Source organism: Myxocyprinus asiaticus, chromosome 14, assembly GCF_019703515.2.
Source record: "Myxocyprinus asiaticus isolate MX2 ecotype Aquarium Trade chromosome 14, UBuf_Myxa_2, whole genome shotgun sequence".
Taxonomy (NCBI): domain Eukaryota; kingdom Metazoa; phylum Chordata; class Actinopteri; order Cypriniformes; family Catostomidae; genus Myxocyprinus; species Myxocyprinus asiaticus.
In genome coordinates, this window is record NC_059357.1 from 31,766,484 (window position 1) to 31,838,572 (window position 72,089).

Sequence of the window (72,089 nt, forward strand, 5' to 3'; positions counted from 1 at the left end):
CCGCATATAGATGTCTTGTTAGTTTTCCCCATTGTACACCTCTTAAAAAGTAATGTCTTCTTACATTACTGAGGTGTGAATTTTGAAATAAAGGTACCTATTTTTTTTATTTATTTTTTTATTTTTATCAAATAAAAATGTCCAATTCTAAATAGTAAATGGCATTATGTGTTACTTATGTTGCTCTATTAATTGCCTTCAAATGGATCTACTTACTTAATTCAATGAAACGTCCAAATTAGTTGTCTCTTGGTAATTCAGACAATAATGTTATGTCTGTTTAAAATCTAGCTAGCATTTTTTTCTTGTTAAAAAAAATCGATAATCCATCATATTATAAGGGGTAGCTGAATCAAAGTTCAATCTTATTTCAATAAGGAGTGGTGAAGTGATGGAGGGACAGCGGGCTCAACCATTGGTAGCCAAAGAAAAGCAGTACCACTTAGATCTTTCTCACAATCACTTGAAACGGTACTTGACATTTGCCTCCTTTACTGCAGCTACTCTGCCACGTATTTTAGGATTACTTTAGAGTCTATGCCCATTAATTCACCCACGGACTTCAACACTCTTATCTCTGCGATGCAAACGCGGGTTAGGGGAATAACTGACATCCCTAAATTGATTAAACCAAGTAAGGTAGAGGCGCGTGTTATTTGTCGTGTTAAAAAAATCTGATGTTTTATATGTTTGGGCTTCAATTCGTGGCTGTAATGAATAAAGGAAGGCCTGCTTTATAAGTATCATTCATTTAGATATCAATCTGTCTATGTGGACGGTCAAATTCGCTCGTCTTTCTATAGATTCTGCCATAATAGATATTGCGCTCTATGACAAAGGTTCCGATTCCCAATCGATTTAACACCTTACGATGGAGTTTTTCTAATTCACACTATTTTCGAGCTATTATACCGATTGCCGACCCCTGTAGAAATTACTTCCGTGGTCAAAAAAAAAATTTTTTTTTTAGGTCTTTTCAGTGAGGTAAAACTAAATCTATATCGTTATGCATAAATGCGAATATAACATTACATTGTTAAAACCAATTAATTACCGATTAATTAAGTCACTAAATCCGTTTTTCCCAATCAGAATGTCTCTTTGCCTTTCTCGTTGGGCCAAGATGTGATAAATTGTTTATGAAAACCATAATTAACAGTACAAAGAGTGGACTTTTACCATTTGTGAGGAGATTTAATTCTATGAAGGAGAGTCTAATTATAATGGAGAGTACGGCTCCCTGATTTATCTAGCCATGTTAAATCTGTGTGCAGCTTAATAGGGAAGCAGAATATAATCACAATTCGGTTGGCCCGTTGGCCTTGCACCTGTCCTCGAGGTATATGGGCTCGCTCTCTGAGTTTGGCAAAAATTTAAAACGACAAAAGAAAATAATCTAGAAAGCACTCAGGGAGGGGTTAAGACTGGGTGTTGCAAATGAGGCTCTTGAAATCACCTTCATAATTAATTGCGCGAATTTGATTCTATTAAATAAAAATAGCACGTACTGAGGAACTCAATTAGCATTCATTAAGCTTGATATCCTAATTTGGAAAATGTGTTGAAAACAAGCGTTTTCCGAGTCGCTTTAGCCCTGATGTTGTTGAATACCAGCTTTCTGCCTTTGGGCTGCTTTTTTCTCCTTGGAGAGTTGAAAATGAGAAATGGAGATGGAATATCAGGAGGTGCTAAATTAGCTGCCTGATCTGCACTTATTGCTGCACACAAACCCCCATTGCTTTGCTGTTCTCTCTCTTTACATTCCAGGCATGGAGCGGCGTCGAGATAGCAGATTTATCAAATGGGAAAATGAATGCATGATGATCAGTTAAATTGAAAATCAGCGCCTGCATGACAGCCCGACCTGACACCTCCGTAATTAGAAAGAAAAATGATGGCGTCCGATGCATAATAGAGCAAAAACAATTTACACTCTCCCATAATGATCCAGCGTTCAAATTGAAAATTTCTCCGGGTAGAAATTGAATTCATAAAGTATGATTCATGGAGGACACATCTCCTGGAGGCTGCCTGGGCTATATCGATTGATAGTTTGTCTTGAATCATGCAGCGTGCTGCTTTCAGGCAAAAGCTTAACTACTTAAGCAAATCGCTAATTTCACCTTAAGGCCACCAGTGTGCAGCCAGCGATACTCCTATTCAGACTGCAAATGAATTAAACATGAAAGCGTCCCACTAAATTGAAGGACACCTCCAGACAACTATGATTTTCCAAACATTTGCTTTTTATATGTATACAAAAGCAATCCATTGACTGAAATAAAGATATAGTGGGACAATGGCTTGAAAGACCCAATCTTTCAATCTGTATTAGAATTAAATACTCCGGCCACCTTCACTGTGTGTACATTGACAATATGATATGATTGGTTGTCTATTTATGAGTGTACACCTTTATGTTCTCCCCCTGTGGTTTTATCTTGCCCATGTTTGAGTAGTCTGGTTGCCCTGAACGCCATATGCGAAGTCTTCAGTCTGTCTCTGGTGAAAATTATGTAAATATTATGAAAGAGACACTGGCTCAGAAATTCATTTGCGCCCGGCCTCGCTGATTATTTCCCATTTATTTGCAAATCAAGACCCGGTAGAAGTGAGAGGACTATAGGATATTTAAAAAGACAATAAACGCACCTGTATGACCAAATTAAACACCATGGGAAAGAAAATGGTAATTCATTGTTGATGTTTACCATTTGTATTTATCATTAAAAATGATCATTGTTAGCCTATTAATAATGATTCTATCGCCTCTTTTTCTCACTTCGGCTTTAGATCTGCTCAACGCTGCTAATGTTGTCAAGGCGCAGATGTCTAGGAGCCCCCACGGGGTCCCATGGGACCGCCAACCCTAGAACAAATGTGTTCTGCTATTGTAAATAGGCACGTTTGCTTCACCCGCCCTATTACAGCCGACGCATGATCAATAGGCTGATAACACAGGAACATCAATATAAGCGACAGAACAATGAGGGATATCATCGAACATCTATCTTAATATAGCCAGCTACAAGGGCCCTGACAAAGTGAAAAGCTCATGAAAATTCCGCCCCACGAATTCCCATCTCCTATCCAATATGCACAAACACACTCCCAGCTGCCTGGGCTATTATTTTCGTATTTCAATTTGACACCCCAGCCTTTCATGCTAATTCTATTATTCTTGGAAGTTTATGTGATTTTATATCACTAGAAATCGGTAATGTATTATAACCCTTTGGGCTAAAATAAACTGAATCTCTGCAGTAGCCACCGGGAAAATAATTACTTTCATATCAAAACTCTGCAGGAGTCGAACGGGTCTTTTCGCCTCCGGCTTGTAACCTCATTTCAGTGTAGCTTATAGATGAATAAATTTGTTAAAGCAATACACAAAATACAACACAGGGTTTTAAGAGAAGGAGCAAGCTCTTTTTAGGGCCATGCACGCTTATGTTTGTTGTATACAATCGATTTATTTATGAAAAACTTACATATATAAATATCTTAATACTTTGTACAACGTTTGAGGTTTTGTCTTGCTTTTTTTTTTTTTTTTTTTAAACAGTTTGTTATACAGGGAGCTGCAGCTATTTGCTCAATAAACATTTGATAGCCCACCACACACATACACAAATTATTCACACAGGTATTTCCCCTAACCGGAATATAAATATGTCAATGAAAACGATACGTTTCGTTTCGAGATGTCACGTTTTTTCCTCTTCTGTTTATCTTTTTTTTTTTTTTTGGAGGGGGGGGGGGGGGGGGGCGGGGTAGTCGTGCAATATAGACACGCTCCTCGGTTTCGACTTAATTTATTCCATATTGACATCAACTGAGTCTTTGTCGGTGTCCTTGTTGGTTGTCGGTGATTCTGAATTTTGTGGTGGATAGTCAGGTAACGATTGCTCCTTCTTCTCCCACTGTGGAGACTTTGGATCTGCAAGGTTTAACTCTATGTCTTGTGGGCATTTTTCATTACAGCTGCCCGCGGAGTGGCCATTAAAGGTAGTCTGTAGTGGACTGCTCTGTGGTGAACACGTTATGTTGCCCGACTGACTGACCTGGCCTTTGACTGCTGGCGCGCTGGTGCTGTTGTTTACATTGTTGTTCTCCTTGGTGTCCCTGTGCCCTGGGTTTCCAGCAAATATATTGTCAGTAGCTGGGCCTTTCTGGCCATTTTCGGTATCAGGACCTGGTGTTGTTTTCAAAGCAGTCTGAGGAACAATAAAACCTAGCGGTTGTGTAATAGGGTAAAGTAAAAAATGTCCTTTGCCTATCAAAGGCCGTGGAGCGGGTACTGGGAAGTCCATGGGCGGTTTGCGCCTGGGCCTGGAGTCCGACAGAAGACTTTCCACACTGAAAGGATTGAGTTTTTGAAGGGTGGAAGACCTACTGTTGGAGCACAGGTTTGACTGCTGACCGCTGTCGGACGAGTCCAGCTCGGATCCACTCGCGTCTTGGTCTGTGTTTCTTTGGTTCTGGAGTTTCTGTGGTGTTTGGTCACAGCTTGGATGCGTTTGGTTTTGGCCAATGTCGAAATGGACACTTTGTTCATTGTCCGTAACTTGTGACAAGCCACTGTCACTGTCAGATCCTGGGGTGTGAAATAAGTCCCCCGCAATCAGTTTATTCTGGGACTTTAAAAGCCGTCTTTCTTGTTTCCTTTTCTTTTTCTCCATCCTCTCCAGTTCTCTGCGGGCAATTTCCTCTGGGTCCATGGGCTCGCCACTGCAGGTCGTCGGATGAGAGTTGTGTGCAGGTCGCCCGGGCCCCTTTTTCGTGTTCTCCTTTTTTCTCCATTTTGCTCTGCGGTTTTGAAACCATACCTAAACAGTGGGGGGAAAAAATACATAATTTACTTTTATAGCTTTTCATTATTATATTTCATTTTGTAATAATGGCATATCTACTTAAAAAATTTATATTTTGGATTTATAATTTAAATTATATATTAAATATGGATTATATTTAGTATTTTAAATGTAAACTTTATAAGCTAGCTATATGTATAGGCCTGTTTTATTTTTAATTTATGAACAGCATATTGTTAATATAGAACACACACACACACACAGAGAGAGAGAGAGAGAGAGAGAGAGAGAGAGAGTGAGAGAGAGAGAGAGATGTAGGCTGTAATATATTTGCCAAACTGGCCAAAAGGTCTTTGAAATGTAAATAATAACAACAAAAACAACAACAACAATAATAATAAAATCTCACATACTCACATAATATCACATATATTTTGTATTGCTAATAAAACCAGAGTTATGGTCGTAAAATAAAAATAGAATGTAATTATCTAAACAGTAGAATTTTAGACAATTTTAGAATATTATTATGGTTAAAATGCATCATCATGAGTGTCTATCCAAAAGTAGGCCGCATCCTAAAACATAGCCTAGATGAATTACATGACGCGCCATTCATTTTTAGGCAAGTTTGGATCTGTAGGCCAAATATTTGACTGGAATTGCAGACCACAATAATGACTGAACACACGCCCAACAAAGACGGAGGTTATTTTTCACAACGAAAGCTGCACTTTCAGAGAACAAAATTCATAAAATCACATATAGGTTATCAATTAAGTGAAATTATTAACCAATATTGTACAAAGGATATGTACAATCATTACTGTATCTTTTCTCCTCCATGTTAAAATACATTTTACAAAACCAGAGCTGTAAAAGAGAAAATGAACATTTTGATTCGAGTATTTGTTTTGTGCATGCTAATCTCCAGATATTTTCCATCGTTATGCGAACAGAAGGAGCCACAGACAGCAGATAAAACTAAAACACGGCGATTTCACTTGTCACTCTGTTTCACTTGTTGAATATATATATATATATCATTTACACCTTAAATAAAGGTTTCTAAACCTTGCCTTATTAGCATGTCCTGTTTTGTATAAAAAGGCCTACTAGGCTATATTTAATTGGGAAGAAGAAGAAAAAAAGAAAAACTAGAACTAACCGGATTATACATAAAATCGTATTGTGTTGACACCATATTTATATTTGATGCATTGTTTTAATAAATAACACCCCAACACTAGAAATACAAATTCAGTGTATTTACCTGCACCCTCGATTCTATCAAATCCAATCTCAGAGCAAGTGCTTCCCTCATGAACACATCTGGATAGTGACTTTCATTAAAAGCCTTCTCTAATTCTTCCAGCTGCCAGCCAGTGAAATTGGTACGAGTTCGTCTTCTTTTACAACCCGGGCTATCCTTTTCTGGATCCCCCGAATCTAAATGAGAAACAATAAATTAAATTGATGCCCATCAAAACAATGGGCCCACTGATATTCTTCGTGTTTATGTTCCTGAGTGATCCTTTATTAAAACAGCCAGCTGTATTATGTGTGAGAGTGGGATGGGGAAATGAAAGCAATCAAGTTGTTTTTTTCTTTTTCTTTAGTGTTGTAAAAATAAAAACAAGAAACAGAAGATGACGAAGAAGAAGAGGAGAAAGTGCATGCTGTCTGCAAGTTTCCAGCGTTAAAGAAACGGGGTAAATGCCTCTCTTTGTTAGAAAAGTCAGTTCTTGCAACGACCGCTTTAATTCGTGAAAATAAGCTTATATGAACACATGAGAGAATCGATTCTTTTGTTTCCCCAGGCTCAAATGTATTCTTCAAAGCTTTATGGGGTAAAAAAATAAATAATAATAATATTAATTTCCATAAAATGATTATCTTCCTTCCATTAAAGATTCCAAAGCCCGTTTTTGGCATGTAGGCTACTCTGTTTTCTTACCTGTCAGTTTGTACTGTTGGTTATCTCCATTCATGCCGCAGCCAGACGACAAGAGGTGGTTGGAATTAACCACAGAAGCGGTGCAGGAGCCGTTTAGTAATCCGTCTATCGAGAAAGGAACCGCGGTCGCAGATTGAAGTTGATGACCGGCTAATTCGTACACATGATGATGGCTTAGATGGTACGGAAAGCTCACCATCCCACCGAGAGATCCTCCGAACTGGGCATGAGGGGGATCCAGTATCCTGTCCATCATCTCCCAGGCAAAAGGAAACGACGTCTGGTGGTTGGTGATGTGAATTTCAAAAACATGCAGCGAGAGTGGCTAGCGAGGAGGGGACATGATGTGGAGAGTAGGATGAGCTGTTCTTTATCAACACGAAGCGCCCGATAATTAGCTTAGGCTCTGGGAATTTGAGACCAATGAGAAGCGTTAATCGGCGCTGACGTCAGAGACGTAGTCTGAAAACGCTTTTCATATCGATTGCTAATTAAACCTGACATCCACCTCAATAAACAATATCAGAGCTGTCACAACAAGACAGGAGGGCTTTGATAAGAACTACATCACGACTACACAGGGGGCCTTGGAGGGAGAGCGATCAGATTTGATACCCAGTTAATCGCTAAATAGACACTGAAATCTCACATCGGACTGCAACCGCACACACACAGAGCGGCGACGGATTCATCACCGTATGAGACAATGTCCCTCTACTCATATCAAATCTTTCTCATTCACAGAACTCACACACACACACAAAAGAAAAACGGAGAAAACAAACACACACATACACCGACTAATGTTGCCACGAGAGCAGGTAAAATTCCATTGATCACTGTTGACAAATTGACTGACCCGAATATTTGTTTATGTTTTGATAGACTACTCACTCCGAGGATATTCGTCAAACAGAGCTGTCAATTATAATTCAAAACTACATGTAGTCTGATGCTGAAAGCGTCATGTGTTTAAGTGTGTAAAAGAGGGGATCTTAACCAACTAATTTGATTCTGCTTGAGGAATAAATGAAATTTTAATTACATGAATAGCTAATTAAAAATCACTCGACATTTAACAGAAAATTAGACATATTTCCCCAGCCATAGCATTCTGGTGTAATGTCATTTACACTGATGTACAAATAGAGCTCGGTTTATGGTCACTGTATAGCCTATATAATATAATATATCCTTTTGCATGGCTTTGCACCTCTGAAACAATATTCGTTTATGAATAAATATCAATTAATTGTTTTATTGAATACATGTATTTTATAAGTATATTATTAATAGTCTACCATTAAGGTATATATATATATATATATATATATATATATATATATATATATATATATATATATATATATATATAATTGTTCCACAATTTAACATTTTAAATTACGTCTACAACAAACCACTTCGAGTCAGTGAGTGTTGTAGTGACTGTAATTGTAGTGGTTGCCCTTTTTTGGCTGCACCTCGTGCAACATTATCAGGCATAAATTCTTACATTAAACAGAGTGTACTTTTCTGAATTACATGTTAAAATTTTGGCAAAACCAACTGTGTTTGTGAATACAGGATCAATCCCACCCCTTTAACAGGACGTCCTGTCTCCTCTCATTACAGAGAATTAATTCGACTTTATTTGGCCAATGTCTGGGGTTGTCATAATGTTAATCCGAGCTGAAATTTCGCTCCCCACTCACTCCCTGACCCTTGGCACCCGGATTGGCGTGTTGTAATAACCCGAATCTTTCAACAGAGGCCCTGATAATTGTTACCTTATTAGCATGCAAATTGTTTTATTAATATTATTATGAGGAAGTATATAATCCGTTCGTCTCTTGACCTCGAGCCCAAACAGCACCCCTCTGCATTTCAATGTTTAAATTTTAATGAACCTTTTAAAAATGTCTCACGATCTAGCTTTTTATCCCTCCATCTTACGGAAAGTGCTTATAGAAGTTGCAGGAATCTTTGAATGTCATTTCTTTTTGTGCCTTAAACTTGCTTTATCGTACTGTACACAAGTATGAATAATTCGGTTTATCCAGATCCCCTTTTTAACATCAATATTCTATAATTGCCGCTTTGACAGTTCAGGGCGCGGTCCCATCCTGGCGCGTTCTTAGCTCAATGAAAAGCAGCCCTTGACACGCGCTCCCGGGAGACATTGCATTTAAATCCGTTTTTCTACAACCAAGTGACATTGTCAGATCCAAGCTTTAATTAACCCGACAATAAGACGAACAAGACTTGCTTTCAGGGCCGACTGTCTTATTTGCCATTTATTGGGGTTTCATTCACATATTCAGCACTACTTCAGTGGGCCACATTTCTAAATAATAGTTTGTCTGTCGATGAATGTAACGTTGTAGCTACTCCATATAATGTCTGGACATAAAATGCCAGTTCTGTTTATTGAACGTGATCACTTTTCCCCAACGAATGTACTATGTGTGTTTCTCTTTATTTAACAGTTTTATGTCATTTTAGGGCCAATGACATCTGTTTTGTGTTCTGGATAATATCTCACCATGTGCTACTTGACTTGCGAAAAGTGGCTATTATGATTTTTTAATTTTATTTATTTATTTATTTATTACACAGGCTTCAACCAGTCCGCCTTATCCAAAGTTCACAACTTTATTAAATCAGCTCCCAGGGGAGAGGATAGAGTCAGGGTTGGACCTCATCCACAGACAAACACACGCAGGCACACATGCACCAGTAGGCTTTCCATGCACCAATTACACCACCTTTCCCGAATTCATGAAAACCTATTCCAGGGAGTTCTCCTATACATGCCTGAAACCATTATATAACTGGAGCATATCTTAAAATCCCAATAACCGTACCCAAGTTGTCTTATAATTAGCAGGTGAAATGTCAGTTTCAGGAAATTATCTGAACTCGAAAAGGATGGAGTTTCGGGGTGTACCTGAGCAGAACCAACCCAAAGCTCCCCTTCAAACCATGCCTCTGGCGGCAAATGAGCATGTGCAATCAAGTAGACGTCACTGACCCCATTAACAGCAGGTGTTCAGATGTAACGCCTAACCAAACAAACTAATCAAAGCGCTCATCCAACACCGACGCCCACATCACTAACATTACATAAAATCAAATACATTTTTAATTAGGCTAGCAAATTAATACGCAACAGCTGAGGAGTTTAATTACTCAATTAACTTCACGCGCGTTAATTTTTAACTATCTAAATTAAGTTGCACATTATTCGATTTGATGATAATTATAGAATTAAATCTAAATTAATTGTTGTGAATGATTTGATACGACGAGATGCAGTTCCAATTAAAGAAAAGCACGTGACGTTACTGTTTAAACCAAATCCTTTGATTCGATTTTTGCAGGCAGGAAACTGTTTCCACATTTTTTTTTCTCTGATCCTGCAAAAAAAAAAAAAAAAAAAAAAAAAAAAAAAAAATCCCCTTCTTCTTAATCCCTACAATTAAAAGTTTCCTCCATCTAATTATCTGTAATTGTGCTGCTGTCAAAGTAGAATGGAGAAGTGAAAGCGATTGATTTGGACTTTTAATTCACTTCATTTCTGATAGAAGGGAAAGTAATTCCCTTCAAATTACCTCATTCAATCCTGACACCCTAATACCCTTCAAAATCTTTTTACTCGCCGCATTTATATATTAAAAAGGAATCTAAAATGAGTGCGGCCTCCTAATAATAATAACCAAACTTCCATTAGAATAATAATTTCATTTCAATTAAAACTGACTTATCACCTTTGCTAAAACGTGCTTAATATGCCGAAAATTATCAATGCTTGAAGGAGCCCAAACTGGGGAGTCTAATTGTAATCAGCGAATCAGAGGTGCTTGTCGCTCCCGTGCCATCGCAGCGAGGCAGTTCGGAAATAGAACTAATTTACTCAACTCCCCCGGGAAATCCGCTCAACAGATTAACATTTTCAAAATTTAGTAATGATATAATTTGAGAAATGGTGACGCCAATTTGTGAGAAGCTTTTGTGCAGAATAATTTGCATTTTTTCACCGCCTGCATTTTTCCCGTTAATTACCGCTCCGCAGATGAAGGGTGTGCAGTTTGACTCATTGCTTATTATTCAACTTCAGTCTGGTAATGTAACACAACGGGCAAAGAAAATAACCAAATCTCCCTTCTAACCCCATTTAATTCCTGGAGTGTCTCAGATCTTCGGAAATGCAAAGAGACAACTGACTCCCTTAAGAACCGAAAGTGGCAAAGTATGTGTGTGGGCATGAGCTGGTGTGTGTTCATTTCCTTTTCTTTTCTTTTTTTTTAACTAACATTCATAGGTGTTCACACAGCTTTGGTATGGACTGTCACGTGACTATATCCTCCAAAGAGGTGGACATGGTTGGCAATGACTTGGGCCTAGAGGATGTCCCAATCTAGATATCACCAAGCCCGCAGGGGTCCCTCTCTTGAAAAAAAAAAAAACACAACCTCGTTAAAGTGTCCCATACCTAATCTAACCTTTCCTTCTCACCTTTCCAGCATGGGCCAGAAATGGTTAAACGTTTCTTTTGTTAAGATTGGGCTGTCCGTTAATCTCCTGCCTGGTCGGTAGCTCACGTTGTAGAGATCTGAGACAGGGAAAGCTTTAACTATTATCCGCAGCCTGGCCATCTGCTGCTGTAGAAAATTCAAAGCCCAGGAGATCTGCATATATCCACATCGTAAACGAGGAAAGATGTTTTAATTAAGAGAAATCAGGTTAGCTTAGCGCTAATTAACAAGCCATCTTCTTAATGAATTGTGTGTGCCGTTCTCTTTCTATGAAGCGAATAGGACATATTTCATTTCCAAAAACCGGTCCCCACTGTACCATCCATGAAAGTTGCATTACGCTCACCCGTTTATTAGGACTCCTAAATTTAGACTAGTTTTATCAACGTCATTTTCTGCAGTTTGTGAATACGTAGTAAGTCACTTATAAGTGTGCGCTGTCGAGCTTAATTGATAAAAGTTCCATTGCTCATTAATGAGGTGTTGTCTTTTTAATTACCACTCTAAAAGCTAATTTAGTCTGAAATCGAATACATGAGCGCCATCACGCGGTGGTCTGTTTACAATTTAGTATTCATACGACTCTTGCAGTAAAAGCCAAACAACTGCTATTCTGCTGCTTTGTGTTTTAATTTAGTTCTCTAAAGGCTATAACATGTATGACATAGACGCTGGTCTATTGCGCCCGTAGGCCTATTAAATTCAAGTTTATTTCGTTTTTTTTTTCACGCCACAATGATCTTCTATGTAGAACCAACTTTCACCTCCTAAATGGTCCTGACATTGCGTTTCCTCCCTACGTCACCCCATCTGTTCGCTATTCTCTTTATTGGAGTTTTATTTTAGCTCATTGTCTTTGACACGTTTATTGACGCCTCTTATACATTCACCCACCCTCCAGCTTTACTCTGGCCCTGAGCCGCCTCCTCTTCTGGCCCATTAACCCATTGAGGAAATCTGCTTGTACAAAAGCCTGAAAGGTGATCCTCGGCGTTAACAAGTCGGCTGTCACTTTGGTCAAAGTAGCTGACTTGAAGCAAGTGTGCAGTCTCCACGACAGCCATGTGAACAGGAATATTTTAAAAAGCATCACTCAGTAAGTTAAACCTCAAATTAAACCATTATTAACCTTATGAGCCCCAGTAATAAAGTTATATATATATATATATATATATAATTGCTGCATGGGTCTCAGAAGGATATGTATCTTGCTATATATTAATAAGTTTGTTGCAATTATATAAAGACTATTATTGATAACTTATTGACATAAAACAATCGTTCTTTTTAGAAAGTGCTGAAATACGGTGCAGTACTATTCAATGGTAATATTTACACACCCAAACCTGCTTTGCAATTCTTAATAAGAATTACAGATATGTCCAATCACAAAAGCTTAACAAGGCTTCAGATGCAATGGTTTATTATGCGCAATTATCATTCAGACAGCCTATCGAAATTCAATCATGCATAAAGGGATTATTAACCAAGAATAATACTGTCTCATAATAGAAATTCGTTGGATTGCTTTCCTTCAATTTGTCACAGCAGTAATTACCATCCAATTTAGAATCTTATATTTCTGGATGCGCTCAACTGAATGTAAGGACAAAACAAAGAAAACTGAGTATTAGTTTATAGTTGGTCACCCCTGGGTCACTGAATGTTCTTCAGAGCAAACAAATGTAAGACAAGGAAGTTTGATCATATATATATGTGTGTGTGTATTAAATAACTTCTGTTTGGTGTTAGAAAGATCAAAACAAAACCAAATGAATTTCTCCTAAATATTTTTTGTTTAAATCCTATATGAAATCATGATAATGTATGGCATAAAGACTCTTAAGTATATGCAGTTGCTCACTACCTCTAATTTACATCTTCCAGATAACAGAGACCACACACAGTACATGAATTTCATATAATGTTTGCGTTATGTCCCTCTGAAACATCTAGAATCTCACACCTGTGAGCCTATGAGGATTTTCAGTGGTGAGTGCTTAGAAAAGTGAAGTCACATTTCAGCAGGAAACCCCCACAGTTTAGGAGGTGTGATTGTTTATATGAGGCATGGTATGTCAAACACACCCATAAAAAGTTAAATGCTTTGCAAGTACTGGACACCTGGGAAATTTGTGACACCACTGACAGGGCGAGTGAGAAATGGTGATGAGCGGCCCCTAAACAAAAGCGTTTATGACACTATTTGACAGACACTGTCACAGCGCAGAGAAATGGAGGGTGAACTGGGGAGACATTTTAGCAGAGAGCCACGGCACATTTGTAGGCATAAACATTCACTTCTGCAAAGAAGGGATAATATGAGGATATGAAATTATTACAATCATTTTACTATTCAAGCAGACAGATTTGCAGCAACGTAAAGGAATCCCGACGATGAAGCAGGTGTTCTCTAAGAGGTGCCATCTGGCAGCAAATTTAGCAGCTTATTAGCCAGGTGCTCTTGTACCAGGGAAGAATCTGAGATGAGCTCAAAAGTGATCTTTTACACGGGCCTCCAGGAGCATGACTGTGAACTGTTGCATAATGAAAGGCAACGATTGAGTGGTCTTTGTTTTGAATAATTAGTATGTTGGTGTGCATACAAGACTGTTTGTGTTTATGTGTGTTATGTAAACCTATGCTGCAAACTTTGGAATTTCAGATCTTTAAATTGGATGATTGGTTGAGTGATCAATATACTAATTATGAACATGTATTCACAGTCTCAGAATTAATGTGGTCTCACAGCCTGAACGTTAGCTGTTAATCTTCCTGGCAATTTTTTTTTTTTTTTCATTTTATGCATAAAGGATGCTCTTGATAAATATAATGTTGTGTGACAGTATAAGACTAGGCTATTTCCACTCTTTCATATGAGACTAAGACAACAGACTACATAAGAGTGCATATAAAAGACATATATATATATGTATACAGTTATGCTCAAAAGTTTGCATACCCTGGCAGAAATTGTGAAATTTTGGCATTGATTTTGAAAATATGTCTGATCATGCAAAAAACAAAAAAAAAAACAAAAAAAAAACTGTCTTTTATTTAAGGATAGTGATCATATGAAGCCATTTATTATCACATAGTTGTTTGGTTCCTTTTTAAATCATAATGGTAACAGAAATCACCCAAATGGCCCTGATCAAAAGTTTACATACCCTTGAATGTTTGGCCTTATTACAGACACACAAAGTGACATACACAGGTTTAAATGTCAATTAAAGGTTAATTTCCCACACCTGTGGCTTTTTAATTGCAATTAGTGTGTGTATAAATAGTCAATGAGTTTGTTAGCTCTCACGTGGATGCACTTAGCAGGCTAGATACTGAGCCATGGGGAGCAGAAAAGAACTGTCAAAAGACCTGCGTAACAAGGTAATGGAACTTTATAAAGATGGAAAAGGATATAAAAAGATATCCAAATTCTTGATAATGCCAGTCAGTACTGTTCAATCACTTAAGTGGAAAATTCAGGGATCTCTTGATACCAAGCCAAGGTCAGGTAGACCAAGAAAGATTTCAGCCACAACTGCCAGAATAATTGTTCGGGATACAAAGAAAAACCCACAGGTAACCTCAGGAGAAATACAGACTGCTCTGGAAAAAGACAGTGTGGTTGTTTCAAGGAGCACAATATGACGATACTTGAACAAAAATGAGCTGCATGGTTGAGTTGCCAGAAAGAAGTCAATGCCACAAAAAAGTCTGGTTACAATATGCCCGACAACACCTTGACACACCTCACAGCTTCTGGCACACTGTAATTTGGAGTGACGAGACCAAAATAGAGCTTTATGGTCACAAACAGAAGTGCTATGTTTGGAGAGGGGTCAGCAAGTATTGTGCTCCTTGAAACAACCACACCGTCTCTTTCCAGAGCAGCCTGTATTTCTCCTGAGGTTACCTGTGGGTTTTTATCCCGAACAATTCTTCTGGCAGTTGTGACTGAAATCTTTCTTGGTCTACCTGACCTTGGCTTGGTATCAAGAGATCCCCGAATTTTCCACTTCTTAATAAGTGATTGAACAGTACTGACTGGCATTTTCAAGGCTTTGGATATCTTTTTATATCCTTTTCCATCTTTATAAAGTTCCATTACCTTGTTACGCAGGTCTTTTGACAGTTCTTTTCTGCTCCCCATGGCTCAGTATCTAGCCTGCTCAGTGCATCCACGTGAGAGCTAACAAAATCATTGACTATTTATACACAGACATTAATTGCAATTTAAAAAGCCACAGGTGTGGGAAATTAACCTTTAATTGCCATTTAAACCTGTGTGTCACCTTGTGTGTCTGTAACAAGGCCAAACATTCAAGGGTATGCAAACGTTTGATCAGGGCCATTTGGGTGATTTCTGTTATCATTATGATTTAAAAGGAGAAATGACTTCATATGATCAATATCCCTAAATAAAAGACAGTTTTTATTTTGCATGATCAGTCATATTTTCAAAATCAATGCCAAAATTTCACAATTTCTGCCAGGGTATGCAAACTTTTGAGCACAACTGTATATATATATAGAGTATAGAGTTAAAAACACATTCTGACATTATCTTGACTTTCTCTTTTTGTACACTGGCACATATGCCTCACATACCAAGCAAATGTGGTGATACTTTGGATTAATTCTCTCCTGGTTACAGAGTTGGGTGTAATGCAGTTACAAAGTAATTAGTTTCTGTATTCCAATTGCTTTTTTAATGAAATTGTAGTGTAACGCATTACATTATTGTAATCCAATTAAAATTACTAATGGCTTTTAAGTACATTACCAGGGTTACACAGGTTTCTAAAATAATATTATTTATGTAGAATACATTTAAAACATAAATTATGTTCATACAGTATGTACAGCCGTTTATGTTTCTGGGACAGCTGAATATCACTAATGAGTTATTATAAGGGAGAAACGTGTTAGCGTACGACTTGCGTGCAACGATGACCAAGGATGAAATTATTTTGAAATCTCTGAGCAGAACAATGTTTTAGAAAGTAACTTAAAGGAAAGTAATTAGTAATGTGATTACTTTTCAATGAAGTTATCAATAAAGTAATCCGATTACAGTTTCCAGTTTTTACCCAACACTGAAAATGTCAAATCTAAAGGATTGCATAACAGATTTTCAAATGTTTTACATCTAATAATTGTGCTGAAATGGACAGGTAGAGTATGTGATTGATTTTTGTAAAACATTTTATAGGCTTAGTTATCAATATACTATTTTATAGATAAAACACCTATATCAAATAAGGGCATTTGTGATCTCTGACCATGGACATGAAGGTAATTAATTTCAAAGAGTACAAATTATGTGATCCCTGCATTTCTATTATTATTTATTTATTTTTGCAATCAATTAAGCCTATTTATAGTTTGGTAAGCATTAAAGTTTACAATGTAATATGCTCTATTTTGAATACTACTCAAACAAAAAAAAAAGCTCACTCAAACAGAAAAACAAACAAACAACAGCAACACTACTGCCACCACGTGGTTACAATATGTAGGCCATGCACAAATAATTAAAGGAATTTGTCTTGTTTTTGGTTGTGTTGTCTGCCAGACTGCCAAAACTACATCATTATTGTTTTCCAATGATTTCTCTTATATACGTGGTTCTCAAGACTAAAGCATGTCATTTACAAGTCATGTCCTTAAGTCCTCTCTCTTCTTGATTTTTGTTGTCTTGTTTATTTTTTCTAATGGTCTTTTCCCTGTACTTTCATTTTATGCTGCAGGTAGTATTAGAACAAACAGACTATGGATCCATCAAAGTCGATTATAGGGGTTATAGTGATACAGTGTACATACTGGGACAATAGTTATAGGGAACAATTTATCAAATTAAGCAAATACCTTTGAGACAGGAAGATGCTTTTTTAAATAACAAATTAAGATAATGCTTATTCAAAATAACCACTTCAGAAAAGGGTGCACAACTTCCCGTTAATTTCAAACATCTCATGTATCTATAAACAAATTAATCTTCATTGTGATTGGATCAGTCAATATTAGCCCACTTTGAACATTTTTTCATAACAAATCTATTCGCTTCACTTAAGAAACACAACGTTTTATAGGGGCCTTTAGCACCTGCAACACGGGGACGTTTTACCCCAAATGCTATCCTCTCACTTATTGGACAGTTATTGAATTTTATATATATATATATATATATATATATATATATATATATATATATATATATATATATATATATATATATATCACCTTGAACAAAATTGAAACTGACAAATAAGTATTTGTCTCAAAACAAATGTGATAATTTCCAGGATATCCATTAGCTACAAAAATAAAATAAAATATATATACATATTAAATTGCCTCAAAATCAACCTTTTAGACATGACACGCAATGATCTCATGGAAGAGGAAACATATGTAGTTCATAGTGACAAACAGGTGTTTAGGAAAGTACTGAGGTAGTTTTTGATCATATTTAGTGTTTTGGGAGAAATAAAATAAAAAGGATGCTTTTGCCCCATTGCACCCTACAACGATGTTACAGAGTCATTTAACAACACTCTCATTTGTGACTTTCACCTTCCCAGCACTGGAGGCTTGACCAATCATCTGCATTACAGGATTATCCACCTACACAGCACTTAACTGTACCAGTCAGAAGTTTGGACACACCTAATCATTCTTTGTTATTGCTACCTCACACATTTAAGATTAATGGTACTGTCATCAACTATGAAATAACACATGTAAGTATGTGAAACCAATCAAAACGATCTAATATGTCAGCTTCTTCAAAGTAGCCACTCTTTGTCTAAATTAGCTCTTCACACTCCGGGCCTTCGCTCAAACTTCATGAGATATCTTTTTAAACAGTATTGAAGGAGTTCCCATGTATGCTGGCTACTTGTTTGCTGCTTTTCCTTCTTCCAGTCCAACTTATTCATTTAATAATAATTCATATGTTAAGTTTTGTAAAGAAATTAATTTGTAGGCACAAGTTCTGTGTCTACTAAAAATTCAAGAATAAGCTTTTAGAGCAAACGGTTTTAAAGTCATGAAAGTCATGAAAAAAGTGTGTTCAAACATTTGACAGTATATATATTTTACTTTTAAAACCTTTCCCTTAAGAAAACTGCGGAAGAAATACTACAGCTAAGCTTACACAATGAAATATATATATATATATATATTCGAGAATAATATCAAATGTGACCTCACGTTCAAAGCTTAAATTTTTGAGATCACCGTGACAGTGATTTTTACTGAGAAAAATGCTGAATCACGGCCTCTTGTGGAATTTTCTAGCAATCTCCAGCAATAACGTGATTACGTCAAACAGTGAGTCAAAGCGTGATAATAGCCATTTGAAGCCAGAAACCATAAGAAACACTTCAAACGACAATTCCGGAAGCACATTTTTGCCAGTTGTTTTTCATCTGTAAAAGTCCCTTGAAAACTTCATGTGAGGCAAGTTATTTTCTGGAGACAATCAAATAATCTTTGTATCTGTTTCTGCTTTTCTTTGTGTTTCAGCTTTTATTAGCTGATTAACTTTTTTTAAAGTCTCGCTATTCTGAAGAAGAAAAAAAAATCACATTATGGGATGAAATGGATAAATACGAATTGACCTACAGTTAAACACAAATAAATACAAAAATATGTACATAGATAGACAGACAATGCAAACAGATAGGTTTTCGTAAACATTTTCTAATGATCAGTCACTAAATGTGTTAAAATGTTAAAACTATTGCAGGGTCACCTATTTTTTGAGAAATATTATTATAGAGCTGTTCAGGTTGTAGTCCAAAAACCTGGAAGTGATATCTCAAATGTGAATTTTGAAGCCATATTGAATTACATACTTTAAATCATAATAAAATGTAAAAAAAATAAATTAAAAAAAAAACCCACAGTGCTTTAAAATTCATGTTTTAGGTATGAAAGTGTGTAATTTATATTGTAGAACAAAGCGTCCACGTGTTGCCAAGTAATGTTTACCACAGACCTAATTTAACTCATAAATTCAAAAATCCCATTATAAAAACCCATAGGAAAATCCAGAGGGATCCCATGGCGAATTAAACTTCCAGTTCGCTTACAAATTGACATCACGGCTGAATAGCTCTATTAAAGACCCCGTGAAATCATTATTAATGTTTTGCTGATTTAATTCCATATCTATTAGCTTTAAAGTCATCTATGTGCTAGTTTACTTCTAAACACTGACAAAATTAGTTTTCAGAAGAAAGAATTTAAGATGCACACCTTCCCCCTTCAACTGTTCAGCATGTCTGGCTGTGTTCTAACTAATGCTGATCATGCCTTCACAGGACACTTTGAAGGGAGCACAATCCATGCTGTAGGGTCATTCCAAACTGATTTTCCAAAAAGAATCACTTAAAAAGTGAGTTCTGGCTGAATGTTATCACCTTTCAGCCATCTGAAGCTCTCGAGCCCCGTTCACACATGCAGCGACTTTATCGCTTGATGTCGCTAGTCTCTGTACTATGAAGTTGCCAGTGGGCATTTCTACTGCTGTCGCTCTAACATTATTGGTGGACTGCATGTCTGGCCATGTCTTTTGAAAATATTATCACAGATGAGGCATATTGCTAGTAAAACCATGGTTTCATTCTTATATGACAAGGAATCAGTTTTCTTGTTCCTAAAAAATGCCCATTCTGCAGGGGAGAGTGTTTTTATATGAACTGCAGCAGTGCTCATTGTATCATATCATTAATAACATGAACAAACTATCAATGTACGAATGAAACTCACTCAGACTCCTGACAGTTTCTTTTCCACACATTTTATTATATTCATGTATGTGGGTACAGACGAATCATATAGAACAGTGAAATCACTCATGGAAACTTCTCTGTCTTGCCTGAAGTGCACTCGAATCCATTATCTCAAAAGAGATGGATGATGTGAGCTCCACTGACACGTCTTCCTATTGGTTGTCGCTCCCGAAAGTCCTTCCTCGTGCATAAAGTTACATTTTTCTCAACTGTGCTGTGTTGCTAGCCACGGCCACATCTATTTGCTAAAGGTAACTGTTGCTCGTGTCACCGGAAGTAACTCTCATTAACAATTAATGAGATGAGGTTGCTGTGTCGCTGGAAGTCACTGCATGTGTGTACAGGGCTTCACAGTGGAGAGTAATTTACTTAGAAGGGAATAGGGCATAGGAATGATCACTTCTGAATGGGATGGACCAATGTGGGAGTGTTGCTGGAGTTTATTTATAATTTTTGTGCTGCCAGATTTTTCTTGGGATGTACAGCTCGAATAAGTGTTCTTTATGCTTAAAGTATTGTGATTCAAAACATGGATATATTATCTTTTACACACTTGTTTCTCATTCATCTGAATTGGACTTGCACAAAGGCTCTAGCCTCGATGTAAGCAAAGACCGCAATGTGCTGTGTGCAGGGTTGGGGAGTAACGGCCCACACGTAACGGGATTACATATTTAAATTACAAAATATAAGTAACTGTATTTCACTACAGTTACAATTTAAAACATTGATAATTAGAATACAGTTACATTCAAAAAGTATTTTGATTACTTTGCATTTTATTGTCATTTGTTTCATTTAATATTTAGTCCTTTCAGATGGAAAACATTTATACATATAAATGATGCGATCCAAAGTGCATTTGAACAGCGGTGAAACAATTTTTTATGATGTGTTACATTCATACGAGCAGACAGAGAAGTAAGTTTGAAGCAGAAGAAATAGTAATAAACCTTGTGTAAATTGTCAGCTTTACGCTAAGCTGAAATGCTATTTCTAGCCATTTTACATGCACATGTTACCAGACACGATCATATTTTTTTTATCAAGAAAATTCATGTTGGATCATAATTTCTTTTTTTCTATTAAGACCTTTGATATTTGGGCAAAAATCATATTCTTGATAATAATTTTTGTATTGTTTTCCTTTAAAAATATCTAAAAATCCTTAAAACAAGATCAATTTGATTTATCTTGTTTTAGAAACAACACTGCATAAGATATTTAGGTTTTTCAGAGAATGTATTTTTAACATGTGTATTTTGTCTTACTGTACTGGCAGAGTTTTTATAGTCAAAACAAGTGAAAAAAAAATCTACCAGTGCTGAAGAAGTAATCCAAAGTATTTAGAATATGTTACTGACCTTGAGAAATCTAACGGAATATGTTACAAATTACATGTTACAGCATGTATTCTGTAATCTGTAGTGGAATACATTTCAAAAGTAACCCTCCCAACCCTGACTGTGTGTGTTCAGGTTATGGATTAATGTTGTCACTCAGTTAGATCACTATGTTCTCAGGTCTTTGAAAAAGCTGTTCGGTATTGCAATCACTTCTCAAGTTTCTCCTGTAGCCAACTCTGACATAAGCAGCATGGTGGAAAGGAGTATGTGAATGTGGCTGTACAAACTAAAGCCCCACTTCCTGTTTCAGTAGGAAATAGGCCTAGGTCAAAAACCACATCGAATTGCGCTCATCAAGACACTTTACGCAGATTTTAAGGATATCATCAAATGTTGACTACAATTCTACAAGCAGGCCTACATAAGTTTAAATAGGGTGACCATACGTCCTCTTTTCCCCGGATATGTCCTCTTTTTCGGACATTAAAAAAGCGTCCGGCCGGGATTTCTAAATTTGCGAAAATGTCCGGGATTCAGCTTTAGTTGCATTATGATGTGCATCTGGTCTAATACTTCATTGTGTGCGCGCGCATATTTGCATTGCTTTAACCCCTCTTTGTAAGTCCTGCCTTCTTGCACACAAAGAGGCTTGCAGCAACTATTGGTCAAATTCCTGCCTGTCAATCTCTCCGCTGTTGTGTTCGGCATCAAACAGTTGCTTGACAGTAGCAGCAAATGACAGCTGAGTGGTGCTGAAAGTGCAAATTTATAGAAGATTTGCACAAAAATTTCCCATGCTTTCGTCCAGGTCGAGATCCGTGGGAAGCAGAATGTATGACATGTAAAGCTGGCACTTATGTGTCAGTTGCTAATAAAGGTGCAAGTGATTTAGAAGCACACATTAGCTCTGTGAAGCATAAAGGGTCAGCAAAAGGTGAAAGTTCATCAGGTAAATTAACGGAATACTTTTTGCAACCAGGTAAAATTGTTATCACATTGCTTCATTTTCCATGGCCATTCAAAATAATAGTAATAGTAAATGAAGGTACTCTCATGGCATCAAATATTTTATTTTAGTACATGGACATTCAAAAGAATGTTGGAAATGTTTATTTATTTATATATATTTATGTTATGCTATTAGAGTGTCTTTTTCACTGTATTAAAGTTTGCATTCATAGTAACACTGTTATTGAACCCTATTATTCCACCCCATGGCAAATTCTGTACGTCACGGTTAGCAGTACATTAGCTTTGCACAAAAAAAAAAACAAAAAAAATTTTTTAGCAAAGTCCCGTCTCTGTTTTAAGTCCTTCTGTCCCCAAAGAACTGTGAAAGCAATGAGAAAGACCCATCTAAGTTGCAAATAATGGAGAGGACTCTCGATAATTTACAAACATCTTTCTGCACTACTTAGCAGAAACGTGTTGTAGAAATTAAGTATAAATGACGTGCAGCTAACTTTCTACTTGGTGCTTCGGGAAACAGCCATGGACTGCGGAATACAATTTAGGAAAAGGACTTTATTAAAAAAAAAAAAATAAAAAAAAAAATAAAAGTGTGTGTCTATATATATATATATATATATATATATATATATTTAAAAAGGACTTTTATTTTGGAAAAATTTAAATAAATAACTAAATCTCCTGATGCTGCTAGATTCACACCTTCTGCGATGACATTTCAGATTCGCAGACGACTACAAGATCTCAGAAGCTTTGCTTGATCGAAGCGACAGGTGAAAGACAACTATCAAAGGAGGGACCGATATAAGTGGATTTTCCCACAATTTCAGTAAGATCCACATTATCATCATGTCAGTAGAAATATATTGGTAAAGGTTTTTCGATTTTTTTTAAGCTGATCTCTGAGCTTTTACAGACATCAGCGACACTGCTAATTCGCTCGTAAAAATTACTCTGTATTTTAAAGCTTCGTTTATTAAATTCGCATAAATTTAATAAACTTCAGCTTATTAACATTAATCATTTAACCTGCCGCACCCTGACGTTACAATCAGTTTGTATCATATTTTAATAACAGCTATTCATATAGAGTTTGTGTCCTTCACGTAACGAGATAGTCGTGATACAGAGATGTGTTTCTGTTTCCTATTTATTCTCGCATGATTCAGCATTAGTTGAATCAAGCAGCTTACAGATACACAACAGTGACGTGATGGCGTTGTTTATGGTAAACATGATAGACTTCCGCTTTTTAAATCATGGTTTGGCCATTAAAGTGGGTTCATTATGTTTATATATATATATATATATATATATATATATATGACCACAGATGTCTGTGTAGGTCAGAGGACCTGATGGTTTTATTTCCTGTTGACAGTAAAAGAAGCGAAACACTTTTCACCACTGTGCCATGGAGTTTCCAGACCTCGGGGAGCACTGCTCAGAAAAGTCCTGCAAACGTCTTGGTGGGTGTTATATTTAGGCTTGAGGCCCTTGTCCGATTGTCCCACAGCCTGTATGGGTGCTTTTAATTCCTGATCTGTTTGATCACGTGGTGAATGGCAAATGCCATGCATTTTTGTTTTTTTGTTTTTGTGCTAGGTGTGGTATTCCTCATCATCACACATTATTTCGTCCCATTTAATGACTAACGTCGGGGTTAATAAAAGTAACACACAATACAATCTAGTGATAGACAGATCTGTCAGTGAGGTAAATTATTCTGCCATTATTGTCTGTTTTTGTTGTGGTTAGTCTGCCAGTTAACAGAAGTGTTAGTTTCCCTTTATATCATTTCCAGAATTTTTTTCTTTTCTTTTTGTTGTTGTTGTGTGGAATAAATAGTGTTTAAGACAAGTGCTCATTTAATTTCCGCAATTTGTGAACATATAATTTGCCATCATTAAATACAGAGGAGACTGGGACTAGGTGACACTTTTTACTGCAGGGAATATTTCTCTAGGGAGGTTGTATTTTCAAAGGTAATTTTGTAAGCAGAATGTGCCCTTCTGGTTGTGCCAAAAAAGGGGGGACATTTTTTATAATAAATATAAAATGATTGAATAAAACAAAATTAAAATCTGTTAAAGTTCACCCAAAAATGAAAAGTCATTTACTCACCCTTTGAAGAATATCTCAGCTCTGTAGGTCTATACAATGCAAGTGAATGTTGACCAGAACTTTGAAGCTCCAAAAATCACAAAGGCAGCATAAAAATAATCCATAAGACTCCAGTGGTTTAATCCATGTCTACAGAAGTTATATGATAGGTATGTAATCGTCCACAGGTTCGCTGCCGGTACTGTAACATGAATTAACTGCCATAAGGTAAAGAAATTCCCTGTGCCATTGCAGTGTTGTGCATTACTAAAATCATCTGACAAACCTCCAAGCGCGCCCGGGCAGAACCAGAACACAGCTCAAGCTGTAATGCACATAATTTGTGTTACTTTAAAATAAAATTATAAATACATATTATAAATAATATGTTTTATACTTGTGTGTGCATGTGTATTTCATTCATTTCATGTTTATAGGTACACCGGGATTATATGATTTTTGCGCACACGTGGTTTCTTAAATGTTTTCGTAAATTTAGAATACATTTTAGTAACTTATTTATGAGTCATGATTTCTGCTTGAAAACGTTTGTATGCACGGTTAGTGAATTTGAGATTTTCTTGTAAATCTCTCAAGCATTTAAGAAAATTAGGTAGAGGTGCCTTTAACAGCATGTATAGTGATCATCCCTATTCCCTACTCGCTATGAAGGGCAGGGGCTTTGAATAGGTACTCTGAAAGGAACACACGGCAACATTACTGTAAGAATGTACCCTTCACTAACAATCTTGTGGAAGGGTCCATCAAGAAAGGATTCATTTTCTCACTTTCATTTGGAACAACTCTTCGAGTGGCATGCACTTTCCACAGTGCCCTTCAAGAGTGCATTAATGCAGTTGGGAATTTGCCTCCGGGATCATCAAAGTGGCGCTGCCTCAGACGAGTAACACGTCAGCTCTATGTAAATTACTGTAATTTCCGACATCACACTTGCAGTATAGACTGCTTGATAATGGGAGCGGTCATGTCGCTTTCAGTGTAGATAGAAATTCAATACATCTTTCTCAGAATACTGAAGAAGCTGTCTGATTCAGCCTGAACCAGTTTGTTTTTTGTTTAAATGAATAAGTCATTAGACTAATCGTTTTGTAAAAAGTACCATGGTATTACCATTTTTTGGACATGGAGGCTTCATGGTAACCATTCATAACCATGGTATTACTATCTTGGTACCATCATTGTGCCATGGTTCTGCCATATTACTGCTGTAAGGTCCTAAATATTCATGACAGAGTATAATAAAATAAAATAAAATAAAAATGTCATTAATATGAAATGAAACTAATTAAAAATACTACAGAAAGTGTCAGTTCTATAAAGAGGATTATGAGGTCAGAGAGAAAACAGCAGAGATGACAGGATGAAGTGAGCAAAGATGAAAGAAAGTGAAGAGAAAAGTATTGAGATAAGAAAAAGATTAGTGTTGTGAAGTACTGTGGTGTTTACAAGGGTACTTGTAAAGCTACTTGAAAAATACCATGGTTTTACTATAGCACAGACCATTGTAATTGTAAAACATTGTAATACCGTGGTACTTTTTGTGAGAAAAATAGCAGAATAGGCTATTACTTGTAATGATAATGAAGGACATAATGGAAAAATTTGAAATGTATTGCTTATGATAAAAGAAAATGCTTAAATACTGTAAAAGCAAAGAAATAAGTAGAAGTACTGCACATTCAAACAAATAACAGTGCGCTTTTTTTTTTTATCATTCTGTCCCTGCTGAGGTCTGTGCATGCCACTGATTTTCTGTATAGGCACATACCTTGAAGTCTTGACTACAAAAAAGCTAAAAACATTTTCACTGCTATTGCTCAGGAAAAAATATAATTGAATAGCCCTACATGTTGAACAACATGCCTTGCATGGGGTAAGTTGTCACAATGGAACCTGCCATTAAATAGCCTATTATAGGCTTCTCAGCTAAATGCAAAAAGTAAAAAATATGATCAAACACAAAACAATTCATGAAACAGCAAAAATATAAAAGCTAACGTACAAACTATGAACATAAAACATTGTTTTGGCCAACAAATGTTGTAATTAATAAATTGTATAAAGTATAACATTAAAAATACATGTGGAAGCTTCCCCCAATAAAAGTATGACAGCTTGCCTGACATATAATGTATGAAAAATATTTGAAATTATAAAAAAAATGTGTGTGTGTGTATGTATGTGTATATATATATATATATATATATATATATATATATACCCTTGTCTGGAGAACACCGTTTGACATTTTGGTTAAATTTTATCTTCATTATATAGTTTTGCCTGAATATAAGTTAGTGTTGTTTCATTGTGTTACCTTAAGCTACAGCAAAAATATGATGTTATAGAATTTTTGAATTATTCTTATTTAAGAGGGTTTTTAACTGTGTGTTTAAAACCAACATACAAAACCACTGGTAGAGAAAATGCAGATTTATTTGGAATTTTGACTTAACTTTATAGTTCCTGAGATATATTCCTTTGTGATAACTTCCTTGTGTGACAACTTGCCCCGGTCTTTTATATCCATTCCAGTCATTTTTTTTTTTAAATCAACCCGATATAATGTCAAACAATGCATTACTAGCATAAAAAATTACAACATCAATCATGTTTAATTGCATGTCTTCATAAATTAACTTTAACACCTACAGTATATTTAATATATCTTGGCATTATATCAGCCAGTGACCAACCCTCTCTACGCATCGGCCATTGAAAAACCCATTGCTTAAACACGAATCTGGTTTTATAGTGATGCTGTACCCATAATGATTGATTATTTCATGTGTAATGTGATCTTTAATCTTTTATGTCATGTGGTGTGGACTACAGATTTTCTTCCTATGAGATGTGATGCCTGTGAAGAAATTTTCTGCAAAGACCACATAACTTATGCAAATCACAAGTGCACTTCATCTTATAAGAAGGTGTGTATAATTGTGTGAATAATATTCTTGCTCCAGTGCATCACTGCAGTGCTTTCAGGTATGCTGATATGTGTTTCTTTTCTATGTACAGGATGTCCAGGTTCCTGTATGTCCATTGTGCAACACCCCCATTCCCATTAAAAGAGGGGAAATGCCAGATATCAAAGTTGGGGAACACATAGACCGAGACTGCAAATCTGACCCTGCTCAGAGGAAACGAAAGGTAGCCTTGATTTGGAGGGCACAAAAAATAAATACAGATGATGATCTCTCTGTTCCTTTCACTTGGTTTCAGAATCAAGGTAAAAATGTAAAATCAGTGCTAGTCAGATTCTTTCTTATTCCACAGATCTTTACAAATAAATGCTCCAAGGGGGGCTGTAAGCAGAAGGAAATGATCCGGGTGACCTGTGACCAGTGCCACTTAAACTACTGTCTTAAACACAGACATCCGCTCGACCATGACTGTAAGACTGATGGCAAGCCAGTTTCCAAATCAGGGTAAGTTCAGTGTTGTAGTGGCAATACTGATTAGTGAAGCTCTCTGGAGGACTGGCACAATAATGATGGTAGGGTTTGTTTTGCAGGCATGCTGCTTTAATGAGGGCTCAAGCCCCCTCTTCCAGTAATGTTGCTGCGTCATCCACTAGAGGGAGTTCTAGGTCTATGTCAAATGGAGTGACCGCTAGACCTCAGAGCATTAGGTAAGCATATTTTGAGAAATTGATGCCCTCAGAAGATTCGTTTGATTGCGTTTAAGACCAGTTATGATTTAATTGTTTTCTGTTGCCCAACAGTGCACAACGGACAAATGCTGCATTTCCTCCCATGGTTTCCCCCACGGCACAGAATGTAATGCCTACATCGGTGTCATTTCAGGCTGGACTGGTGTGTTGCTTATTTTGTGAGAGTTTCAGTGGACTGTTCTTATAAAAAAAAATTCACTTTTGACGGTCTTGAAACCATGAATTGTTCTATTCATTATCACAGACAGAGGAGCAGGCCCTCCAGAGAGCGTTAGAAATGTCACTGGCTGAATCTGCGCGAGCGAGCCAGCCTACTACTCTAAGGTATTTATGTCCTCAGTCAACCATGTTGCTTAAAAATATTTTTAATCTATTAAGAAATGCAAACATCAAATTTGTAGGTTAAAATCTAAATGAATGTACAAGGGCAAGTGTTCATTTTTGGTCACCATTTGGTCATCTTATGTTTGGTTTTTTTTTTTGTTGTTTTTTTTTTTTTTTTTAAGATCGGTTTACAGCAAAAACCCATTTGGAAAAAAACAAACAAATAATGTAGGGTATCCACTCAGCAAATTACTGAAATATATAATACAGACTTAATATAATTAGTTGGTGTCATATACATTTCTCCCAGTATCTTTGAAATAAATCATTAAACGTAAGTTCTTCCAAACAATTAATATCTTGAACAATTTTGTTGATATAAAAGGGTTTCTGGCTTATACTGTACCAATTTCTGGTAATGGTCTTTGTATATGCTATAAAATAATATCCTAACAAGTTACCTATCCTCCTCCAACACATTATTTGAAATGTTCCAAAGGTACAATGTTGAAAATTATCTTGGGATCTCATATCTAAAATTGAATATCTTGGGATCTCATATCTAAAAAGAATAGTGAAAAATTCCAGCTTTTCACCATTTTTAACCACTTTAATAACCATTTTACCATTTAGCAGTTCACTTAAAATAGTCTTGCAATGTGACAAATTTTCAAAAGTACAAATATCCCATGTAGTATCTCAATTGACCCTTCACTAATGTCTGCCCCCTTGGCTACCTTTGCTCACTCTGACAAGGTTTGCAGAACTTCCCAAAGGAATGAATGGGAGTGCCGAAACGGCATGTTTTTTTGGCAGAATATTCTTAAAACTGAATCGACAATAACCTTACGTAGGCTGGAATGAAGAGGGACATTGTAAGGCATTTTTATTTGACGTTTTTTGTAAAAGAAATTGTTAAATTACACAGTCATTTGATTGAAAACTGTGGAGACTGTGAATCAGAATGAAGGCAAACGATTTTTACAGTCTCTTAAAAAGAGAATAGTGTCATTTGATAGCGATTACACGCCTGAGAACATTAGCGTAAGTGAACGGAACTGCTTATAATGTCTCATAACACACTCACTGTAATGCTGTGAACTGTTTATTTACCATCGCCTTTGATAAAACCTGAATCAATATGTGAATTAACTAAGGTTAAGTTATTAGCTTTAATTTACCTTGGAGCAAATGTATGTGTCCTTGCTGATGTTAAACATGTTCATTTGGGAATGATGAATGAAACCGTTTAATCCATGGCATGCTCTTCTCGAGATTTATTTAAAGATTAAACAAAAAGAAAGAAACACTGCGTGCATCCTGTGTGGGTCCCTCACTCATTATTAAAAGTGATCCAGCAATAATGTTTTTGGTTTTTTTTACAATTTTTTTTGGATTGTTTAGATACAATTCTGCTTAAAACTACTCAAACACACACTACTCCCTTAGGCGCTCACTAGAAAATGGCAAACGCGTGTCAGAGAAATGGCAGACGGTAACAGTTGCTAAGACAGGATTGGTCAAAAACGCTTAAAACGGGGCTTAGTGAAGGGACAATTAAAATGAAGTCATATAAACTCCATAAATTAAAATTTTAACAAGAATTAGAAAACTTCTTTTTAAAAAAGGTTTAGATGAAGTATAGCATATAGCACGTTACATGCAAGATCTTACACCGATAATGCTTAATTAGCCGACAACGCGTAAGGTCATGGAAACACCTTAAACGGCTTTCATTTATCGGAGTAAGTTCATAAATGGCTTAAAAATTAAACCGCCGTTTTTACCAGCCTATCCAATGTGCGCAAATGTTGTGCGCAGGTCTGTTTACGTTTTGAAATCAACAGCAGAGAATAACCACATGATTCAAATGTCATGTAAATGCAGTTTTCCTGCGTTGTCCAATTAATTTATTTTTTTAATAAGCTGATTTTTTTTGTCATTATCAGTATATTGGTGTGCATTTAAACAGGCTCAGTATCACACTGCGGGACACGTTTTGTTGCACAGTACAGTGTGATAACATCTGTTCTTTTCAAATCTGTTGCCTTCTTAGTGTAATATGCGTTTAACACATATCCATCTGCTTATAGAATGGTTTCCTGTGTCATGATCTGAAATTGCGACCATTATGTTGATAACTGACTGTAGGTTTTTCAGTCCTCAGGAGCAGGAGGATCTGGCCTTAGCTCAGGCTCTCGCTGCTAGTGAAGAAGAATACAGACGACAGCAGCAGAGACAACAGGTAGCCAGAAACCTTAGCAGGACACCATCTAGGTACATAGCCCTTGTGGTGTCTCTGTTTCTGTCTAATCTAATTGGGTGCCAGGGACTTAACAATGGTTTGTATGTTTCTTGAAGTGTTTTGCTGAATATTGCAAAATCCTTAAAGGGACAGGTCACCCAAAAATGAAAATTATCTCATGCCATCCCAGATGTGTATGATTTTCTTTCTTCTACTGAACACAAAGTTTTTTTAGAATATCTCATGAGTGGTGGCCTGGCGCAGCGAGTAAAGATGCTGACTACCACCCCTGGAGTCGCGAGTTCAAATCCAGGGCATGCTGAGTGACCCAAGCCAGGTCTCCTAAGCAACCAATTTGGCCCGGTTGCTAGGGAGGGTAGTGTCACATGGGGTATCCTCCTCGTGGTCGCTATAATGTGGTTTGCTCTCGGTGGGCCGCGTGGTGAGTTGTGTGTGGATGCCGCGGAGAAAAGCGTGAAGCCTCCACACGCTGTATGTCTCTGCAGTAACATGCTCAACAAGCCACGTGATAAGATGCGCAGATTGACGTCTCAGACGCGGAGGCATCTGAGATTTGTCCTCCACCACCTGGATTGAGGCGAGTCACTACACCACCACGAGGACTTAGAGCGCATTGGGAATTGGGCATTCCGAATTGGGGAGAGAAAAAAAAAAAGAATATCTCATGAGCTCTGTAGGTCTATACAATGCAAGTGAACTTTATTCACTTTAAGGCAAGGCAAGTTTATTTATGTATCACAATGGTACACAATGGTAATTTAAAGTGCTTTATATAAAAATGATCAAGAAAATACAAGATGCATAAAATCAATTTTAAACCAATTCATAATAAGAAATGAGAACAAAAAGTAATAAAAGAAAAATAAAAGAAAAAAGCACAAAGGCAGCATAAAAGTAATCCATAAGGCTCCAGTGGTTAAATCAATGTCTTCAGAAGCGGATCAATATTTAAATTCTTTTTTTACTATAAATTCTCCTCCCTGCCCAGTAGGTGGTGATATGCACAAAGAATGTGAATCACCAAAAACAAAAGAAGATTATGAAAGTGGAGATTTATAGTAAAAAAGGATTTAAATATTGATCTGTTTGTCACCCACACCTATCATATCGCTTCTGAAGATATAGATTTAACCACTGGAGTCTTGTGGATTATTTTTATGCTGCCTTTATGTGATTTTTGGACCTTCAAAGTTCTGGCCACCATTCACTTGTATTGTTTGGACCTACAGTTTGTACATTAGTCAGTTAGTCATCTGTTTGTATGACCAATGATAAATTGGTGGTTGTGTTCGGGAAACCTGTTTTAATACAGTGATTATTTTTGCAATTCCGTTACTGCTGTTAGTGATGCAGAAATTACACTTTACCTTTAAGAAAAATGAATCATGAGAACAGTCATACAATTGCTGAAATCAACTTATGACATGACTGAAATTGGGGAGCAGTAAAATCTGGGCATGCATCTGGGAATGGCAGTAACATTGCACTATTTACAGAGAGACAATTACTGTTAAATAAACAGAGAAGAAACTCAGAGGAGACTATGTCAGTTATAACTTGTCAGTCATAATTACTGTGCATGTTTACTTTTTAATTAGTCTGTCAGACCTTTTATTATGTACCTGTGTTGCATTTGCATGGGTAAACTGGCCATGAACTTGAATAATTAATTAACTTGCATGTAAAGTCATTACTTTATGAAAATAAACATTATCCCAGAAGCAATTGAGCTCTAAAACAAGAAGGCAAAGAGTGTTCTTAAACACTCAATTAAATGAATGCTTTGTATGCTGTTTTTATAATTTGGTTAATCTAATTAAAATAATTCATTTGTGAATGCTGTCTGTGTCAGCTGATAAAAGACAATTCAATAGGAATCACAGACTGACAGACATAATGATAGTGTCCCAATAAACCGCTCCAGATTTTGTCATTTTGCCTATGAGTGCTGCTATTACAATCATTAAATACTTCTCTAATTTGTTTTTCTCATTGTTTTCTCATAGGGAGGAGTTTCTAAACAGTCCAGTTGCTGCCTGTCCTAATGTGAGGTGGCCCTGACCAACTTTAATCTGCCTCGATCTGCACACAAGCACCAACAATGTACCAGCTAGCTGCACATGCCCAGTGTATTCCTCAGTCCAGCATTTGAAGCTTTTAATTCTCAAATCAACACATCAGAGTTACCTTGTTGTTAATCTTTTTTTTTTTGTCTGTTCTGCATCACTCTTTAGTGTGCTTCCGGCAATTCTGCCATTTTGGCAAGTGGTGCTTTATGTAAATATTTTATAGAGTTATCATGCTTATCTATCAATGTAGATGTCTTTTCAAAATAAATTATTTTAAAGTGTTTATTTCACAACCTGTGTAAGTGTTTCACGTAGTTCACGTTAGCCTACACCAGAGCTCTCTACATCATTCCCTTTGGTCTCAGTTATACTAATACCATATTATGCTATACATTGTGGCATTTTCAAAAAGACAATACATTTTCAGATTCAATTGTTAGCCTTGACTTTTAGGTCCTGTGAGTGGCAAAAATTACTCTTGTTACAAGGTTATAATATAATTAGATAAAATAACGTTTTAAAATAAAATATAATTTAAAAACAAATACTTTGTAGAAATTGGGGTATATTTAGCTAACATGACTGAATGCTGTGAGTTAACCATTAGCCTCACACTTTGTAAGGTCATAGATTAGAAGACTGATGCTCATCTGATAAGATAAGTGATATCCAGTTTTTAGTTGTTAGTAGCACTATAGTCATCTTTTTGCTAGCTGCTATTGTGTTCTCTCTACCCCCTCTTAAGTGGCGCATTAACTTTTGTTATTTTTTTTTTCTTAAAAAAAAAAAAAAAGTAATAACAACTAGGTAATCACATCCATTACTAAGCAAAGCAATTATGCAATGATGTAACCGGATGCATTAACATCGAAAAGCTAAGTGCTATATCACGTCAGTGCACTGCACCTCCCCATTCAGGGTCATTTAACAATCACCCCAGACCTCACTTATATAGAGACAACTATGGGTAATTATACTAATTCATATTCTGATCAGTTCTCTTTCTAAAAACCATTATAGCCGCTTTTCCACCATCGGGCCAACGCATTTGAGAATGGCAAAGAATGGGTTCAGTAGCATTTCCACTTGATCACGGTTCGGTACAGCACGATTACAAACTATTCTCGGCCCGGAAGTTTCGGCCGTGCTGGTGGAATGGCTTTAGTACCTGTGACACGATTGTCAATTTGCCAATGTCAAGGTAACTCAGTTGTTTCCAGTACATCAATATATTACTCATAATGTTTTTTCAATAAATGTTCTTTTTAGCTAGTCTGGGAATTTTTACATTTCTGTGTGTTCCTGCCCGGTTGCCAGTAGCGGTTTTAACCATGCACCACGCAAACCACGCTCGGCCCAAGTAGGAAAGCTCTGCAAAAACCGCTTGAGAGGTGACATGTTGTTCTGGGTACACACGCGAATACCTGTGGTTTGCAGTCTCAGAGCGGTTCACGAAGCCGCCGGGTTCGGGTCAGTAGAGCTTTGGCTTCGATTTTTAATTTATTAAAAAAAAATATACAGGCCTTCCGAAATTGTTTCGCCCACGCGCGCGCGCGCGCTCACTCACTCACACAGATACGCGCAAACAGATGAGGGGTCGTTCACAATGAACGTCTTTTAGCGTACTTGTACCCTGTTTTTCTATGTAAACACGCGCTTTACGAACGTCCTTGACTGCTGTACCGAGTCTCGCTGTTTCTTCAATGTCTCACGCAGGACTGGAACATTTTTTAGACACTGTCAAGTTAAAAACAACGTCAGGTCTCAAAAACGCATGTCGAGACACCTGCGTTCTGTTTCAGTCGTTGCATCTAGATTGTTTTAGCGCAGGTGTCACAAAGATTTAACGAGAACAAATTCAGGTTGCAAAGAGGTGACTGTTACAATTTTTTAACATTATTCCAGATTATTCTGCACCAAGCATAGTTTCAGTGCTTGATAAAAGGCAATGTTTTTTTATTTTTTTTTTTATTTATTAATTTATTTTTTTGTTGTTGTTGTTTGTTTTTATGCTCTAATGGGCTGAGGGACTGCCGTGCCTTGTATGTTTACTGTTACAATACTGTAACGAATGTTGCCTACGATGCTTAACCTACATAAAATACAGCCTTCTGCAACATGATGAACAATACACTGCTGCATTAGAATATGAGCTCCAGGTGAAAGTAAATAAGACAGAACTATATTACTATAGTATACAACAAATCCTCAAAGTAATAATAATAATACTGTATCATATTATAATGACAATCTGGACAACAATAAATAATTGTTGGGATATAATATTAATATATACCGTACCAACTGAATTTCCATATGTTACTGGGTGAAGTAGTGTTTTGCACACCCTGTTCACACACACACAAAAAGTGTTTTGTAAACATACACTACCGGTCAAAAGTTTTGAAACACTTACTCATTCTTTATTATATATTTTTTTCTTCACATTTTAGAAAATAGAAAAGTCATCAAAACTATGGAATAACAGAAATGGAACTATGGGAATTATATTGTGACTAAACAAAATCCAAAATAAATCAAAACTGTGTTATATTTTAGCATCTTCAAAGTAGTCACCCTTTGCCTAGAATTTGCAGACATGTACTCTTGATATTTTCTCAACCAACTTCTTGAGGTATCACCCTGGGATGCTTTTAAACAGTATTGAAGGAGTTCCCATCTATGTTGAGCACTTATTGGTGCTTTTCTTTATTATTTGGTCCAAGTCATCAATTTCAAAAACTTTTTTTATTTTTTATTAAATTTTAGTTTTATAATGAAATAAATTAATATGGTGGCACAATTATATTTTTGTCTACAAAACTAATTTCAAACATTTAAGCATATGCCTTCAGATCAAAATATTTTTAAGATCATGAGAAACATTTCAGTCAAGTGTTTCAAAACTTTTGACCGGTAGTGTATATATATGTAGGTAAATATTGCTTTTTTTTATCACTGTATTGTGGAAAAACTGGAAAACATGTATTAATTATCTTTAACTAGATTTGTATTTCATTAAACATTTTGAATGTACTTGGCTACAACAGCTGATAGGAAGAATTTAAAATTATGATTTAAAATAAATTTTGTCATTTTTTAGCAACATTTTTCAAAATGGGGCCCCGGGCTGGTTGGTTGGTTGCTTGGGGCCTCAGAAATTGTAAACCTGCCCCTGCCAGTTGCATGCACAACCCCTCAGCAAATGGTAACTCTCACGTCTTTCCTCTTTTCTTTCCTTTTTGTGACATTATTAAAGCCGTGGAGTGCCGATTAAAAAAGAATGAAGAAATAAATAATCAATCTTGTTAATTTGAAGATAAGCATTTGGATAAATAAACCAATTTATAAATGGTTAAATAAATATAAATCATTTAAATGTGTTTATTTAATTAATGTTTAAAAATGTAATTATATTTAACGACAAAATTGTGCATTAATAAATCATGTATTTAATTCATGTTTAAAATGTAATTAAATGTAACAAAATAGCACATTAATAAGTCATTTTGAAATGCACCTTTTAAATTGCATTTTAAAGGCATTTGGCAATTGCTTTTCTTCATTCATTTGCCAATGGCTTTTTTTTTTTCCGTTTTACTTTGGCCTTTTTTTTTCCATTTACCAATTGCTTTTCTTTATCCATTTGACAATCAAGTTCAGTTATGCCATTGGACAGTTGACTTGTGGGGGCAACCAATGAACCTTCGACTCAGTTTGAAGACACACCTCTATGACACTTGAAGTAGATGTAAGATGGCATATCATTGGATGGTTGTTGATAGAGGTATGAGCAGATTACGTGCTCTATGAAGCCCGCTCAAAAGAAACTGATGTCAGATGCAAAGAGTTAGGGTGAAATCATACAAGATCATTAATTTAACCTTGATATTCGCGGAGAATAGTGTGAAGCCTTCACACGTGCTATGTCTCCGCGGTAACACACTCAGCAAAACACGTGATAAAATGCGTTGATTGATAGTCTCATTATTTATGCCCCCAGACCCCCTTACAACATCATGGTGTACTTGTTGGGCCACAGACTCCCCAGTAATAATGAAAGCCAACAAATGTCCCTGCTGTGAAACATACTGCACAGTGTGCACAGATCTTTAGGCTTTAGATCTTTGCACCTTTGCTTTTTCTTTCTTTTTTTCCTTTATTTTATTTATTTTTGTTTTTTGAACATTTTAGACCACTTGGTGGTCCACTTCTCCCTTTTTTCTCCCCAATTTGGAATGCCCAATTCTCAATGCGCTCTAAGTCCTCGTGGTGGCGTAGTGACTCACCTCAATCCGGGTGGCGGAGGACAAATCTCAGTTGCCTCCGTGTCTGAGACCGTAAATCTGCGCATCTTATCACATGGCTTGTTGAGCGCGTTACGCAGAGACCTAACACGTGTGGAGGCTTCACGCTATTCTCCACGGCATCCACACACAACTCACCATGTGCCCCACTGAGAGCGAGCCACATTATTGTGACCACGAGTAGGTTACCTCATGTGACTCTATCCTCTCTAGCAACCAGGCCAATTTGGTTGCTTAGGAGACCTGGCTGGAGTCACTCAGCACGCCCTGGATTTGAACTCACGACTCCAGGGGTGGTAGTCAGTGTCTTTACTCGCTGAGCTACCCAGGCCCCCCAGCATTGTTTTTATTAATGTTTTGCTAGATTCAGTTTAGACCCATTTGTGATGTATTTAATTATAAATTAATTTGTACTTTTTTGTGTAAAAATTAATACATACATTTTTAACACGTGACTGGGGGGTGACTGGGAGGTGACTGGAGGGTCTCGCCTAGGGTGCCAAATGGGGTAGGAACGGCACTGGCAAAATCAATTTTATTTTCTCTTTACTACATCATTATAACTCTTCTAAAGTTTACCTCAGGGATTCCCTTCTCACTCAGGTTAAGAGCAAGGTGTGCAGTCATAGCAACCTGTTTCCATTTGACACAGCTCGTGCCAACTGGCACGGAACAGCACGATTTTACTAAGAGAACTGTTCAGCCCAATGGTGGAAAAGAGGCTTATGGGAAATGATTTAATCAGATTAAATTGTTAGCCTTGAATTTTAGGTCCTGTTAGTGGCAAAAATTACTCTTATTTTGTTACAAGGTTATAATATAATTAGATAAAATAACGTTTTAAAATAAAATATAATTTAAAAACAAATACTTTGTAGAAATTGGGGTATATTTAGCTAACCTTCCACTGTCCACCCCAGTCGTTCAGGCCACCTTTTCCTCCACTTCCCCTTCACTGCCGGGATGGACAGAGCAATTGTCAGCCTCACGTACCTGTTTACAGAGGGCGCGTCCGTTGATGCTACACGTGATGGCGCAACGGCTTGAGGCTGTCTACACTGGACGCATCAATGCAAACTTTCTAAACTGTTTAGTTGTGTTGTTGGCAGTAGTAGCACCAGAGTGTGCAGCCCAAAATGGACCAGGATACCCGTTTACTATTGGCGCAACGGACGCGTCGCAACGGACGCTTCCAGTGTAGCATCATTGATTATAATGGAGTTATATTGCTTTTAACACAACGTGCCGCCTGCTTCTGGTGTAGTCAGGGTGTCAAGGTTATTATAGTTTTTAATATTTAATTAGGGTCCGAGCACTGAAGGTGCATAGGCACCTATTGTATCCGTAAGTTTTCTTCTTCTGGCTGGAAGTCTATGACAGCCCATAGAACTGTACATAGGAAAGTTATGAAATTTGGCACACTGATAGAGGACACTGAACTGTAACTGACCCAAATATTGGGTCTCTAACTCCAACGCTTTAGCACCACCAACTCTTCAAAATTTAAATTGTGGATATAACTTTTGAACCGTAAGGCAGAGAAACAAAATTATTTTTTCTCTCTGATTCCTTGGGTCATGGTGAATCTTTTGGAATACCATCAAAAATGTTATCCACCCTTTTGTTTTCCTGCTATTTTGAATTTTCAGAAAAAACTACTTTTTCGAACTCTTCTTAGATCGTATGTCTGATTTGCACGAAATTTGTCATGTATCATCTAGAAACACTGGGAACAAAAATTTGTATAAAGCTTTTTGATAGACCAAACCATTTTTGAATACAGCTTCAATGAATTCGACGACGAGCACACCAAAATGGACGTGGGGCTGTATCTTCGCAATGCTTTGGCATATTGATACGAAACTTGGTATATGTCATAGCCATCATGACTTGAGGGTACCTGCAGCATTTTGGCCAGGAGATACAAAAAATGGCAATTTTTGCTTATAACCTTTGAATAGTTTAGCCTAAAATTATGAGGCTGGTCTCTTTGGATTCCTTGGGGCATAACGAGTCAAATGATACCAAATTTTCCTATGTCATATTGACCGTTGGCCATTTTTTATTTTGTCATAAATTGCTGTATATTACAAACGTATTGGCGTATATCATTATGAAATTAAGCATGTGTCATCGGGGCCATGCCTTGAAGGTACTCAAAGTTTGGGAACAGTGCCGCCTAGTGGTCAAAAGATTTTATAAAACGTTTATAACTTTGGATTACTTTGGCATATTTTTATGGAACTTGTTTTGTTAGATTCCATGGGTCATGCCGGGCACGGCGATACCACATTTGCCATGGTCCACTATACTTCCTGTCCGCCGTTTTGAATTTAATTGAAAACCTACTTTTTCAAACTCCTCCTAGGCCGTACGTCCGATTCACACAAAAGTTTGCCTGTATCGTCTAGGGACCCTCCTGACAAAAAAATTATAAAAAGCTTTTTGATAGACAAAATGGTTATTGAATAACATCTGTGAATTCAACTGAGAGATGGAAAAAATTATCTGAGGCTGTATCTCAGCAACACTGTCATATTGAAACAAAACTTGGTATATGTCCTCACCACCATGCCTTGAGGGTACCTGAGCACTTTGGGCACAGTGCCACCTAGTGATGCAGAAATCTGGAAAATTTCTATTTGGACCATTTCTTTTCAGTACTTTAGGCTAAATATATGACACTAATACCAAAATTTATATTTGACCTTATGATCTTGTCCTGAGATTCCATATGAAGTTTCAGGATGGTGTCATCTAGTGGTCAGAAGTATCATAAATGGTTCCATGTACAAATTGCCTTAATACTGCTTGATCTAAAATGATCATTTTGGCCTCATTGGATGAGCTGGCAATGCTTGCTAAGCTACTAATTCTGCTGCTTAAGTGCTCAGCACCGGTAATTGCTGCTTGCAGCTATATTTTAGTTTTATTTCTATTTCATTTTCTTTAGTTTTATTTTTCTTTAGTTTTCACTCTTTGACTGTTAGTTTCAGTTTAGTTTTACTTTTTCCAGATTTTTCTAGTTTCAGTTTTAGTAGTTTTTATTTGAGTATTTTATGGCTGCCAAAGCTAAAACGTTTACTGATATGACTTAAATATGCTCACAGGTGTAGATTTAGGTAGGGATGTTAGGGACATGTCCCTCCCAACTCTCAGAAAATCGGAAATGTCCTGACCAACATTTGGGCAATTTTACAACATAGAAAATACTTTAACTTTATACTATGTTTTTCATTTTCATTTTAATGACTAAGTATTATTATTCATGTGTAAATCATTTTTCGACCTCTTCTGAAGCAGCGCATAAATTGAATAAACTTCAGTTGGTTCAAAATGCAGCTGTCAGAGTGCTGACTAGAACCAAGAAATATGATCATATTAGCCCCATTTTATCATTGTTACATTGGCTACCTGTTAAATTTCGTATTAATTTTTAAATTCTGTTAACTACATACAAAGCTTTGAATGGTCTAGCTCCACAGTACTTAAGAGATCTTCTGACATGCTATATTCCATCATGTTCATTACGATCACATAATTCTGGCTTTTTAATAATTCCAAGAATATCAAAATCCACAAAAGGAGTTTGATCCTTTTCATATTTGGCTCCTAAACTATGGAATAGTCTCCCTAACAGTGTTCTGGATGCAGACACACTCACTCAGTTTAAGTCTAGATAAAGACTCATCTATTTAGCCAGGCATACACCTAATTTATCCATCAACTCACAATTAGGCTGCTTTAGTTAGGTCTGCTGGAACCAGATACATCTATCATGATCTATATCTCTGCATACAATTGAATGGCATCTATGCTAATATTATTCTATTTGTTTCCATGTCTCAACCTCGGGATTCATATATCCTGCTTGGTGTCGGACTCCAGTGCTACGTGTCGCTGACAAACTGCAGCCGGTGCTAGCCAGACATCACTTCAGTCTTTTATGATGGACTTCAGAGGATGAACTGATGCCAACTACAAATGTAAGACAGCGGATACTTCATATGCCACTGCCTGAACCTTGGCTTTAGGATGGACCCCACCGAACCTCACCGAAATGACCTGCAGGTTGAACTGCGATGCACCTCATTGATCTCTGCCTGCATCACATTTGTCTATTGATGGACTACTCTCTTGAAATGGAATACATAGACTATCATTTAATTGCCAACAAAAGCCTTCATCAGCCAACTAACAAAGGACAATGCATCTATGTGAACTTCTGCAGGTAATCCAGGATGGACTTCAAAGACATTAGTCATTAATCTTAAAGTTCATTAAAAATATATATATATATTTTAAAACACTGGACCTTAACACTTACTTTGTTTACAAATTTTAAACCATGACTTGCACTGCACACAAATATCTAATATTGGCATTATATTCATGCTGTTTAGCCAGAGGGGAACTGGCCCCATCAGTGAGTCTAGTTTCTCCCAAGGTTATTTTTCTCCATTAACGAACATCTAATGGAGTTTTGTGTTCCATGACACGGTCGCCTTCAGCTTGCTCACAGAGGTTCTAAATACAATTATTATTTAATCATTTAATTTTTATACACAATTTACAATTATATTTAATCAAACTACACAATGATGACTCTAAGACTTTATATATATTACAGTTACATTTTATTGTTAATGCATGATTTTCTGTAAAGCTGCTTTGAAACGATGTGTGTTGTGAAAAGCGCTATACAAATAAAAATGACTTGACATGACATTGTCACTTGGCACTTGCTACTTTTGTCAGCACTGTTCAGGATGCACCAATCACAGTCAGTTGTGAGTACTGCATAAATATTTTAAATCATTTTCTGGAGATTACACTAGCAGATTTGCATTTGTATCATAGTTACAATCCTTGAAATTAGTATACAAATTGAAATTGAATATACAAGAAATTGTATACAAGTCAAAAAAACATCCTGAGTTTTGCATGTGTATTGGAGGATTCTGCTTTTACTGCTGGTAAGCGCCCTCTTGAGGAAGACACTTTTGAATTTGAAAGAATTAGAGGTATATAACTGCACAGAGAACTGATTGCCATTCCAAAGTAAGAATATTATTGATGGTCAATAGGACTGCAGGACAGATCAAATTTCGTGATATATCGCAAATTAACTTGCTGTAAGATTCAGTGTTATAGTTAACGAAAACTGAATCTAAAACTAAAAAAACATTTTCGTTAACTAAAATAAAAACTGAAATTATATATATATATAAAAAAAGGCATTCCATTTCTTGACACTTTGAATCATGATCATCCAAATGCCACATAACCTAATATTATACCTTTGAAGAAAGTTTAGGATGTTTTCTACTTTAGACAAAAGCAAAAATGAAGAAATGCTCAATACTGGGAAAGTAGAACTTTTGAAGACCCTCTTTTGACCAAATCCCAGATTTCTTTAAGCAGTACTGGTAAAGTGGGACAGAGGAAAAATGATTCGCTAGAAAGCATTTGGAATAAATGTTTTTATTTTCTTTTATATTTTATATACACTACCGATCAAAAGTTTTGAAACACTTGACTGAAATGTTTCTCGTGATCTTTTGATCTGAAGGCATATGCTTAAATATTTGAAATTAATTTTGTAGACAAAAATATAATTGTGCCACCATATTAATTTATTTCATTATAAAACTAAAATGTAATAAAAAATAAAAAATAAAAAAAAGTTTTTGAAATTGATAACTTGGACCAAATAATAAAGAAAAGCAGCCAATAAGTGCCCAACATAGATGGGAACTCCTTCAATACTGTTTAAAAAGCATCCCAGGGTGATACCTCAAGAAGCTGGTTGAGAAAATGTCAAGAGTACATGTCTGCAAATTCTAGGCAAAGGGTGGCCACTTTGAAGATGCTAAAATATAACACAGTTTTGATTTATTTTGGATTTTGTCACAACATAATTCCCATAGTTCCATTTATGTTATTCCATAGTTTTGATGACTTTACAATAAAGAATGAGTAAGTGTTTCAAAACTTTTGACCGGTAGTGTATACTTTTGCATCATAAATCATAATGTAGCATTTACAAGCATTATACCTCAAACAAAAACCATTGCTTTTCCCACCGGTGGTCATGAAATGAGCTTTGCCACACATCCCAAAGTAAATCATCAATTTAAAACCTCAAAAACTTGATAGTTCACCCAAAAAATTAATATTCTATAATAATTTACTCACCCTCATGCCATTCCAAATGTGTGGCTTTCTTCTGCTGAACACAAAGAGATTAGAAGAATATCTCAGCTCAGGACCATACAACACAAGTCAACAGGGTCCAAAGCTTTGAAGCTCCAAAAAGCACATAAAGGCAGCATAAAGTAGTCCATGCGTGGTTTAATTCATGTCATCTAAAGTAATATAATTGGTTTTGAATGTAACTCCTTTTTCACTGTTCATCTTGCAATTGCAGTTTACAGGAACAATCATGATTTCAAGCTCAATTACATTAGTAAAGTTTGCAGAGTGCTACATGGTGCTAGAAAGAGTAATCAAGCTTAAAATCATGATTGCCAAAGAGACTGATGTCAAGATTTACAGTAAAAAAGGACTTAAATATTGATCTGTTTCTCACCCACACTTATGTCACTTCTGAAGTAATGGATTTAACAACTGGAGTCTTATGGATTACTTTTATGCTGCCTTTATTTGCTTTTTGGAGCTTAAAATTTTTGACCATCGTTCACTTGCATTGTATGGACCTACAGAGCTGAGATTTTCTTCTAAAAATATTCCTTTGTGTTCTGCAGAAGAAAGGAAGTCATGCACATCTGGGATGGCATGAGGGTGAGTAAATGATGAGAGAACTTTCATTTTTGGGTGAACTATCCCTTTAATTGTTTACTTCCCAAAGATTAGTTTAATAATGATTTATAATGATTTAAGGAAATTCATATTGATACAGCGGGGATCAAGTTTAAATGTCCTTTGTCACTTTGCCCATATTCACCCTATATTATAAAATTCGCAACACATCCAAATTAAACATGAAGATACCACTAGATAGATGTAACACAACAAATACCCTGAGAAATGTAATGTTAGACTTTTTAAATGATACCAGTAAACGTTCAGCATTGGCAGCCATGTAAAAAAAAAAAAAATACTAAAACTAAAATAAAAACTAACAAAACTGAAACTGAGAAAACCAAGACTGACAGAAAAACAGTGAAAACTAATGAAAACTAAAACTAATTTGGAATGGCAAATTGAATATAAAAAAGAAATAAAAACTAAATAAAAATCCAAAACTATAATAACACTGATTGAATGCATCCATCTGTACAGTTTATGAAGATGCAGAGAGCTGAAAATACTAGGCACACTTCAGGTGAGTGTGTGTTCCTATTAGACGAGTGAAAGAGTTGAGAAAGCAACTACTCAAAATGAGTCGTCTACGCCAGTGCAAGAATGTTTGCATTTGTAACTAATATTTTATATTTTCTGCACACAATGAATATACAATTAGCCAGTACATGTTTTATTTTGCACTTTGGAGAAGAACTTCTTGGTAGATATGGAATGAAAACCATCTTTTTTCAATAAAATGAACAACAAAATCAGGTTTTCATGATCTAAATAGTAATAAATTGCACACCTAATGCCTACTTTGTTCAGAAGGCCTATTTTTTCAGATTAAAATGTAAGTACATATAAACAAACAATGTGAGATCATGTGGGAGTGAGGGGAGTTGGAAAGCATAAAAATGTTATGTGGTGTCAATTCTCCATTCTCCCCTCAATTTATTTATCTTGAGATGTAATTTTTCACATGTATCTTGTTTTTACTGTTTGTTCATATTTCAGTTTATTTAATGCTGTATAATGCATTTTGCAGAATGTCACTTCATGTCCCTTGGACATTGCTTTCTCAATGTAGATCTACTTAAAGCAATAGTTTACCCCAAAATGAAAATTCTCTCACCATTTACTCAATCTCATGCCATCCCAGATGTGCATGACTTTATTTCTTCTGTAGAACACAAATTAAGATTTTTAGAAGAGTATTTCAGCTCTGTTGGTCCATACAATACAAGTGAATGGGTGCCAATATTTTGAAGCTCCGAAAATCTTCTACACTAGCTTCTTGCTCAGCCACTTTGATAATTTGGCATTGCTATACTGCAGATATTGTTGACTTTTTGTAAGACAAATTGCTTGCTACATTCCTTGTTTGTGAATAGCTTTGGATAAAAGCATCTGCTAATTGACTAAATGTAAATGTCTCAGACTCAGCCTCTTCTGGTCATGGCATGGACTCGTACTTGGATGGGCTGGTCTTGACTACAACACTGCCAAGATGTTCCCTTTCAAGTCAGTCACTTTGTTGCTGTGTAGCTGACACTATGTGAGCCTATACCATAACACCGATTTACACGCACGAAAGCAATGCCCACTAGCCCAGTGGTTCGTCTGCACCACTTTATAGTGTTTTTTTTTTTCACGGCATCCCAACCACTGAAAAATAAATAAATAAATGCGATTGAAAACGCTCCTTTATTTAAAGTTTTTAAATAAAAAACATTTAATATTGGTGTAAAACTAACAAATGTAATTAAAAATGTAGCGTTTAAGTGTTTCCCCTGAACATTGCAATAAATACAATAAAGTAATTAATCAAGAGCTAGTATTAAAATAGAGAAATAATAATAAAACGTTTATTTTATATGGCGCCTTTCTTGAACCCAAGGTCGCTTTACATGAAAGCAATTACATGAAAAACAGCAAATGGACAGATACACAAAAAAGAAGAAAAAAAGGGACTCCATATCTAACTAACTAGCAGCCGAAAGGTAACACTGGGTGAAGAGATGAGTTTTTATTTGTGATTTAAATGACGAGAGAGTGGTGAGTTCCCGAAGGTGTCGTGGGAGAGCAATCCAAAGTCGAGGAGCAACAGTCATAAATGACCTGCCTCCCATAGAAGACAACCTAAACTTCAGGACAAACAGGAAGTTTGCACCAGTAGATCTTAGAGTGCGAGCAGGAGTGTAAGGGTGAAGCAAGTAAGTTATGTACTGAGAAGAAATTGTGTGAAGAGCGTTGAAAGTTATAATCAATATCTTGTATTGAATGCGATAGGTAATTGGTAACCAATGAAGCTGTCACAGAATGGGAGTGATGTGTGCAGACTTTTTACTGGAAGAAAGAACTCTAGCTGCAGAATTTTGGATGTACTTTAGGCGATTTAGGGTCTTAGTGGGTAACCCAAAGAAGAGTGAATTACAATAATCCAATCTAGAGGATATTAATGCATGGACTAGTGTTTCTGCATCATTCGTGTTGAGCACTGTACGGAGACGGGCAATATTGCGTAGGTGAAAAAATGACGTCTTTATAATATTATTTAAATGCGCCTCAAAGGTGAGTGTTGGATCAAAAATCACCCCAAGGTTGTGAACAGCGAGAGAGGGCTTAATGGCAGTACCATCAACTTCCAAAGTAAGATCTGAACAGCGTGATACCATTAATTTGGGGTCCATTATTAAACTCTCTCTCTTCTCCGTATTGAGCTTCAAGAAGTTGGCATCCAACTAAAGTCTTAAGTCATGGAGACATGCAGATAATGATGGTGGTGGGAATGGTGTTGAGGAACTATAACTGACATAAATCTGAGTGTCATCCGTATAGCAATGGAAAGTAAGTCCATGCTTCTGAATAATTTGGCCAAGTGGAAGGACATAAATTACAAAAAGGGGGCCTTGCACTGACCCTTGAGGGACCCCTCTTAAAACAGATATAGTTGATGATTTGTAATTCTGTACTGAGACAAACTGCTGCCTGTCTTGTAGATAAGATTTGAACCAATGATGAGCAGTACCAGAGATGCCTATGGCTGACAGACAAGTAAGAAGGATTTTATGGGAGACAGTTTCAAAAGCTGAGCTAAGATCATGTAGAAGAAGAATGTTGAGTGAACCTGTGCCTGCCGAAATGAGAAGGTCATTTACTACCCTTAGTAGAGCTGTTTCCGTGCTGTGTAGTGGGCGAAAACCTTACTGAACGGGCTAGAAAAGATTGTTAGACTTCAAGTGTTCCTGCAATTGGGAAGCAACCACTCTCTCAAAGATCTTGGCCACAAATGGAAGGTTGTAAATAGGCCTATAATTCTCCAATACACATGGGTCAGCACCAGTTTTCTTGAGAATAGGGGTGACAGCAGCAGTTTTTAATGTTAATGACACAATACCAGAAGCAAGTGATGTATTAATCAGGTGAAATATAGGTGTAGCGATAGTCTGAAGAGAACATTTAAAAAGAGAAGTAAGATCAGGTTCAAGTTGGCACATTAAAGAGTGTGATTTATTCAACTCTGCAACATATGATGGAGTGGTATGGGAAAAAGTAGTAAGTTGGGTGTCTGGGTGGATATGAAAAAATTCAAAATACTCAGCAGCCTCAGAAGGCTTAAAGTGGCCTCAGATTGAGTCAGTTTTGTTATTAAAAAACTGGAGAAATGATTCACATAGCTCAACAGACGCAGGTGGTGACAATGATGGAGACTGTGTAAGTTTCTTAACAGTGAAAAATTTAGTTTTGGGTTTACAGTTTGAGTTATTGTAGTTAGCCTGTGCGGTGTTAAGAGAAGACTTGTATTGGACATGGTGATCAGAGAGAGCCACAGAATAAACAGTTGAACAAGTTTTCTTGAGGAGCCATTCCAGACGTTGATCCTCTCCTTTCATAGCCTGCAATTCAGGACAAGTGCATACAATGACATTAGAGTGTGTAAATATGGAAATTGGACAGAAATTTAAGCTTTGGGTGAACTATTCCTTTAAAAGCAACCAGTAAGTGAACTCTTTAACAATTTTAAATAAAACTGTTTTCATCTTATTTCATATCATTAAGTGGGGACAGAAGTTACTGTGTTTGGTTACTGTGTTGAGACAGATTGATGACAGAAGTGTTGGAGAAATCACAGGCACAGGTGGGTTTGTGTTAAATTGCTGTTTTTCTCTGGGTAGAACATGGAACATGGATTCAGGCTTGCTCAAATGTGTGCAGTCATTCCTCACATTGACAGAAGTGCGCCGGGTGTCTTTGCCTTCTGTCGGAAGAGATTCCCATCACTGAGTCTATGAGGCAAACACAAGTACATACTAACAGCACCAAACAAATTGCAGCAGAGATCGGAGGATGCAGCTGTGACACTGTAAGCATCTGTCAGTATTTATTTTCAAACAAAATCATATCAATTCAGCTGTAGAGGGAGCGGATAGCTGTAGTATGGTTTTTATCTTGTCTGCTGTACTTACATTGCAGTTCAGTAACTACAAAAAGCTTCAAAGTATCCTTAAGGAGTGCCAAAGTAATTTCAAATAATTCTAATCATTTAAATAAAAAAACTTTCCAATAAGATCAAATACAAACAAGTTCCAGAAGATCTTAATTGTGTTTTTTGTTTTGTTTTTTAGTTTCTCATTTGATTCTTATAATTTTTTTATTTGATCCCTTTAGGATTTGTTCAGAATAATGGTAGATATTCAGTTAACAATCCATTATTATTCCTTAATTGATTATATTATCCATTTGACCGATCTTAAAAATAAAGTTTCCAGTTAGAACTTACAAGGGTTATACACTTTCTTACTTGGGCTGTCAATTGAGCAGAGAAACTAAATTCAAATTTTTATCTTCAATATTTTCAAAATTCAAATAATATTAGAATTTTAAAGTCAGCTGATTCTTGAACTGATGTTGTTTCCTTAGTCGGCAATAAATACACAAAGAACACACATGGTGTGACCCCAGACACAAGCTACACCGATCAGCCACAACATTAAAACCACCTGCCTAATATTGTTCGGAGTAAATTCTAGAGACTGTTGTGCGTGTAAATCCCAGGAGATCAGCAGTTACAGAAATACTCAAACCAGCCCATCTGGCACCAACAATCATGCCATGGTCCAAATCACTGAGATCACATTTTTTCCCCATTCTGATGGTTGATGTGAACATTAACTGAAGCTCAAAAGGCTCAAAGGGTCAAAGTGATTTGGACCGTAGCATGATTGTTGGTGCCAGACTGGCTGGTTTGAGTATTTCTGTAACTGCAGATCTCCTGGGATTTTCACACACAACAGTCTCTAGAATTTACTCAGAATGGTGCCAAAAGCATCCAGTGAGCGGCAGTTCTGCGGATGGAAATGGCTTGTTGATGAGAGAGGTCAACAGAGAATGGCCAGACTGGTTTGAACTGACAGTCTATGGTAAAACGTATATAAGTATTGTTTTGTTTCTAAAAATAATCAATCGTTTGTGTTCAGAAGAACTTTATTTGTTGACTGGAGTCGTGTGGATTATTTGATGCACCCTAAATATGCATTTTGGACCATCAAAAATGGATTACATTCACTTGCATTGTTTAAAGGAGGGGGCCTGAAATGAAATCCTAAAAGTTTTGATAAAGAAAGAAACTCAGCTACATCTTGGATGGCCTGAGGGTGAGTAAATTATCAACAAATTTTCATTTGTGGGTGAACTATTCCTTTAAGAAAGGAAACATTTGTGAAAACAAATTGGTTGATCTTTCTCTCCCTCTCTCTCACTCTCTCTCTCTCTCTCTCTCTCTCTCTCTCTCTCTATATATATATATATATATATATATATATATGTTTTTTTTTTTTTTTTTTGCAATACAAATGACTGATGTATGTCAATAACCTGCAATGCGCTTTTCTCATCTCTTTCCAAACCCAGATGTTTTCTTTCTTCCGTTGTGCACAACAGTGATTTTCCTATTTAAATCATTGTTAGGTTTAAGGTTTAGGTAAGAAGTTACACTTTATGGTTAGGTTTTGTTTAGGGGTTAAACTTAGGAAAAATCGTAATAACATTGTTTGTTGGTTCATTTATTTTTCTCTGTGGGATTTAAAGGTGTAGGTTTTTTTATGAGCTAACTCATACAATTTCTAATTCTTTCGCCATTTTGTAATATTGTTATGATGTCTCACGAGGCCGGGTTGACTCAAACTGCCTCAACAAATACCAATAAAGTTGAAAAAATACCAAATTCCAACTGATGTTAAGTTAGTCTCATATATATGAGCTTTATGTGTAGCTTAGCAGTTAATGATCTGAGCTGTTAATCCAAAAGCTCTAGGTTCAAATCCCAGAAGGGGTGATCCATGAGTTATCATCTTTACCCTTGGTTAAAACATCTTTACACCAGGTTTACTGTACCAGTAGTAAGATTATTGTAACTTACTTTAAATATAAAGTCTTTCAAATGGCAAATAATAAATAAAGAAAATTAAAATATGGTGCAAAACCAATAAATGGCTCTAAGTGAGGAAAAAAGGTAGCACTAACAAGCCTGCAATTTTCATGTCACGAAAAAAATTCTTTCCAGAATTGGTCGTGGTCACGGTTGAGTTTTTCTGAAAAGACCAGAAAGTGTTGTTTTGTATTCAGCCTTCCTCAACTGATTACAGTACTCAGAGGTGGGTCACTGTTTGCATTGAGTGCTGTGGAGTTTAAAGAGAGCCTCCATTTCCCATGGCTTAATGAGTGGGAGGGCAAGGGCCAGTGTACAAAGCATCACCCTGCCTCACTGCTCCATTATTATTCTGGTGCTAAGCCCATAGCTCTCCAAAAGAAAACAGTGTGTGGGCAGTCAGAATCATCAGGTTTGATGTCACTGATATTAATATTTTACACCATTGTTTGGTTTCAGAACAGAACCTAGCGGAAATAGTAGTAAAAACCTTGTGATAATATATGTATTGTTCAGTGGATCGCAAACTATTACACTATGGGTTTTATGCCATTGTACTTTCAGAGATGAACTCTCAACACTGGATGTAATTGTCACAGGAAGGAACAGCTCGAAGCAGATGTTGCTAGAAAGTACTTTTCTTTTGAAGTAATCACAGCAGATTCTTTTGAGTGGTGAAGCTTACTGGAGAATATACTCAGTGAGTCATAAAGTCATGAGGGATATTCTTTTGCAACACACTCATGAATTTGAAGTATGGACATATTAGTTGTGCAGTTTACAGTTTTTACAAGTGGTTACATGCTTTTCTCAATACCTAGTATACATTTTCAACATTCAACATTATTAACACAACATCAGTGTCTGTGCACTGAATTGTGGATCTTCTTGTCAATGCTTTGATAAAAAATGTACTCGATGACCACATCTTTAAAAAATCCATGAAAAATATTCTCGCAACCATTAGATAAACTGTGAATCAGCAGCCAGTTTTGCACACTTTTACATACAGTTTTCAAAACTGTTAATTTTATATTAAAAACTGTACAATAAACTGAATTAGACAGCAATATGCTTTAGGATATTTTCACCATAATTTTATATTGAATAATACACAAGGTTTAAAAAAGTAAATGTAAAACTATTGGATAAATGTACCACAGGTGATTTCTTTTTTAGCTGATGACCTACTCAGCTGTTTTGCTTTATCGATGTTGTTACCATCTATAGAAAAGGGGCCAACTTTGAAGTTCTCTTTCTCTCGAACTGTCGTCCCCGGCCGCCTTTATCCCTCGTGCGCCCCATCAGGCTGATTGGGGACCGGGCGTGCGTCATTCCAGCCCGGCCCCGCCCTCCTCGGCTCTACACTCCTCCCGGCGTTGCCTCAGGCCGGGGAGCCCCCAGCATGACGTACATCCCCCCTTCCTCTCCGGGGGGCGTGCCTTGCGCCCCGACTGCTGGCGGGTCATCCCCGCCTTCCTCGACCTGGGAGGAGACAGGAGGGGAAAAACAACAACAAAACAAAATAGGCGAGGGAAAGGCCAACACGGAGCGAGAGAGAGGAGAGAGAGAAAAGAAACTCACCGGTTCTCTGATGCGCCGTCACGTGGTCCTCGATCACTCCTCCACCCTCTCAGGCGGACGGCAGCCGCTCCTCCCCGGGCGGACCGGAGTCAGACCTCCAACCCCCAGCAGACAGAACGCCCCTCCGTGTTCCCGGCGTCCCGTGGGGACACTCCTCCGCCCCTGGCAGTGGCCCTACCACTCCAGGCGGTCGGGGAGTTGCTTCCCTCCTCCCCCCACGGACGGCAGTCTTCTCTCGACCCCTCCGCATTCCTGGGGGATGGCAGGGCACTCCTCCGCCCCCGGCAGCGGCTTCCTCGCTCCAGGCGGTCGGGGAGTCCCATCCCCACTCGCCTCGCGGACGGCGGCCATTCCCCGCGTCCGGGTGGTCGGGCTACTCCGTCCCTCGTCGGATGGCAGCGGCGCTCCCCTGGGTGGACGGCAGTGTCGAGGACTCTGCGACGGGAATCCCTCCTCCTTCCCGGGTTTCGGCACCAGTGTAAGGGGGTTCAGTGGAAAGGAGGAGGCGAGAACCGGCATGACAACTTAAATAATAGTTTAATAATAAACTTAACCAAAAACACACAACCATAAACACACAGTACAGTAAATATTTATACCTATTTTCTCTCGAACTGTCATCCCCGGCCACCTTTATCCCTCGCGCGCCCCATCAGGCTGATTGGGGACCAGGCGTGCGTCATTCCAGCCCGGCCCCGCCCTCCTCGGCTCTACAGTAATTTACTCTAAAAAGTAATTAATTACTAACTACTAATTACATTTTCTACAGTGTAATTAGATTACTGTAATTATTACTCTGTCTGAAAAGTAATTGCATTACTTATTATTAATTACTTTCTAAAACCCTTATCAACCTTGACCAGATGAAAAATACTAGGATAGACAAGAAATTATTCTTTTAATTCTTTTAAAAAAATCATATTAAATCAAATAAATTATTTATGAACTGGCCAAAGAATTTAAGGGGCTGCATTAAATTAGAAAACATATATTTTAACATTAGACGTAAAGTTTGAATTTTAAATTCACTATTGTTTTATATAAAATTTTTCTATAGTCTATACAGTATTTAGCACAATTACATCAGAAGTAACTGCAATTAAAATACTGAAAAATTAAGAGTAATCCCTTACTTTAATATTCAATGAAAACGTAATTTAATTACAGTAATTCATTACTTAGTAATGCATTACACCCAACACTGGTCAAGACACAAAACAGAAAGCACATGAGGAGAAAACACAAGATCGAAACAAAAATACAAGAAACAGGTGACGGGATCCCGACACTAAATGTAAACTTAAGAGCGTTGGGATCCTGATATTTGCTGGGTGAGATTTTCCGCTATGTTATGGTAGAATGTGCTGATTTTGAGACATGAAAGAAGTGTTTTGGTAGTGTAAGTGAAATGTAGAACATACAGTAACTACTGTATATGTCAAGCTGCATGTAAACCTAACCACTAAAATAACAAGAATATAATCAACCAACAATAAAACAAAAGACATAACAAGCATATACAAGTACAGTCACTATAACTTACCAAATGACTCATGCTGCATTTAAAATCTTCTGAAACCCTACTATAGCTCCATCCATGTGAGGAACAGAGTGAAACTAAAAGTTTTAATCGCTGACAATTTTCCTCTCTGTGAAAATGCATCCAAACATTAGACTGTTGCAATCGGTCCCATGACAAGATTGGTCACATGACATGCAAGCGCTATGGCAGTTGAATATACGGCATCAGAGTGACATTTCATTAGTACAGGCAAAAAGTCCCTCCAGTGACATTCGGTCATGAGAGTGTGTAGCCTACAAGCAATATGCATTATAAACAGCAAGTACATAAGTGCATCATATCCTCAGATTACATTTTCGCTGGTATGCATTCACACATTCCACTCAGCTCATCCAATATACTGCATACTCTAATGCTGTTTCCATGACTGTAAATTGATTCTTTATTTTATTTTGGCATATTCAGTATATACCCAAGCTATATTTTTTTTACTGCGATATCCTGTGATCTTTGCATGGTCTCTACCACAATATCATTTCCACACATTTCATTACTGCCTGCATATTACCACACAACTTCTGTTATTTGTTTATTTATTTATTTTGTAAACTGAGTGAGCCTGCATCATGTGAGCATCCCAATTCACACATGGTCACACACGGAAAATAAATCATTTCAATTTCAATCTCACGCCCTCAGTTACTCAGCATCCTGAGAAACCAATTTTGAATTTATGGCACATCTGTTCGGTGTGTTTGGAGTGACACACTTTGTAATGTTTTTGTGTAAGCATCGATCCCTCTCAATCTACATGTTTGTTTGTTTTGTTTTTTTAAACTTATGACGCACACAAGTTGAATCACGATGTGGAGGCTCATCGTGTTGTGTGCAGTCACTCAGCTTGCAAAAACTTGCACACATTTTAATCAAGAGTTTTTTGCATTTTGAAGCACCATCTGAAATATCTGTGTATTGTGTATCTGTCAGACTGTTCAGTTCTACAACGAAAAGAATAGAAGTTAGTGACAACAGTAATGCTTAAATGAAAATCAAAAGTCATAATTTTCCCACTTTAATGTTGTTTCAACCGTATGCCTTTCATTCTTCTGTGGAAAAAAAGTGATGTTAGGCAAAATGTTAGCCTCTATCACCATTTGCTTTCTAAAAAATTATTCACATATTATTCTTAAAAATTTCTCCTTTCGTGTTCCATAGAAGACAGAATGTCATATGGCTTTGGAACAACATGATGGTGAGTAAATTATGACCAAATTAAAATTTGGAGATTAACTAAGACTTGGATGAACTCCCACCAGGAGGGCCGTCTTCAGAGACAGAGTGCTGAGCTCAACCTGCTCCACGGGCTCAAAGGGGGCTCTCTGTAGGGCAGGTAGGACCACAGAGAGATCCCAAGAGGGAATCAGGCACAGTCTAGGAGGATTCAACCTCCTTACACCCTTGAGGAACCTGTTGATCAAGGTCGTGCTGTCTTGAGGGCCTCCCGTTCAGTGTGTCATGGTAAACTGCTGTGGCAGCCACGTACACTTTCATGGTAGAGGGAGACAGCCATCTCTCCAGCCCTTCCTGAAGGAAAGACAGCACAGACCCAACAGTGCATCTCTGTGGGTCTTCCCACGGGAAGAACACCAGTTCTCGAAGAGACTCCACTTCAAGGCATACAGCCGCCTCATAGAGGGGGCTCTGGCCTGAGTGATCGTGCTTACCACCACTGGCAGAAGACCCGCTAGTCTTCTGCGTCCCATGCAGGATCTGGACAGAGCCCCGAGACTGCCTGCACATTGCAAAACGGCAACCCAGCCTGAGTTCGAGGTGTCTGTTGTGACTACGACGCACCTTGAGACCTGCTCTAGGGGAACACCTGCCTGTAGAAACATCAGGTCTGACCAAGGGCTGAAAGTCTGACGGCACCGTGGTGTGATGCCGGGTGCCGTGGCGCCATGCCCACCTCGGGACTCGAGTCTGTAGCCAGTGCTGAGGCGGTCTCATATGCATCAACCCGAGGGGGAGAATCGCCGCCGAGGATGGCATATGTCCCAGGAGCTTCTGAAATTGTTTCACTGGCACTGCTACCTTCTGGCTGAATGTCTTCCGGCAGATCAGCACTGACTGAGCATGTTTGGTTGTAAGACGTGCTTTGAGAGTGACCGAGTCCAAGTCCATACTGAGAAAAGAGATGCTCTGCACAGGGGAGAGCTTGCTCTTCTCCCAGTTGACCTGAAGCCTGAGTCGGTCGAGGTGCTGAAGCACAAGGTCCCTGTGTGCACACGACAGATCTCGCAAGTGAGCTAGGATTAGCCAGTCATCAAGATAATTGAGAATGCGAATGCCCTTCTCCCTCAGCGGGGCCAGGGCAGCACCTGTGACCTTGGTAAAGACGTGAAGGGACAGGGACCGACCGAAGGGGAGGACTTTGTACTGGTACGCTCGTCCCTCGAAGGCAAACCGAAGAAAGGGTCTTTGTCGAGGAAGGATCGATACGTGAAAGTACACGTCCTTCAGGTCGATGGCCGTGAACCAATCCTGATGTCATACTGACGCCAGGATGCGCTTCTGCATAAACATCTTGAATGGAAGCCTGTGTAAGGCTTTGTTCAAAGCTCGCAGATCCAAGATTGGGTGTGACCCTCCCCCTCTCTAGGGCATGATAAAATAAGGGCTGTAAAAGCCCTTGCGCAGCTCGGCTATGGGAATGGGCTCTATTGCTCCCTTCGCCAGAAGGGTGGCAACGTCCGCCCGGAGGACGGAGACACCTTCGCCCCACACCATAGTGGAGAGGATGCCACTGAACCTGGGCACCTAGGGGACGACTGGACTTACCGTGCCCAGGCAGTGTGGTTCGTGACAAGGGAGAGCAGGCTCCCCACCTGGAAGACAGCTCAGGGGGGACGTGCTGCTCCACAAGCCTGCAACGGTGGCCGGTGACTGGGGCGGGCAAGTGACCCCAGGGACCAGCACACTTACCTGTTTGCTGGCTGTCTCTCAATGGAGAACGAGGGAATAGGAGGTACTCGCGTTCGCCTGATTGACCAGAAAGACTTCCAGCGCCTGGCCATCACGAGTGCGCTGACCCAGGGAATGAGGAAACTGCTGTTTTACCGACCATGTGGGCTATAATATTTACCATGCGCTGGCCCAGGGGCGATGGTGGGGCTGGAGAGTTCACCCGGGCCAAACTGGTCGGAGTCAGTCGCCTCATTCCTGGGTTGCCCATGCCAGGGCCACTCCAAGCCCGTCTGGGGTTCTTGAGGGCCGGCTGACGGGCAGGTGGAGCTGACATCCTGCGGGAGGCCGGCATACGGGCTCCGATGGTACGGGAGCCGGGGCCGGCACCGCGGGGAAACAGCTCTGGCAAGAAGCAGACGGGGCACGGGACTTCGGAGGCCTGAAGGCAGCCGAGTCGTGCCACGGTAAGATGTGCTCAATCACCTCGGTCTGCTTCCTCACCATCGAGAACTAATGGGCGAATCCTCGGTGTTGCCAAAAAGCCCTCCTTGGGAGATGGGCGCATCGAGAAAGCGGGCTTTCTCGGCATCATGCATCTCTGCAAGGTTGAGCCACAGGTGCCGCTCTTGGACCACAAGAGTGGACATCGTGACTTTCGTCGCCCGTAAGGCGAGGTCGGTCTCAGTACGCAGTTCCTGCATCAGCCCTGAGTCAGTTCTACCCTCGAGCAGATCTTTCAGCGCCTTGGCCTGGTGGACCTGCAGAATGGCCATGGTGTGCAGGGCAGAAGTGGCTTGACCTGCAGCCTTGTAAGCCTTTGTCATTAATGAGGAAGAGAACTTACAGGCCTTGGAAGGGAGCCTTGGTTGGTCGCGCCAAGTGGCTGCGCCCTGCGGGTATAAATGCACCGCTACAGCACGCTCCACCTGTGGGAGCTCGACATATCCCTTAGCTGCTCCGCCGCTGAGTGTAGTTAGGATGGACTTGCCCACGAAGCGTGTACAGGCAGGTTTTTTTTTTTTTTTAAAGGTGCCTTCCATGAATTTGTTAGCTCCTCGTGCACTTCTGGGAAGAAAGGCACCAAAGCCAATCATCCAGCCGTGAACGCTCAGGGCAGGGTGGAGGGTTCCACTTCAGCCCGATATTCACAGCCGCCCAGGCAAGCACGGCTGCCATCTCAGCATCTGCCTCATCCTGTGCTCTACCGCCTTTGGGCGCTTCCGATCGTCCACTTCCGATAGCAGAAGCCCACCCTCTGATGCTGCGACCGAAAGCTCATCCTCGTCGCGAGCAGCGAACGACACATTAAATTCGCCCTGAGGTGGACCGCCTGTATCTCTCGACAGCTCTTCAGATAGAACGAGTGTGCTGGAGGATGGGAGGTCCGTGGGGGATGAGCCGGTGAAAACATTCCCATATCCACATCCAGATCGCCCGTGGTGCTTGCCGACCCGGCCGGCTGAGCATCAGGCCAGGATGGAGCGGGTTGGGGAGTAGCCACGGTGGCTCCTTGCTTCATGAAGAAGGACGTGAGCTGCGACCGCAATGTTCTGATGGGCATGTTCTCGCAATGAGAAAATAACCCTTCCACGAAAGCAGCGCCCCAAGCACTCGAGACAGATTTCATGGCTGTCCGGAGGGGAGAGATAACGGCCATATCCAGTAGCGCAAATGCGGAAGGACATCTTTAAAAAGATGCCAAGCATTTGCGCGAGCTCTTTTAGAAGGAAATATACTCTTTTGAATGTACTCTATTAGCACATCGACACAATGTCGAGTGAGTGACAGACAGGGAACATCTTATTCTTGTGTTATTATGCGATCAATGTGTTTGCTACACTGACAGGTCCTGCAGTGTGGATAAATAGCTGTTTTGTGAAGCTGTTCACTGGGTAAGTTTGAAAAAGACTGGATGTAAAGGAGCTCACTGCACAACAGAATATTAACCTGCGAGATGTAACAACAGAGGAAGTGCACTATCGTTTTCTCTCTCACCTTTGGCCCATTAAAACAGTTCAGTGATGACAAGACACAAGGACATTCTGCCTAGTTAAGTCGGTAATTTACGGACTCAAGGTACAGGGGTAAAATGAATCAATGAATGGCTGCTGTTCTGTGCAAGTTCGAAATGTCACTGTCATTATCTCTCTCATTATCAGCCACAAAAAGCAGTACAAGAAGCTGCTGTGTGTATTTTAGGGTGCGCTTGTTAAAAACCTTCAGTCTGTGACTGTCTGTGTATCTAAAGGAGCTTTGATTTCCTGTCATTGAGCATCACAGGGATGCAACAGAAATGGCAGTGTATTGGAACACTTTGTCTGTCCACATTGTACATAGCAAAAAAAAAAAAAAAAAAAAGAAAGAAAAGAAAAAAGATTATAGTTAACAGAAGCAAAGGGTGACATGGAGTGGCACAGACTAAAACACTATTAAAAACAAAACTACCTATGACAGGTTAAAAATCATGAAGGTCATTGCAACCCATTCTCATAACCATAAATCCCTATAGCAACTTTTTGCCTGTGCCACAATAATGTCCTCCTTGGTCCATCACCTGCATAACAAAAACGTCAATCTGATGCTACACTAAAATTATCTCTGTCATCGTTTATACATTGCTTTATATACTTATTGCTTATTTGTTTATGGCTTTGTTTGCCGTGGGACACAAAAAGATTTTTTTTAAGAATGTCCAAGTTGTGGCAACGTAACAATGATCATAACAGTAATCCATACTAATTGTGCGCTGTATTCCAGATCTTCTGAAGCCATGCGATTGCTTTGTGCGATGAACAGATGCAAATTTTAGCCTTTTATGCAGTGATCCTCTCATGTAAACATTCAAAATTGTCATCTCAAAATGTGTTGCGATAGCTTTGATGTCAGTGATGTCAAATGCCATTGGCTCTCACGTGTCTTGTGACCGACTGCAACATTCTAATGTTTGGATGTGTAGGGCTTTACTGGTTGTTTAGATCAGTGTTACTACCAGAAATAATTGGTAATTATTTATTTAGTTATTATATAATATTTAAATTAATTAATTGAATCTAACTTATTAAAACCTCATATGGGGCTCCAGTAAATTTAGTGTGCTACGTTTAGGAGCAGGTTTGGTTATTAGCAATAATTAATAATTATCAAAGATAATTATTAATTATAAAAATCAATAGAACATTGATGAGAATCAATGTTAGTTTTTTTAATCCTTTAAAATCAACACTTATCAAAGATAATCATTAATTGTTAACATCGATGAAACATTTAAATTAACACTAGCTTATTGATCATTCAAATTCAATCAAAGATAATTATCAATTATCAATTATCAAAAATCAATAGAATATTAATAAGGATTAATATTGCCGGGGCACCACCCTGGAATCAGGGACTAATAACCAGATAGTATAACAGTCTCAATATTAGGTTGTTTCCTTAGGAAAATCGACATCCAAAAAATATCGATTTTCGGGAAAAAAAACAATGAATGAAGGCTTGAATCCTAGCACTAGTCCGCCGTCAACATGTGACACAGGTGTATGCAAAACAAACCAAAACACTTCTCTTTGAAATATAACAAAGTTTATTTATGCAGTAATATCAATGAATAATTAATACAATGCAGTCAATAAACTTCCGAATTATAACTACAAACTAAACAGTGATATGATTAGATATGGAAACCAAAATAATCCTATAACGCATAAGGTGTGTGTGTGTGTGTGTAAGGAGGGACACGCACAAAATGGCGGACGTGACTCTCGTGGAGAATATGTCATGCGAGACTTCCGACCAGAGAATATGGCCGCGAATGTGGGCGGAGAGAAACCAGTCAATGGTGTCTACCAGTTTACCGCGTGTATCTGCTTCTACGATAGCTTAGGGACAAAGCTGAGCTTTAGCCAAAAATGTGTGCGAGAATATTTTTGAGGGGTCGCGCACGTGTGTGTGTGGGGGGGGGGGGGTACGAGAGAGAGAGAGAATTAAGTGATGGCCCCAAAGCCGGATTCACAATCGTGGGAGAGAAAGCAGCTGTTAGTTTATCACTCAGAGACACGGTGGATGGCTCGTAAACCGTCCCGCGGTCTTTGATTCTTTAATGGATAAACTCAGTGTGCTGGTCTCACCCACGATGGCGGAAATGCACAACAGTCCAATGTGGTTGGACTACAACACAACAAATCTCATTCGTGATAATACCTTGAGTATTAATCGCAGTGAGCGGACACGGCGGTCCGTAAACTGTACAAGCAATAACCTTGATACACAAGAACAACACACTATAATATTCTATCTCTGCCCAGACGTAAACCTCTTACTTGAATCGCATGAGGATGCACCTAGAATGTGTGTTCATCTGTCATTTAACTCCGACTCGGTTCCTCGAGGCTCGGTTGATGACGGGAGGCCACTTATGACCACTCACAGGAAAAGCGAATAACATTGATCATCTCCTAACAATGCCACATGTCAAGGTTGGGGTAGATGGTAAGCGAATCAGTTCTTGTAGTCAACATGTTGAATGCAGGAGAAATGGGCAAAAGTAAATACCTGATCAACTTTGACAAGGGCCAAATTTTTATGGCCAGACGACTGGGTCAGAGCATCTCTGAAACGGCAAGGCTTGTGGGGTGCTCCTGGTCAACAGTGGTGAGAACCTACCATCAGTGGTACGAGGAGGGACAAACCACAAACCGGCGACAGGGTGTTGGGCGCACAAGGCTCATCGATGCACGAGGGCTATCCCATCTGTTCCGAACTGACAGAAGGTCTACTGTGGCACAAGTCACAGAAAATTTTAATGATGTTATGGGAGGAATATGTCACAACACACTGTGCTTTGCATCCTGCTGCGGGGGCTGCATAGCTGTAGACTGGTCAGAGTGCCCATGATGACCCCTGTCCACCGTCGAAGCACCTACAATGGGCACACGAGCATCGGAACTGGACCATGGAGCAGTGGAAGAAGGTCACCTGGTCCGATGAGTCCCGCTTTCTTTTACATCACATGGATGGCCATGGACGTGTGCGCCATTTACCTGGGGAAGTGATGGCACCAGGACGTACTGTGGAAAGATGACAAGCCGGTAGAGGGAATGTGATGCTCTGGGCAATGTTCTGCTGGGAAACTCTGGGTCTGGCCATTCATTTGTTAATTTGACATGTGCCACCCAACTAAACATTATTGCAGACCAGGTACACCCCTTCATGGCAATTGTATTCCCTGATGGCAGTGGCCTCTTTCAGCAGGATAATGCGTCCTGCCACAATGCACACATTGTTTGGGATGGTTTAAAAACATGATGAAGAGCTCAAAGTGTTGCCCTGGCCTCCAAATTCCCCAGATCTCAATCTGAATGAGCATCTGTGGGATGTGCTGGACCAACAAGTCCAATCCACGATGGCTCCACCTTGCAACTTATAGGATCTGCTGCTAATGTCTTGGTGCCAGATACCACAGGACACCTTCAGGGGTCTTGTAGAGTCCATGCCTTGGCGGGTCGGTGCTGTTTTGGTGGCACACGGACGGCCAAAAGCATAATAGACAGGTGTCATAAGGTTTTGGCTCATCTGTGTATACACGATCAGCCACAACAATAAAACCACCTGCCTAATATTGTGTAGGTCCCCCTTGTGTCGCCAAAACAGTGCCAACCCGCATCTCAGAATAGCATTCTGAGATGCTATTCTTCTCACCACAATTGTACAGAGCGGTTATCTGAGTTACCGTAGACTTTGTCAGTTCGAACCAATCTGGCCATTCTCTGTTGACCTCTTTCATCAATAAGGCATTTCCATCCACAGAACTGCTGCTCACTGGATGTTTTTTGTTTTTGGCACCATTCTGAGTAAATTCTAGAGACTGTTGTGTGTGAAAATACCAGGAGATCAGCAGTTACAGCAATACTCAAACCAGACCGTCTGGCACCAACAATCATGCCACGCTCCAAATCACACATATCACATTTTTTCCCCATTCTGATGGTTGATGTGAAAATTAACTGAAGCTCCTGACCCGTATCTGTATGATTGTTGGTACCAGATGGACTGGTTTGAGTATTTCTGTAACTGCTGATCTCCTGCGATTTTCACGCACAATAGTCTCTAGAATTTACTTCAAATGGTGCCAAAAAAACACCTTGTTGATGAGAGAGGTCAACAGAGAATGTCCAGACTGATTCGAACTGACAAAGTCTACGGTAACTCAGATAACCACTCTGTACAATTGTGGTGAGAAGAATATCATCTCAGAATGCTTTTCTGATATGCGGCTTGGCGCTGTTTTGGTGGCACGAGGGGGACCTACACAATATTAGGCAGGTGGTTTTAATGTTGTGGCTGATCGGTGTAGATACACTCACTTATCACTTTATAAGGAACGCCTGTAACCTGCGTATGCATGCAATTATCTAATAAGCCAATCATGCAGCAGCAGTGCAGTGCATAAAGTCATGCAGATACGGGTCAGGAGCTTCAGTTTATGTTCACATCAACCATCAGAATGGGGAAAAAAAGGTGATCTCAGTGATTTCAACCTTGGCATGATTGTTGGTGCAGGTTTGAGTATTTCTACTGCTGATCTCCTGGGATTTTCATGCACAACAGTCTCCAGGGTTTACTCAGAATTGTGCCAAAAACAAAAACAGCCAGATACCTTGTTGATGAGAGAGGTCAACAGAGAATGGCCAGACTGGTTCGAGCTGACAGAAAGGCTACGGTAACTCAGATAACCACTCTGTACAATTGTAGTGACCAGAATAGCATCTCAGAATGCACAACATATTGAACCTTGAGGCGGATGGGCTACAACATCACTATATACACCATAATGTTCCTAATAAAGTGCTCAGTGAGTGTATAGTATATACATATATACTGTATATTCGTTTATATTTTTGAAAATGAAACATATTGTCAAACATGCTTGATAAATCAAAAGATTTCCGAGCCTATGACGGAATCGTTTGAATTGAGGAGAGAAAGACATGACAAGGATGTTTTCATCATGCGAGCAAAAAGTAAATTTGGGGGCATATTAATTGTGCAGTGTACATTTTTATATCTGAATAACTCTATTAGTGGTTGCCCGATTTATTTTTCAATGGCTGATGCCGATATTTAGAGAGTGGTGTGGTGACAAATTATAAACTCAGCAAAAAAAGTAACGTCCTCTCACTTTCAACTGCTTTTATCTTCAGCAAACTTAATGTGTAAATACTTGTATGAACATAAAAAGATTCAACAACTAAGACATAAACTGAACAAGTTTCACAGACATGTGACTAACAGAAATGGAATAATGTGTCCCTGAGCAAAGGGGGGGGGGGGGGTCAAAATCAAAAGTAACAGTCAGTATCTGGTGTGGCCACCAGCTGCATTAAGTACTGCAGTGCATCTCCTCCTCATGGACTGCACCAGATTTGCCAGTTCTTGCTGTGACATGTTACCCCACTCTTCCTCCAAGGCACTTGCAAGTTCCCAGATATTTCTAGGGGGAATAGCACTAGCCCTCACCCTCCAATCCATCATGTCCCAGACGTGCTCAATGGGATTGAGATCCGGGCTCTTCGCTGGCCATGGCAGAACACTGACATTCCTGTCTTGCAGGAAATCACACACAGAATGAGCAGTATGGCTGGTGGCATTGTCATGCTGGAGGGTCATGTCAGGATGAGCCTGCAGGAAGGGTACCACATGAGGTAGGAGGACGTATTCCCTGTAACGCACAGCATTGAGATTGCCTGCAATGACAACAAGCTCAGTCTGATGATGCTGTGACATACCGCCCCAGACCATGATGGACCCTCCACCTCCAAATTGATCCTGCTCCAGAGTATAGGCCTCAGTGTAATGCTCATTCCTTCGACGATAAACGCGAGCCCGACCATCACCCCTGGTGATGATCTAAAGCTTCTGAAGAAAGTTTCTCTTGCCCATCCAATGCATTGGGTTGAAATCTTTTTTAACATAAAAATTTTAATATTTTCAACTGTTCATAAGAAATAACATTGTTTGGGTCATGTTTAGGTCATGGGGTTCTGATTCTTGTGATCTATTATTCTGCAGTCACAGGTTGTCATTATGGTAATGGCATACAGAGAGAAAGATACAAGATGAATAATTAAAAAATATAGTGATATTATAAAATATAAATATCACTAGAGTGCTAAATTAATAACCCCAATGCAAAGTTAATTAGGCAAGGGAGCCGTGAGTGTAAAATAGAGGAATGAATGGCTTTCTGTGTTGCATTTAAAATGAGGAACATTCCTTGGAAAAACTCCATAAAAGAAAGTTTATGGTAGACATACTTTCAAAGTACATAGCTGAAACATGACCAATTATTCAGAAGCAAGAGAACTTCTCTTGAAAGGAAAAGCATTATTGCAAAAATCAAGATGATCACGTTTATTCATACTACATGGAAAAATACCTTCTTTGAAAATATAGGGCATGGATGGCACTCATACTCGGTGCCAGGGTTAGAAAGCCATTTGAGATAATTTTAGGATAATTTCTGAACTACACAAACACACAATAGTTGGCCCAGATTTTGCTGGTTCTGTTGCCATGACTGACAACAAGGGAGCATTCTCAGTATGTGCTATGCAATTGAAGGACAAGGTTTAAGGATGTACTCTACACAACAACTTAGAATAACTGTAACGAGCAACAGCAGGAACAGAACAGCAGTTCAAAGGATTTATCTACAAAAATAGGAGTAGTCACTGTGAATGTCAAGGATCAAGGGCGTAGATTTGTCTTAAACACTGGGGGTGTGAAGTGTGAAGAATTTACGTTTCCATTTATGATGGTGTAAATATTGGGGGGGTTGTACTTGCTTGTTTTTATTAATGGGGGGGTTACCTCCCCCCCATCCCCCTGGAATCTACACCCCTGTCGAGGATCCCGGCACTGGCTGCAGCAGCGGGAGGGGATCTCTAAGAAGCGCGTGTGCCTTGGCCGCGCAAGGGGCAATCCATGTAGAGTGTGATCATAGAATGAGTGTGTGTGTTGTGGAAGTCAGGAATAGATTCGTGGAATCCTCCGTTGAAACTTAGTGAGGTGCAGAACGAACGCCCAGCAGGGTAGGGCGATCTAGCTACCGATACGCGGGCAAAGACGATGTATCCTCCATGGAAACCCAGCTGACACGCAGCAAACTGGAAGGCAACCACACACCCAACACTTGGGCAACCAACAGATACACGAGACAGGACCAACTAGGCAGAGAGAGAGTAAGGTCAGTTACTTCACACCGAACAATAATCTAGCAAAGATAACGAGAACACGAAGGGTTTAAGAAGGGAGCGAATTACAGGGGAACCAGGTGTTGCTTGGCACGCTAATTAGTGGCATGATCAGCGTTCCCCTGGGAACAACCAATGTTCCCATGGAAACACAGATCATGCATGCCAGCCAAGCCTGCGAGACATGAGGGGGAGAATATAACAAAACATATAAAACAAACCGGTGAACTCACCGGAGCCGTGATGAAAACAGACTTAAATGTACCTTGCCCATGCCCATAGGTTTCAATTCTTGAATGAGTCAAGGAATACTTGAAAATATACTGTTTGTACAGAAACAGCAAGAGTTGACCCACACTTGACTTACACCCCAAAGCCTTTTACTCTCTGACACAGAGCTTGCTGTCTGAGATGTGTAGCACATTCATACTGTGGATGACAGATATGCATTTTAACAGTAGTGTGGTGTTCATAATCCATAGGTGAAGTTTTTACTTTTTTTCAAGTTGTTATGGACTGTTATGCTGCAAAACAAAACATCTTCTACCAGCCTAAGAGGCAGCTTGCCATGGGTTGGCTGGTCTGTTTTGTTCTTTTAGAGGGGCTTGGGACATTTGTCAGTTGGTCAGGCTGGGAGACCAACTAGCCTACCGGCTGTGATGTGTAGTAACGGATTACATGTAATCTGGATTACTTAATAGGATTCCAAAAAATCAAGTACATGTAATTAGATTAAATTATTTAAATCAGAGGTTATCCAAAAGTAAAAAGATTAGTTTACCAAACAATTTAACTCAAGACATTACATTACTGACTGCAATTTTAGTAATGTAATTTGTAATTAGTACCAGATTACAAATCAGAAGTAATCTGTTTAGCACTGCCGACCAGCTAAACCAATTTAACCCGGTTGGGACTTGCAAACTATCATTGGCTGGGTTTAAAGGAATAGTAAAAATTCTGTCATAATTTATCCTCATGCCACTTTGTTCCCTATCTGTCACTCACTCGACGTTGTGTCGATGTAGTGACACTATGGGTCACTCTTGGGAGCCCGAGACACCTCTGGTCTTTGATAAAAAGCCAATGAAAATTGGCAAGTGGTATTTGCCACTCCCCCGGACATACGGGTATAAAAGGAGCTGGTATGCAACCACTCATTCAGATTTTCTCTTCAGAGCCGAACGGTCATGCTCACTGAGCTGAATTCTCACGACTGTTCATTCACCTCTGCTGGATCTGACGGTGCTTTTCAGCGGCTTCTCCCTCCTCTGCACTGGTGCACTGCAGAGAATGCCCCTGGGTGCTTCAGCAAAAAAAAGAGAGTATATTTTCCTGAAAGAGTATATTTCTCTAAAAGAGCGGCACACACGGATCGTCTTTTTAAAGACGTGTCTTTTTAAAGATGCCTTTCCGATTATGTGTTATTCCTGGTTGCAGTCATTGCCTCTCAACTTCAGATGGTCACGATCGCTGTCTTTCGTGTCTGGGTGTGACCCACATGGAGGCAGCATTCGTGGATGGTTCATGTTCTCACTGCGAGAACATGACCATGGTAACGTTGCGGTCGCGGCTTGCTTTCATAAGAAATGGGTCCCAATGGGACTGCCTCTGCCGGGTATCCCCCGTGGACCTCCCATTCCCCAGCACGCTCGTCTGCCCCGATCGGGCTTCCGGATGAGTCCGCTGGCTCGTCTCACGATGAGTTCGACCTCTTGTTCGGAGCCCGCGAAGCTGATGAGCTCTCGAGCACAGCATCGGAGAGCAGGCTTGTCCAGTCAGATGCAGAAGCCTCAGCTGGGCCCCCAGCTTCGGGGACGATTGCCCAGTCACAGCCTGATGCAGAGATGATGGACATGCTTTCCCAGGTGGCTTGATGATTGGTTCCTGGGCTCGCGGCACCACTCAATGCGGCTGAGCCCATCTCCAGTGCGATTTTTCCCAGAAGTGCACGAGGAGCTGACAAAATCGTGGGAGGCACCTTTAACTGCCCGGTCCCGATTTCTCAGTTCCCCCGCCATCGAGGGTAGTGCGGCCAGGGGCTATATTCCCCCGGTGGATAAGGCGCTCACGGTGCACATATGCCCGCAGAGCGCCGCCACCTGGCACGGACGCCTAAAGCTCCCGTCCAAGCTCCTGTCCAAGCCCCGTGTCATGGTCACAACAGACACCTCCAAAACGGGCTCGGGTGGTGTTTGCAATGGGCATGCAGCTGCCGGCTTATGGACAGGCCCGTGGCTGCGTTGACACATCAACTGCCTCGAGTTGCTGGCAATTCTGCTCGCCCTGCGGAGGTTCAGGCCGTTGATCCAGGGCAAGCATGTGTTAGTTCGGACAGACAACATGGCAACGGTAGCATATATCAACCGCCAAGGCGGTCTGTGCTCTCATTGCATGTCACAACTCACCCGCCGTCTCCTCCTCTGGAGTCAGCAGCACTTCAAGTCACTGTGAGCCACTCACATCCCGGGCGACCACAACACTGCAGCGGACGCTCTGTCATGGCAGGTTACCCTCAGGGGAGAGTGGAGACTCCACCAGGTGGTCCAGCTGATTTGGAGTCGATTCGGAGAGGCACAGGTAGATGCCCTGACTGAGGCACCTCTTGGCATAGACGCACTGGCACACAGCTGGCCTCCTGGCCTACGCAAATATGCGTTTCCCCCAGTGAGCCTACTTGCAAGGTCAGGGAGGATGAGGAGCATGTCGTCCTGGTAGCACCCTACTGGCCCACCCAGACGTGGTTCTCGGACCTCACGCTCCTCGCAACAGCCCCCCCCCCCAGTGAATTCCCATGAGGAAGGACCTTCTTTCTCAGGGACGGGGCACCCTCTGGCACCCGCGACCAGACCTATGGAATCTCCATGTCTGGCCCCTGGACGGGACGTGGAAGACCTAAGCGATCTACCATCCGTGGTGGTAGTCACGATCACTCAGGCTCGGGCCCCCTCTACGAGGCACCTGTATGCCTTTAAGTGGTGTCTGTTTGCTAAGTGGTGTTCTTCCCGATGGGAAGACCCCCAGAGATGCGCAGTCAGATCGGTGCTTTCCTTCCTGCAGGAGAGGTTGGAAGGGCAGCTGTCCCCTTCCACCTTGAAGGTGTACGTTGCTGCTATAGCAGCACACCACGACACAGTGGACCTGATCATCAGGTTTCTGAGAGGCACCAGGAGGCTGAACCCCTCCAGACCGTGCCTCATTCCCTCATGGGACCTCTCTGTAGTTCTTCAGGGTCTACAGAGAGGCCCCTTTGAGCCTTTTCAGTCAGCTGAGTTTAAGGCACTCTCCTTGAAGATTGCCCTTCTGACTGCGCTCACTTCCATCAAGAGGGTAGGAGACCTGCAAGTGTTCTCTATCAGCGAAACGTGCCTGGAGTTCGGTCCGGGCTACTCTCACATGATCTTGAGACTGGGCTATGTGCCCAAGGTTCCCACGACCCCTTTTAGGGACCAGGTGGTGAACCTGTGAGCACTGCCCCAGGAGGAGGCAGACCCAGCCCTGTTGCTGTGTCCGGTGCGCACTTTACGCATCTATTTGGATCGCACGCAGAGCTTTAGCATCTCTGAGCAGCTCCTTGTCTGCTTTGGTGCACAGCGGAAAGGAAGCGCTGTCTCCAAGCAGAGGATCACCCACTGGCTCATTGACACCATAGCTATGGCATATCATGCCCAGGACGTGCCGCCCCTGCTAGGGCTACGAGCCCATTCTCCCAGGGGTGTAGCGGCCTCCTGGGCCCTGGCCAGGGGTGCCTCTCTAACAGACATTTGCAGAGCAGCAGGCTGGGAAACACCCAACACATTTGCAAGGTTCTACAACCTCCGGGTGGAACCGGTTTCATCCCAGGTAGTGGCACGCAATACAAGCAGATAAGCCCGGGATAGCCGGCCGGGTGTATCGCTTGCACATAGCGCCTTTTACCTCCTCTGAGCTGAAGATATGTGCCATTAATTCCCAGTAGTGTTCACAAGCTTTGTTCCCTGGTTGACTTCCTCTGAGCCCTGTGTCAGTCGAGTGTTCGGAGAGACTCGCTGCCGGCCCAGTACACGTGCTAAGAGCCCTGTTCTGGGGTAGGTGCTCCGCATGTGGCGGTTCCCTGTAAGGTAACCCCATGCAATGTATATCTTCTGCTAATTCGTTTCCCTGTTGGCAAACTGCATCTTCCTTGGGCAGAGCCCCTTCTGCCACAGTCTCCATGTTTGTAGTAACTCCTCCCCCATTGGGTAGGATCTACCATGAGACTTCTCCACATGGTCGGCAAGACCATGTGACGTATTTTCCACTTAAATATCCCCCTCCCTTTGGGCGAGGTGTGGTCTCTGCGGTGTCCTCCCCTTGGGAGGGACACCCCCCGACTAGACCTGGCAGCCCAGTCGGATAATCTCCCTTGTATTTTAGAGAGTGGACAAAAAGAAGGGGAAAAGAGGCCACGACTGGGTTAGCCTGTCTCTATCTTTTAGGTAGTCAACTTGTCCCCAAAGGGCTGTTCGACACTCATAACTATGTTGGGTGAGGTTACGTGTCAGCCTGGTGCACTGGCTACGAGGCACTCAGTTGTCTGCCTGTCACACACCGCCAGTTCACGTAACACAGTTCAGCCAGTTGTGGCATTTTGTATAGGGACCCCTAGTGTCACTACATCGACACAACGTCGAGTGAGTGACAGATAGGGAACGTCCTGGTTACTTGTGAAACCTCTGTTCCCTGATGGAGGGAACGAGACGTTGTGTCCCTCCTGCCACAATGCTGAACTACACGCTGAAATGGCCGGACCTTGTCTAGGCTCCTCAGCATAAAACCTGAATGAGTGGTTGCATACCAGCTCCTTTTATACCCGTATGTCCGGGGGAGTGGCATGCAAATACCACTTGCCAATTTTCATTGTCCTTTTATCAAAGACCAGAGGTGTCTCGGGCTCCCAATAGTGACCCCTAGTGTCACTACATCGACTCAACGTCTCGCTCCCTCCATCAGGGAACGGAGGTTATGCAAGTAACCAGGATGTTATGCATAAACAGAAGTCTGTCTTTTCAGTACAATAGCAGTGGATAGTGATTCACTTTAAAGCTTATAAAAGAACCCAAAATGTTTACTAAAATACTCTATATGACATGTTTGTCATATTCCAAGTTACCTTGCTACCTTGTTTCAAATTACTGTAAATTAATTACACATCTTCAAAATAAATTTAAATAATAACTTCCGTGTTTCAGAATAACTGATGTCAGTTATAAAAAAAAAATCATTGAATCAGCTTCTGCTTTAGCTTCAGCAACTAGTCACCAAATGTCACCAAACGAACACCTTGGGACAAAAACATCACTGCATTTTGTCATAATTAAAAAAAAAAAAAACTAAAAAAAGCCTGATTGACCTGTAAGTGTAAATTATCCTTAAGAACTTGGATAAGAACTTGAAATTTAATAAGAATTTGAAATTTAATAAAGAACAATAAACTGTTGAAAAAGAACATCAAAAAGAATCAATGAAAGCAAATAATTGTTTATTATTGGGGGTTTTTATTTGCTGAATTATATCCATCTTGGGACAAATGCAATCAAATGTGGTCTATCAGTGTGGGTTCTGCAAAGCAGCTCAATCCGTGGTTCAATATTGGTCAGGGATAGGGACGTTCTAAGGTGTGGCAAGATGAATGAGGCACAGACAGACAATTCTTTAGTGCAATGTCCCACATGGGGTGTTTTTTTGACACAAGAAACAATAGTGAGCGGATGAGACTTAATAGTGTGCCGTGTCTTTGGTGCAGGGGCGAGGTGGGCGTGCAGCGGTGTCTGTGCTCGTGAATCCTGTGTGCAGTGCAGCTTTCCCGAATTCCGTGCTCTGATCGGCCTTCACTCGTCGCTGGACCCTGGGATTTAGAGACAGAGAAGAGGGTTAGTGGCATTCTCTGGAGTCGTGACCGTCTTCCTCTTATGCTGGCGTTTAAATCCTCTCCAGCTGATTGTTCGCAGGTGGGGCCGATCAGTGCCTACATTCCAGGGATTATTGGATGATACGATCCAATTCCAGGGCAATGCTGATACACTATATTGCCAAAAGTATTCGCTCATCTGCCTTTAGACGCATATGAACTTAAGTGACATCCCATTCTTAATCCACAGGGTTTAATATGACGTCGGCCCACCCTTTGCAGCTATAACAGCTTCAACTCTTCTGGGAAGTCTTTCCACAAGGTTTAGGAGTGTGTTTATGGGAATTTTTGACCATTCTTCCAGAAGCGCTTTTGTGAGGTCAGACACTGATGTTGGACGAGAAGGCCTTGCTCTAATTCTTCCCAAAGGTGCTCTATCGGGTTGAGGTCAGGACTCTGTGCAGGCCAGTC

The 72,089-nt window shown here is 39.4% G+C and overlaps 2 protein-coding genes across 5 annotated transcripts; one reads left to right on the forward strand and one right to left on the reverse strand.

The window, feature by feature from the left end:
* Positions 1-3,772: 3,772 nt before the first annotated feature.
* LOC127451662 (homeobox protein unc-4 homolog) lies at positions 3,773-7,085 on the reverse strand. The gene is made up of 3 exons (XM_051716513.1): positions 6,772-7,085; positions 6,088-6,263; positions 3,773-4,829 (listed from the first exon to the last, which is right to left on the reverse strand). Exons 1-3 carry the CDS (start codon positions 7,025-7,027, stop codon positions 3,816-3,818), a joined length of 1,446 nt encoding a protein of 481 aa, XP_051572473.1. The 5' UTR covers positions 7,028-7,085; the 3' UTR covers positions 3,773-3,815.
* Positions 7,086-23,120: 16,035 nt separating this feature from the next.
* On the forward strand, positions 23,121-33,165 carry LOC127451941 (AN1-type zinc finger protein 2B-like). 4 transcript variants are annotated; one of them, XM_051717024.1, is made up of 10 exons: positions 23,121-23,254; positions 23,807-23,894; positions 27,385-27,479; positions 27,571-27,702; positions 27,829-27,980; positions 28,067-28,183; positions 28,277-28,367; positions 28,470-28,549; positions 30,710-30,826; positions 32,822-33,165. In XM_051717024.1, exons 2-10 carry the CDS (start codon positions 23,840-23,842, stop codon positions 32,874-32,876), a joined length of 894 nt encoding a protein of 297 aa, XP_051572984.1. In that variant the 5' UTR covers positions 23,121-23,254; positions 23,807-23,839; the 3' UTR covers positions 32,877-33,165. The 4 variants fall into 4 exon arrangements, with proteins under 4 accessions (XP_051572984.1, XP_051572985.1, XP_051572986.1 ...); XM_051717025.1 differs by having other exon boundaries at positions 30,710-30,794; XM_051717026.1 differs by lacking the exon at positions 23,807-23,894.
* The last annotated feature ends 38,924 nt before the right edge of the window (positions 33,166-72,089 follow it).

Coding starts and splice junctions, on each gene's coding strand:
- LOC127451662 (XM_051716513.1), bottom strand. CDS start 7,027: ATGATGGACAGGATACTGGATCCCCCTCATGCCCAGTTCGGAGGATCT. Junction 6,264..6,771: donor CCAACAGTACAAACTGACAG/GTAAGAAAACAG, acceptor TTTCTCATTTAG/ATTCGGGGGATCCAGAAAAG. Junction 4,830..6,087: donor TGATAGAATCGAGGGTGCAG/GTAAATACACTG, acceptor CCCACTGTTTAG/GTATGGTTTCAAAACCGCAG.
- LOC127451941 (XM_051717024.1), top strand. CDS start 23,840: ATGGAGTTTCCAGACCTCGGGGAGCACTGCTCAGAAAAGTCCTGCAAA. Junction 27,703..27,828: donor CTGCTCAGAGGAAACGAAAG/GTAGCCTTGATT, acceptor CTTATTCCACAG/ATCTTTACAAATAAATGCTC. Junction 30,827..32,821: donor CTTAGCAGGACACCATCTAG/GTACATAGCCCT, acceptor GTTTTCTCATAG/GGAGGAGTTTCTAAACAGTC.